Source organism: Bos javanicus, chromosome 29, assembly GCF_032452875.1.
Source record: "Bos javanicus breed banteng chromosome 29, ARS-OSU_banteng_1.0, whole genome shotgun sequence".
Classification (NCBI taxonomy): domain Eukaryota; kingdom Metazoa; phylum Chordata; class Mammalia; order Artiodactyla; family Bovidae; genus Bos; species Bos javanicus.
In genome coordinates, this window is record NC_083896.1 from 13,990,296 (window position 1) to 14,062,384 (window position 72,089).

At 37.3% G+C, this 72,089-nt stretch overlaps 1 long non-coding RNA gene across 1 annotated transcript; it reads left to right on the forward strand.

Moving 5' to 3' along the window:
- Window positions 1-32,843: 32,843 nt before the first annotated feature.
- LOC133241761 (uncharacterized) lies at window positions 32,844-36,206 on the forward strand. The gene is made up of 2 exons (XR_009734681.1): window positions 32,844-32,918; window positions 35,903-36,206. It is a non-coding gene; the product is annotated as an uncharacterized LOC133241761 (long non-coding RNA).
- The last annotated feature ends 35,883 nt before the right edge of the window (window positions 36,207-72,089 follow it).

The window sequence follows — 72,089 nt, forward strand, 5'->3', positions numbered from 1 at the left end:
ATTTCAAGCAAAATTTAGCACTGCTTTAGTACAATATGTTCACAAAGAACAGGTCTGCTGTTCCTTGCTTCATGGACGTGGAAACAACACAGATTTCCTATAAGCAGATTTCAGAAGTTATCTGCATGGGCCTTTCCATTTAGGGATAGGACTCGTAATGAGATGCTTTGAAGATAATGAATTTGCTAAATCAGCACACTGCCTGCTAAAAAACACCACTGATGGCCTTCTAACTCTTCCTCAATTGCCTCCATTCGTTCCTTCATATAACCTTTTTAACACCTAACACAGAGACCCATGTTCTTAATGCAAAGTTGTGTCAAGCGGTCTGCTACACAGAAATCGTCAAGGATATTATTAGTGCATCCAGGGGACTACATCTTACGTCAGTTTCTTCCCTGAGTACAAGGCCAACATTTCCTTCTCTTTATTCCACCATCGCACAATTCTACTCAGTTATCTCACTACTCCTTTAGTCTCAGCATTTCTCAGTCGGAATTCTTGATCTCTATTTCACAAACCTTGCAGTTGACAATCTTTGTTTTGTCTGTCTAGCACTTACTCCCTCTGGATCACAGGCCCCTCAACCCCACTAGAGGTATGGGCCATTCAACCCACACAGCACTCACTATTCATAATTATCTTTAGTTTCAGAAATGTGTTCAAAGAGCAGGCATATGAGCAAGGCTGGTTCACCTACAAACTGGGAGAGGAAAATCCCTTGCCCCAGTGAATCATGGAAGGAAGTATATCTGGACCTGAAATTCCTGGACCTATGCTTTTAATCATATATATTTTTTAATTCAATAGGAGCAAATAAAGAAGGAATCAAGTTGAGATGACAGTGTCTGAATCTCCAGTTCTAATCTTTGAAGTATCTCGAGATACCATGTTTCCCATAGCTTTTCCTTTGGTTTTGTCAAAGACTCCAGTACATTTCCAATGAATTATCTTATTCGTGTATGTGTATAAGCTAGTTTAAAGGGAGGTTTCTGCACGTGTAACTACATATTCTGACTAATTGATTCTCCCTCTCCTATTTTGCCTTCTTTTATAATACCATCCCTGCCCAGCCTTCTAAAGTAGCAATTTGCAGGCAGGCCATTCCTGTCCCTTTTGTTTACCTTTGTTACTGAAACAGTGACTGTAACGTCTTCATCTGTAACACTTTATCTTAATATTCAATGACATCTTAATAACTCCCAAGGTTTTCTGCATCTCCATCACCACTACGACACTGAGGCCACTTGCTTCAGTCATCTCTGCCTCCTGAATTCTGCTGCCAGTTTAGTCTCTCCCAAGTGCCCAGGAATTAAAATGCAAATCTGATCATGACTTCCCTGTGTTCAATTTTAGTACTCACAATTTACGCTGCACTGATAATTTTAAGTTTTCCATTTTATATGTCACCTAAATGTCCCAAACTCTTCAATATAAAATGCTTCCAAATTAATTCCCCACCCCCACTTCTGTTTTACTTTTCACTTTCTGACTTGGTTAACAGTAACTTAGTGTGGTGATCATTTTGCAACATATACAAATATCAAATCATTATACAGTATACCCAAAACAATGTTATAGGTTTACTGTAACCTATAACAACAACAACAAAAAAAACAGAGAGAGAGAGAAAATGGCGATTCTGGGGCACAAATTCACATTATCTCCATCTAGAATCCTTTTTTTTTTTTTTTTCTATTTATTACATATAAAACTCTAGTCATTAAACTATACTTTGTTTTCTTAAGAAATCCAGGGAAAATACATATTACAGGTTTGGTGGTGGGAGCTGGTGGGAGAAACAACAATAAAAATATGAACACAGTGCCCCTTAGGGTTGTTTATGTAGATCACTTAATTACATATATTTGAGTGACTTTCATATTAAAAACATTAACCAAATAATATTTTTAAAATAAGATGATTCTTTCAAGAACATCAGATGTTTTTCATACCTGATTTGTCTTTATCCTATATATATAATCAATATACAGCTTCTCTTTTCATTCTATATCACCAAACCCTTATTGAAAAGCTCATTGTATTCAAAATAACTCCTTTTAAATTGCTTGTTATGAGGCAATTTAAAATCATTTCTTGTCAGTCAACTGCATAATGCAAGCTCCCTCTCTTTGAGAGAATGGTGTTATATATCCAAAATAATCTCCAAAAACATAATCAAGGAGAAGAATCACTTTGAAAATGCTGCATGCTGTATTCATCAAAGTATAGGCCAGAGATATCCTCAGTTGATTTTAAGACCGTTGAATTAATGGCAGTTTCACTGGACTGGGATATTTGAAAGTTGAAAAATCTTATCAACAAGACAAGCTTAGATAGCAGCAGCAAGCTGCACCAGGCTTAGGTATTTAGGAGAAAACTCTAACTGGCAATGTATCATGAGGAACATTACTCAGTGTCTTAGGGTCCCCATTTCTTCTTGGGCTATATGAAGGATACTATACCTGACTAACCATTTCCTAGTTTTCTTTGAACTGCAAGTTTCCCTGATATATGAGAGAGTTAGAGTATGTGGCTACAGTCATTATTAATAAAAATTACAGAGGAAAGAACAACCTATTTTGGATGCAAAATCAGATGTTGATGTAACTTTCTTGTTTTTTATATGCATAACTATGTCTTCATCTTTTTATCATTTTTAAAACTACTGAATGAGGCAGTTTTGTCATAATGTTGTTTCTCTTACTGCATTACTATATTTAAACTATTAACACTAACAAACAATCATTTTGAGCACTTAATAAGCACAAGACATTGTATTACTCACTTTATACTTTTTAAAAATTTTATTGGAGTATAGTTTATTTACAATGTTGTGTTTGTTTCAGATATACATTAAAGTGAATAAGCTATGTGCGTGCTCAGTCATGTTCGACTCTTTGTGACCCTAAGGACTCCTCTGGTTCTGCCAGGCTCCTCTGTCCATAGGATACTCCAGGCAAGAATACTGGAGTGGGTTGCCATTTCCTCCTCCAGGAGAGCTTCCTGACCCAGGGATCAAATCCACGTCTCTTGTGTCTCCTTGCATTGAATCAATTATACTTATTAATATATCCACTCTTTTTTTTTTTTTTAAGATTCTTTTCCCATATACCCCATTACGGAAAATTGAGTAGAGTTTTCTGGGCTGTACAGCAGGTTCTTATTGGTTATCTATTTTACACATAATAGTGTGTATATATCAATACCAATCACCAACTTATCCCTCCCCCTCATCCCCTGGTAACCATATGTTTGTTTTCTACTTCTGTGACTCTATGTTTGTTCCATAAATAAGTTCATTTATACCTCTTCTAATATTCCACATATAAACAATATCGTATGATATTTATCTTTCTGTGTCTGACTTAACTCAGTATGACAATATTTAGGTTCATCCACATTGCTGCAAATGGAATTATTTCATTCTTTTTGTGGCCAAGTAATATTCCAACATTCAAAAAACTAAGATCATGGTATCTGGTATACTATCACTTCATGGCAAATAGATGGGGGAAAAGTGGAAACAGTAACAGATTTTATTTTCTTGGGCTACAAAATCACTGTGGATGGTGACTGCAACCATGAAATTAAAAGATGTTTGCACCTTGGAAGAAAAGTTATGACAAATGTAGACAGCATATTAAAAAACAGAGATATCATTTTACCAACAAAGGTCTATATAGTCAAGGCTATGGTTTTTCCAGTAGTCATTTATGGATGTGAAGAGCTGAACCATAAACAAGGCTGAATGCCAAAGAATTGATGCTTTCAAACTGTGATGCTGGAGAAGACCCTTGAGAGTCCCTTGGACTGCAAGGAGATCAAACCAGTCAATCCTAAAGGATATCAACCCTGAATATTCATTGATATGACTGATCCTGAAGCTGAAGCTCCAATACTTTGGCCACCAGATGTGAAGAGCCGATTCACTGGAAAAGACCCTGAAGCTGGAAAAGACCGAGGGCAAGAGGAGAAGCGGGCTACAGATAAGATGGCTGGATGGCATCACTGACTCAATGCACATGATTTTGAGCAAACTCAGGGAGATAGTTAAGGACAGGAAAACCTGATGTGCTCCAGTTCACGCGGTTGCAGAGAGTTGGACAAGACTTGGCAACTGAACAACAACAATATTCCACTGTGTATATGTACTACCTCTTCTTTATCCATTCCTCAGTTGGTGGGTATTTAGGCTGCTTCCATGTCCTGACTGTTGTAAATAGTGCTGCAGTGAACACTGAGGTGCATGTGTCTTTTTGAATTACAGTTTTCTGTGGGTTTATGCCCAGGAGTGGGATTGCTGGGTAACTTGGTGGTCTTATTTTTAGTATTTTAAGGAACCTCCATATTGTTCTCCATAGTGGTTGTACCAATTTACATTCCAACCAGGAGTGTAGGAGGGTTCCGTTTTTTCTACTGGAGTATTTATGGTTTGCAGATTTTTTGATGATGGCCATTTTGACCAGTGTGAGGTGATTTCTCACTGCAATTTTGATTTGCATTTCTCTAATAACTAGAGATGTTGAGAATCTTTTGATGTGCTTTTTGTATTTTTTGGGGAAATGACTATTTAAATTTGAAGTCCATTTTTGATTGGGTGTTTTTTTTTTAATATTGAGCTGCATGAGCTGTTTGTACATTTTGGGGATTAATCTCTTACCACTTGCTTCATTTGCAAATACTTTATTCTGAGGGCTGTGTTTTTGTTTTGCTTATGGTTTCTTTTGCTGTGCAAAAGATTTTACATTTAATTTGATCCATTTTGGCTATCATATAGAGATCAAGACAGATACTGTGCCCAACATGTGATACATGCCTGATAAATATTTTTGAATGGATACTTTCATAAGTGATTTCTTGAAACCATTCAAAAATATTTATCAAGCATGTATTACATGTTGGGCACAGTATCTGCCATGATCTCCATTCGATAGATGACATAAAAGAACGAACTTGCCATAGCTCACATACCACATAGAACTTTAGTATTCTGATTCCAGTGATCATGGACAGCAATGGCAGAAGGAAAATTCATAAAACATGGTGAAAGAGCAGCCTACAACTGTCAACAGAATAGATAAAGCAGTTTTTTTTTTTTTTTTAAATTCTGCATGAGCTATCTTGGAGACCAGGCTACAGGTCTGGCTTAGGAGACAGAAACAGAAGTCAGATATCTATGGATGAATGAAAGCTTAAGACATCTGTCTTCCACTTGTCAGAGTAGATCTGATTCTGCAGAGATGATACATGAATCCTTTCCCATTTGGTCTCCAGGGTTACCATTTTTAATGCTATGGTCTATGATTGTTTTTCTCATTTGATGGTTTACTTCTGTAAACAATGTGAAGGCTTCTCTTACATATTCTTGGCTCTACAAACTTTTCAAGACCCAGGCTGTCTTCATAACACAAGTAGCCTGTTTTACCATTTATCAGGCTGGTTTTTTTCATGCCTAATGTTTTCAGAGTTCAAACCTGAGACCCAAGGGCAGATTTGAGGGCCACGATCTCCTCACTGGACACTTTTAACATCTCCATGCTTCTTCTGGATGTCTAAAAGTATTAAACAAATCACTTGGTTTCAGGATAGTGCTCTAGTGGTTTCTAAAACAATGAAATCTTTTCTTAAAAAAAAAAAAAAAAAAAGGATTTCAAATGCTGTAAGAAGTGACATCATTATTATATATTTGGGCCAGGGACGATTTCTTTCTACAAAACAGTCTATAATCTTTTGGAAATGTTTTAACATCCTTTCTTTAGTGGTATAACTAGGCTCTCAAAAGGTGTCTAGAGGACTTCTGATCGCTCAATGCATTGCCCTCTTTCTTAGTTCCCACCTTTATCTCTCAGCGGCAACTGGACTGTCAACATTTGCAGAAATGATCATGGGCTTTGGAAGAAATACACATAATTGATTCTAAGTTAAGTTACTTGCAAGCTGTGTATCCTAGGGTATGCTACCAAACTGTCTAAGATTTATGTTCTAGTAGATAAAAACAGTTTTTAGAACCATCTTGTGGTGTAGAGAATTAAATGAATGTTAGATATGTTTCCCAGGGTAGGATTGTGCAGGGTAACAGCATCTCTCAATTGGTCCTGGTCTGTTAATAAGTTAAACACCATGCCTTACTTTTATTCAAATATCTGTTATTTTATTCAAATAACTTTACTTTTATTCAAATATCAAATATGTGGTGTAAGCATCATAGAGACTCGTACAAAGCAATAAATATATTTTTTCCTTTTCAAAATGCTCTTATCATCTGGATTAATTCATTAAAGCTCAGGAAGTATTTACTATAACTGAATATTAAGTTCTTTCTCCTTTAGGAGAAGTGCTTATTATACCACTGGGGAAACTATGACAGTAAGGTTATGTCAGGCACTATGTGGAACATTTTAGATGAAATGTAGCTCAAACTAGTAAGAAAACAGAGCCCTTTAAAAATACTCCATAGTCAGATAAACTGTGTCTACCTAAATTGCCAACAAACATTGCTACTCACGGCTCCAAGTGTTAGCACATAGTCTGTTTTCCCAGTTTCAGGACACTAGTTCTTTTCATGGTTACTTTCCTAAAAGCAGTCCCTAATTCAGCCCTTTGAGACAAGACCTCCCAAATGTATCTATTTCCTATTGTCACTGAAATCACATTGGGTGTTCAGATACTGACACTTTCTGACCACAAAGTGCTTGATGTCACTCACTTTGCATAGTTCAACCCAATATTAACTGCCTTGATTTTATCCTGAGCTTCTTTAGCACTACAGGTTAAGTGGTATGACAAAGTTTAATCATATATATATATATATATATATATATATATATATCCATTCATTCATTCCAATCCCCAAGTATTTATTGCTTAATATCATTCCTATATACTGTCCTGGCCATTGGAGAATAAACTCACAGAGCAGGAAACATACAAACAGAAGTAGAATTTATTTATGTAAAATACAATGCAAGTAAGCAAAGGGAATGTGGAAACTCGCTACCTGAGAGGATACTGAGGGTTTATATCTGTAGGATGGGTCGAATACTCAGATAAATATGTAAGAACAATCCCAAATGTCCAAGGACAAATGAATGCATGAAGCACTCTGGTAAAGGGAAAGCTAGTGAAAAAATAAATAAGACTGGAAATGGTTCAAAGGGAACAAAGAACTTAATATGGAAGACAACATTGGTCTTTGTCAACATTAAAATTAATATTTTCTTAGAAATCATGTTAAAAGTCATACAAAACTTAAAAGATGTACATAGTTTTATGACAGTTTGAAGACTATTATCACAATGTGTCCTTTTGGAAATAAGCATTGGTAACTGACATATATTTTGATAGAGATTTGTTGTCATTTAATAAAAATTAAACAAAAACACAAAAAAGATTTGTTCACCCTGGGGAAAATGATAAACCAACTTTATGTCCCCATTTCACCTAGCACATATATTTAGTTGTATATGCGACACTGAATAGCCTCCACACTTTCCTGTAGTCTGAATGTCCCTTGAGTGATCACTTTGAACTATATAGCTCCAATTCTCATCTATGTGCTTATTACTCTCAAAATTAGAGCTTCAGACTGATTTTTATTTTGTTATGCCTGCTAGATAAGATAGCTTAAATATTTCATGCCTTTATTATCATCCACATGACTAAAACTGAACTAATGGGATATCTTCTGGAAATGTCATTAAAAATATTCTAGGTAACTATCTCCCCTAATTTAGTATAATTTGATCCTAAGTAAATGACAAAAAAGTCTCCCCGCAAAACTCTAAAATCATTTATTTTTGATGAACAAAATAAGAAATAGCCCAAGTGTTCCCTCCAAAAGGAATCTTAACAAAATGAGAGCAGTGAATAGTACATGATATAGTAAGTATCACCTGTGGAGAACTGCAATCATTGACCTGGTCTAATCAGATATGGAATTCAAACATGCACAGCCTGTGAAGTCTGGGAAATCTCCAACATATTCATTATATTAAAATAGTTCCAGCCATGTAGCATCTGCTGGCAAAGCAAATAAATGCAGAATTCGCAGAAGGAAAGGATCTGCAACTCAAGCTCCTCAGGACCCCACAGATAAAACAAGTTAACTCTAACAATACAAAATAATAATAATTACTTCATTCATGATGAAATAAACTATTCTGAATAGGAGTGAGCAGTAATAGCAAACAGCTGTTTTAGATCACCAAAGATTACAGGCATTAAATGATCAGACATAGAATATAAAATAACAAAGTTTAAAATATTTAAAAAATTAAAAATATATAAAATTCAAAATATGTGTGAGAACCTAGAAACAGACTTAAATTCCATTTGTAGTCATTGCAATCACTCAGCTACACACCTCTCCTCTTTGGACTGAACTGAATAGGAGGTGCGCAGGGATTTTTAGGGCAGTGAAAATATTACATATGATATAATGGTGGATATATCACACTACATATTTTCAAAAATTCACAAAACTTACTGAAGTGTGAACCCTTAGTTATGCAATTTTATAAGGATCATTTAGGAGGTTAGTGGATACAAGCATGGAGAGCAGACTATGACAAATAATCAAATTGTATTACAAATACATTTAGCATCTCACAGAAGGGGCTGGGAAGAAATGCTGAACTAAGCAGACTGGGCAATGTGTGAAGTCTATGAAAGCAGAATAAGAAATTGTACACAGATAAAACTATGAGGTTGGAGGTGTGAATTAACTATTTTAATATTACTATTCATGTATCCTTGGCTTGGACAATTAGGTAAGTGGATAATTCATGACTGAGTCAGGATTCTCATTTTGGAGTAGGATGTTAAAATAGACAAAGGAAGAGGACACAGCGATCAGTGTGGTAGTGGATTAGAAACACTGGTATAAACTCACATTTCGATGAATAGTTACACATAGAAGTGTAGATTTGTTCCCAAAGTCAGGTCCAACACTTTTGCAACCCCATGGACTATTATCTGCCAGGCTCTTCTGTCCTTGGGATTTCCCAGGCAAGAATACTGGAGTGGGATGCCATTTCCTCCTCCAAGGGATCTTCCTGACCCAGGGATCAAGCCCACATCTCCTGCACTGGCAGGCAGATTCTTTACCACGGAGCCACCTGGGAAGCAGAAATATGTATAGGCATGTATCTATTCACTGGTTAGTACAAACATGGAGTCCCTTGCTCTGTCAGTTCAGAGGACTAGAGCAGAGACACTAAGAAGTAAAGATCCTGACATCTAATATCATTATTCAATAAAAAGAAAGAGGGATGCTTGGGAAAAAGTCTGATATTAGGACTGGGGCAAAAAAATATATATGAACCAGGGACATTTTCAAATGCAATAAAGTAGGGAAGCATTCAAAAATAAATTTAACCAAACAAAAATATCCACAATGATAAAAGTATGTCCAAAAGACACAGTAGATAACTGAAAGAGCTTCCAAAAGTCAAATTTGAAAAGAAAATTGAGCAAATATTTCTAGTAAAGCAGTGTTGAATTACATCCCAAAGTATAAAATAAATATCCAGAGTTCATACTAATATATGAGTAATTAAAGAAGTGAGAGAGTAGGCACAAATCTGTTATCTTCCAAATAATATATGTAGATACTTTTCCCTTCAAAAGGTAGAGCGTATCTCCTTTGGATGCACAAAACAATTTCCTTTCAAAGATGACACTATGGAAAGGGCTGGATGATGCACAAATTAGACTCGAGATTGCTGGGAGAAATATCAATAACCTCAGATATGCAGATGACACCACTCTTATGACAGAAAGTAAGGAGGAACTAAAGAGCCTCTTGATGAAGGTGAAAGAGAAGAGTGAAAAAGCTGGCTAAAAACTCAACATTCAATAAACTAAGATCATGACACCTGGTCCCATCACTTCATGGCAAATAGATGGGAAAACAATGGAAACAGTGACAGACTTTCTTTTCTTGGGCTGCAAAATCACTACAGATGGTGACTGCAGCCATGAAATTAATAGATGCTTGCTTCTTGTAAGAAAAGCCATGACCAACCTGGACAGTATATTAGAAAGCGGAGATATTACTTTGCAGACAAATGTCCATTTAATCAAAGCTATGGTTTTTCCAGTAGTCATGTATGGATGTGACAGTTGAACCATAAAGGAGGCAGAGTGCAGAAGAATTGATACTTTTGAACTGTGGTGTTGGAGAAGACTCTTGAGAGTCCCTTTGGCTGCAAGGAGATCAAAGTGGTCGATCCTAAAGGAAATCAACCCTGAATATTCAGTGGAAGGGCTGATGCTGAAGCTGAAACTCCAATACTTTGGCCACCTGATGTGAAGAGCTGACTCATTGGAAAAGACCCTGAGGCCGGGAAAGATAGAGGCAGGAGAAGGGGTCAACAGGAGATGAGACTGTTGGATGGCATCACCAACTCAATGGACATAAGTTTGAGCAAGATCCAGGAGATGGTAAAGGACAGGGCAGCCTGGTATGCTGCAGTCCATGGGGTTGCAAAGAGTTGGACATGACTGAGTGACTCGGCAACAGATGCAAAGTGCAGAGGAAAGCACCTTTAACATGGAGAAAACTGATAAATACTACCTCATCCAGGTAACCAAGATCAACAGTGATATGCTGTTTTGATATTATGTACCCATGATAACTCTCTTGTTTTTTCAATGATCCATCAGACATTTGCAATTTGATCTCTGGTTCCTATGCCTTTTCTAAAACCAACTTGAACATCTGGAAGTTCACAGTTCACGTATTGCTGAAGCCTGGCTTGGAGAATTTTAAGCATTACTTTACTAGCATGTGAGATGAGTGCAATTGTGTGATAGTTTGAGCATTCTTTGGCATTGCCTTTCTTTGGGATTGGAATGAAAACTGACCTTTTCCAGTCCTGTGGCCTGGATGGTTTGGATGGCATCACTGACTCAATGGACATGGGTTTGGGTGGACTTCAGGAGTTGGTCGTGGACAGGGAGGCCTGGCGTGCTGCGGTTCATGGGGTCGCAAAGAGTTGGACATGACTGAGCGACTAACTGAACTAAAAGCAAATGAACCCATGACAATAATATGATGAAAATAGCATTTCTCTTTCTGGTCTTCATCCCAGTCACTCATAACCCTAGTCTATTCATTTTATGGGAAAGCATCAACAAATTCCAATAGGCCCAAAATATCTGATAAGAATTCCTCAAATCTGTCAAGGTCATCACAAACAAGGAAAACTGAATGTCATAGCTAAGAGTAGCCTAATACGGTATATTGGAAGGGATCCTGGAAAGGGGAAAAAAGACATTAGGTAAACTCCAGGGAACTCTGAATAAAGAATGAAATTCAGATAATAATACTGTATAAATACCAGATCATTAATTACAAAAATATACCATACTAATGCAAAATTTTAATAATAAGAGAAACTAGCTATAGAATATAGGAACTCATATCATCTTCACAATTTTTCTGGATATCTAAAATTGGTGTAAAATAATACTTATTTAGAAGAAACATCACTATATATTTCATATAAATAAATTTATATGAAAAAATAGCAAATTCAATTGCCAGGATGAATAAACAAGTATTCCCTTTTATGAACCTAATAAAATAGGCTCAAATAAGTAAATTTATTTACATATTTATAAATACTACTTCTAGTATATATAATATGCATATGCCTAATACACTTAGAATGCATATTTTATAGATATATGCATATATAAACTAATATGTATATACTGGAGGCAAACTATATCCAATGTAATATTTAGTTATTGATAAAACAAATGAACATTTTCATTATAGGGGACTGGAATGCAAAAGTAGGAAGTCAAGAAACACTTGGAGTAACAGGCAAATTTGGCCTTGGAATACGGAATGAAGCAGGGCAAACACTAATAGAGTTTTGCCAAAAGAATGCACTGGCCATAACAAACACCCTCTTCCAACAACACAAGAGAAGACTCTATACATGGACATCACCAGATGGTCAACAGTGAAATCAGACTGATTATATTCTTTGCAGCCAAAGATGAAGAAGCTCTATACAGTGAGCAAAAACAAGACCAGGAGCTGACTGTGGCTCAGACCATGAACTCCTTATTGCAAAATTCAGACTGAAATTGAAGAAAGTAGGGAAAACCACTAGACCATTCAGGTATGACCTAAATCAAATCCCTTATGATTATACAGCGGAAGTGAGAAATAGATTTAACGGCCTAGATCTGATAGATAGAGTGCCTGATGAACTATGGAATGAGATTCGTGACATTGTACAGGAGACAGGGATCAAGACCATCCCTATGGAAAAGAAATGCAAAAAAGCAAAATGGCTATCTGGGGCGGCCTTACAAATAGCTGTGAAAAGAAGAGAAGTGAAAAGCAAAGGAGAAAAGGAAAGATATAAACATCTGAATGCAGAGTTCCAAAGAATAGCAAGAAGAGATAAGAAAGCCTTCTTCAGTGATCAATGCAAAGAAATAAAGGAAAACAACAGAATGGGAAAGACTAGGGATCTCTTCAAGAAAATCAGAGATATCTAAGGAACATTTCATACAAAGATGGGCTCAATAAAGGACAGAAATGGTATGGACCTAACAGAAGCAGAAGATATTAAGAAGAGATGGCAAGAATACACAGAAGAACTGTACAAAAAAGATCTTCACGACCCAGATAATCACAATGGTGTGATCACTGACCTAGAGCCAGACATCCTGGAATGTGAAGTCAAGTGGGCCTTAGAAAGCATCACTATGAACAAATCTAGTGGAGGTGATGGAATTCCAGTTGAGCTATTCCAAATCCTGAAAGATGATGCTGTGAAAGTGCTGCACTCAATATGCCAGCAAATTTGGAAAACTCAGCAGTGGCCACAGGACTGGAAAATGTCAGTTTACATTCCAATCCCAAAGAAATGCTCAAACTACCGCACAATAGCACTCATCTCACACACTAGTAAAGTAATGCTCAAAATTCTCCAAGCCAGGCTTCAGCAATATGTGAACCTTGAACTTCCTGAATTTCAAGCTGGTTTTAGAAAAGGCAGAGGAACCAGAGATCAAATTGCCAACATCTGCTGGATCATGGAAAAAGCAAGAGAGTTCCAGAAAAACATCTATTTCTGCTTTATTGACTATGCCAAAGCCTTTGACTGTGTGGATCACAATAAACTGTGGAAAATTCTGAAAGAGATGGGAATACCAGACCACCTGACCTGCCTCTTGAGAAATTTGTATGCAGGTCAGGAAGCAACAGTTAGAACTGGACATGGAACAACAGACTGGTTCCAAATAGGAAAAGGAGTTCGTCAAGGCTGTATATTGTCACCCTGTTTATTTAACTTCTATGCAGAGTACATCATGAGAAACGCTGGACTGGAAGAAACACAAGCTGGAATCAAGATTGCCAGGAGAAATATCAATCACCTCAGATATGCAGATGACACCACCCTTATGGCAGAAAGTGAAGAGGAACTCAAAAGCCTCTTGATGAAAGTGAAAGTGGAGAGTGAAAAAGTTGGCTTAAAGCTCAACATTCAGAAAACTAAGATCATGGCATCCGGTCCCATCACTTCATGGGAAATAGATGGGGAAACAGTGGAAACAGTGTCAGACTTTATTTTTTTGGGCTCCAAAATCACTGCAGATGGTGACTGCAGCCATGAAATTAAAAGACACTTACTCCTTGGAAGGAAAGTTATGACCAACCTAGATAGCATATTGAAAAGCAGAGACATTACTTTGCTAACAAAGGTCCGTCTAGTCAAGGCTATGGTTTTTCCTGTGGTCATGTATGGATGTGAGAGTTGGACTGTGAAGAAGGCTGAGCTCTGAAGAATTGATGCTTTTGAACTGTGGTGTTGGAGAAGACTCTTGAGAGTCCCTTGAACTGCAAGGAGATCCAACCAGTCCATTCTGAAGGAGATCAGCCCTGGGATTTCTTTGGAAGGAATGATGCTAAAGCTGAAACTCCAGTACTTTGGCCACCTCGTGCGAAGAGTTGACTCATTGGAAAAGACTCTGATGCTGGGAGGGATTGGGGCAAGAGGAGAAGGGGACGACAGAGGATGAGATGGCTGGATGGCATCACTGACTCAGTGGACATGAGTCTGAGTGAACTTGGGAGTTGGTGACGGACAGGGAGGCCTGGCGTGCTGCGATTCATGGGGTCTCAAAGAGTCGGACAAAACTAAGCGACTGATCTGATCTGAAAACAGATGAAACACTAGTGAATTTTAAAAAAATTAACAACACAATTAGCTTACTTGATTTAAAGGAAATATATGGAATGACAAATAACAAATTAGAGAAAATGCATTCTTAGTAAACATGATAAAATATATACAAAATACTTTGTGTTCCCAGTCATAAAATGTCAACAGAGCAAGACATTTTGCATACATATTCAACTTTTCAAAGAAACAATATGCAGTTAAATCAGAAATCAGCAAGTATGGGATACCTTTACCCTCCAATCAATCTGAACATTATCATAGACACTTCTGATTATCTGTAGCTCATAAGAGCTTGTGCTCAGTCATGTTTGACTCTTTGGACCCATGGACTGCAGCCCACTAGGCTCCTCTGTCCATGGGATTTCCCAGGCAAGAATACAGGAGTGTAGCCATTCCCTACTCCAGGGGATATTCCTGACCCAGGGATTGAACCCATGTGTACCTGCAGGCAAATTCTTTACCACTAGTGACACCTGGGAAGCTCTGTTCATAAGAGAAATCATAATAAAAATTTAAATGCTTAGAACAGAATTGATTACTATTTTAAAAATTTTAGCATGAAGATGAGACAAACAATATTAAAGATAAATGTATAGCCTTAAATGTTATATTAAGGAGATAAACTACTAAAAATTAATGAGCCAATAACCAAATTCAGAATGAAAAAAGTAGGAAAAACAGTGGCAAGAACAGAAATTAAAGTAAAGATTAAAAATAAATGGAAAATTTACTTTAAAAGAGTTAAATATGCCACTTTTGGGCAAGAGAAAGTGAATAAAATACAGAAATGCTCAAATAAAAGTACATTAGAAAATGAAAATGGCAAATTAAAAAAAATAAGAGCATACCTTTAAGAAACATGTGCCAATACTTTGCATATTTATATACTACTACATACTATATATATGTATCAATATATGTGTATATACATACATATATATACACATACATGTCATATGTGTGTATATGTGTGTACATATATATATACACACACACACACACAACAAATTTCTAGAAATGCTCTTTAAAGAGGAGAAAACCAAAATTCCATCAGGGGAATTAAGTTTCTTATAGAGGTTCAAAATATTCTCCAAAGAGAAATACCAAGCTTTATGATTTAAAGGACTATATGACAAAACATTAATAAAACAGATCATTGCAATTTTAAACAAATCTCCTAAGGCATAGGAAAAAAGGACTCTCTTCAATTAAATCTATGAAGCCAATATAATCTTGATAAACAAACTTTGGCATGGTAGTATAAAAGAGGAATGTTACAAGTAAATCACCTCGTGAATAAATTTGTAAAACCTTCAGTAAAATATGAGCCAGCTAAATTCAGCAATATATAAGAGAGATCATAACTCATGAGCAAGTAAAGCTTATCTGTAACAAGCAAGGTGGGTTTAACACTGAAAAATCTAATGATGAAGATTGTCACATTAACTGATTGAAAGAGGGGAAAAAAGTTTTCCATAATGCAGAGAAAAGTAACTGATATTAGTAAGCATTCATTCAAGATGTTTAGTTATTAACAATAAAAATAGAAAGGATTTCCTCAGTCTTCTAGATATTATTTACAAAATCCTACAGCAAAGTTGGTTACTAAAAATAAAGAAGATGCTCATGAATGGTTTCTGTTGGACTGAGATTCTTGTCATTGGAGTATGCATAAGGAAAAAACTTAGTTAAATGTTTACAGATCATGAAACAAGAAACACAAGCATATCTGTAGACAAAATTATCTAAAATAAACACTTCAAAGAATCTGCAAGTTATTAGAATGAAGAAGAATGTTTGCCAACGTAACTAGATACATACTGCTAAGTCACTTCAGTCATGTCCGACTCTGTGCGACCCCATAGACGGCAGCCCACCAGGCTCCCCCATCCCTGGGATTCTCCAGGCAAGAACACTGGAGTGGGTTGCCATTTCCTTCTCCAATAACTAGATACATAACCAATATATAAAACTCAATGGGAATGTTGCACAGCAGCCACAAATGCAAATTGTAGTTTGTAAAATAATACAATTTACTAAATCGTAACAAAATGTGAGATTCACAGCAACATATATAATGAAGGAAGTACAAGACTGAACCTCAAAATTTAAAAACAAATATTGAAGGGTATTTATGAAGAGACCAAAAGAGGTGTGGAAATATACTTTGCTCTTGGATAAAACAACTCAATATTCTGACATATTTTTTCTTTATATCCAGAATCATTAGTTTAAATAAAATTCTAATAACACTTTCAAAGTTTTTCTTTAAAAGAAACTTGAGGGCTATTTAAGGATTATATAATAAGAATGATGTTAGAAACACCAAACTCTTCTGAAAGAATTGAAGAAGAAAGTGGAAGATATATATCCATCATGGTATCAAAAATAAATTAAAAAAAATACAGTAACTAAAATATTACTTAAGAATTAGAAATAATTGGCATGGGAAGAGAAAATAGCCACATAAAATAGTATAGAACACAAGAATATTTTCAGCATTATATAAAAGCTTGATATATAAAAAAGTTTTGTTTTGCTAATTACTGGGGAAAGATAGGCTTATAAATTAATTATGCTTGGACAATTAATTATCATGTACATGATTCTATTCTAGGTGGATTAAAGAAAATAACAACTTATGTGAAGAGCAAAAGTAAACTTTTTTGAAGAGAATATATATAACTATTTATATGACCTCAGGCTAATGAAGAACTTCTCATTACAAGATTTCAAATGCACAACCCATGAAGGGATGCAATAATGTAAAATTCTGTTTATTAACTCAACAAATTCTCCTTGAGTACTCTGTTCCAGTCATTGCGCCAGAGGCTATGGACACATCAGCAAATAAAACTTTTTGTGTCCCCCTTGTAGAGTTTACTTTCTAGTTAGATGTTTGCAATATATGTGTTTCAGGCCATTTATGCTGCTATAACAAAACACCATAGACTAAATGACTTAAAACAATAAAAATGTATCCCTCACAGTTCAAGAGGCTGGAAAATCCAAGATGAAAGCACTGACGAATTCAGTGGTGTGGCTGCTGCCCGCATGTTTCCTGCTTCACAGATGACTATCTTTTCACTGTGGCAGAAAGGAGGGATCTCTCTGGGTCTGCTTTATAAGGGCACTAATCTCATTCAGGAGGGCTCCACCCATGCTATCCAATTAGCTCCCAAAGGCCCATCACCATCAACGTCACATTGGATATAAGGTTTCAAATATGAACATTAAGGGGGACACAAATTTTCAGCCTATAGAAATAGAACTGTCAAAGGATTTGTATTTAGATACATACCTATCTTCAAAATGTAAGTTTTCAGAAAGGGGCAAAATAACCTCATAGAAAAATAGCCAAAGGTCATACACAGTGTTTTTTACAGAAGGAGAAGCCTTGATATTCAATAAATAAAATACTTTTATGTAACAGTAATGAAGAAAATAAAAATGAAAATCAAATGCAATAGCACTTTATACCCTCCTGATTGGCCAAAATTAAAAAGCAAGACAAAAACCAGACACTTGTGTAACTAAGAAACAAATACAAATTTTAGACACTAATGACAGAAATACAAATCATTAAACCACTTTGAAATCAATTAAGCATTATCTTGTGAAGTCAAAGATACGCATTTCCAATGACTACGCAGTTCCCCTCTTAGCAAAACACTAGGATATGTGCACCAGAAGTTCATGTTCAGAGCACCAATATTCGCTATAGCAAAAAGCTGGAAACAACCCAAGTGGACTAGATCAATAATCTGAATTTTATTTATACAATGAAATATGTACTTTTCCACATAATTTTGGAATCAACAAATCTGAATAAAATGACATTTCATATTTTGCAGACTTTTATCTCTGCCCAATATTCCTCTGTAACTAGCCTTTTTTTTTTAACCAATTATTAAAAATGACAATGCTATGACCTGTGTTATACATTTCTCACAAGTTAACCTATTTACTACTTTGTTTGACAAGTATTATCTCCTGTTTTGCAAGGTAAAGAAACAACATCACAGGGATCAAGTGTTGTACCCAAATCTCACAACCCAAAAGAGGCTGGTGTTATATTTAAACCCAAATCTGTTTATCTACAAGGGCTATACCCCTCTCTATTACTTCTCTGTTTCAATTTTGTGTGTCATATCTTTTAAGGACTACTTTTACAGTTTTTCTCCCATGAAACCTTTGAAAAATGATCCCCAGATGGAAAACCTGTAATATCCATCTGGGAAATGTATCTGTGTCTATATGTAAGTATGTATATAGATACACACATTAATACATACACAGATAGATATATATATATATATATATATATACACACACACACACACACACATATATACACCTGAATTTCATTCAAAATAAACCATCAAAAGTTTTTATGGATGAGAAATCATATATATTTCTATAATAGAAATAAATTATTATATTTACTTGGCTATACAATTTTACATTGTAGCATAGTTTTATTTGTTCCTCTATACCTGATTCCTTTTGCTGGAAGTGGGTAGAGAGCAATTATTAAATTTCGGCTTCCTGTTGCAACATTTTTTAGAGGATCTTTCATGGCAAGTACTGAATTAAGTGTATTTCCATTGAATTATGTCTTTTTATCTTGATAGACAGGTAGATAAATTAAAAGGTACACACAATACATTTAAAAGCAATACACAATAAGGTTACTGTCTAAGAACTAATTTAAAATTTTGTGTGTACTAGATTTTGAGCCATGTGCCAACACAAACAGGATGACTAATGATGACAGATAAACTGGGAAACTCAGGTGACAGCTAACATTTGGCAATAGATCAGTTCCCCATCACAGAGAACTAAATAGTTTCACTATATCATACAAATTGCAAAATTATGACTACCTGGAAAACTATAATAATTTACTGTAAATCAGAGTACAACAGGACAAACATTTTCAACTGTGTATCTCTCTAGCTCTGATCTTCAAAATATTTCAGCCTCTGAGTAAAGATGTGAATTTACTGTAGTCATAAAGAACAATTTGCAATGCATATTTTGATGTCATGAGACTAATAAAACTGCATCCTCTGGGCAATGATTCGTCCCAGGATTGGCACAGCCTCTAAAGGGCTGTAAATATTATTGTACATAAATAGTGCACAAATTCTCAACACGTCAGTATACTTATGAAATGAGGAAAATTACTGTTTTAATCATAGTCAAAATGTTATGGCAGGTAGAGTTGGAGCATTTATAGGGCAGAGATTCTATTAGACATTATCATTTTTAGAACAGCCTCTATTATTTCCACCAGTTAGGTCAAACAAATTTAAAACAATAAAACAAAAGCATGTCTCCTGAAATTCACAAAGGCATGGAAGAAGACTGTTTCACCACTGTCCTTCATAGGTACAACCATCATCTCCCAGCCTAAAGGAGACAGGACATTTCCATCTTCTTTGAAGTGGTTTTAGCTGAGTGACTCATCTGAGGTTAATTTCACAGTCTATGTTCCTCGGGGTCTTTATGTCTGGATTTATTTTGTCTCCTAAGAATATGCATCTTATTTAGACTTATTAAAGGTATATTTATTGAGTACTAACTACTAGACATTATTCTAGAGATTGCATATACAGAGATGGAGAAAACAGATCAGGTCATGCAGCCGACATTCCAGAGAGGACAGAAACAGTGCCACTTCTATGACTGATTATCCCTGAGGTGGTGTAGAAAAGTATTTTTAGGTAGTAGGATTGAGAAATAGTTTTTTTTTTCCTGAAAAATATTTATTACTATATAGCAGATTTAGCTGGAATATGTATGGAAATGTTCTTTGGCTTCAGACAATGGAACAACAAAACTACAGTGCTTAAATAGTGGCTTATTTCTCATATAACAAAATGATGTGAGTAGCTAAGTCTCAGCTCTGGTTCAGGGTCTGCATCTATGTGACTTATTATCTTTCTTCATGAATACCAGATGGTGGACACAGTTCAAGCCTTGACCTACTGACAAAGCAGGGGAAAAAAAGGGAAGGGGGCAGTGTGGATTAGGTTTGTCCCATTGGCCAAAACTGTAGCATATTGTCTTCCCCATTTCTTTAGTTGAATCGGAGGTTGGAAAGTAAATATTTGCTTCTATGGCCTTTAAAACAGAGCTAGACAGGACAGAAAGGAAATGGAATTTTGAATTGAATTAGACTACCTATACAACCTGCCATAACAGAGGAAGCAGATTTGGGTATCTTCTGCATATGATATTTAAATAGAAGTGAATGAGATTGATGTGTCTAGATCAGTGCTTTTGAATAAACCTCTGTAATGCTTAAATTGTTCTGTGTCTCTGCTGTTTAATACAGTAGTTACTGGCTACATGTGGCTGTTGAGTCCGTAAAATATATCTAATGTGGCTGAGGAACTTTATTTTATTTTTTTAATTTTATTTTATTTTTAAACTTTACAATATTGTATTAGTTTTGCCAAATATCGAAATGAATCCGCCACAGGTATACCTGTATTCCCCATCCTGAACCCTCCTCCCTCCTCCCTCCCCATACCCTCCCTCTGGGTCATCCCAGTGCACCAGCCCCAAGCATCCAGTATCGTGCATCGAACCTGGACTGGCGACTCGTTTCATACATGATATTATACATGTTTTTAAAAGTTAACTTCACATAGCTACTGATGACCATACTAAACAGAAAATCTAGATAGTGTAGGATTGAAAAGAGAGATTAGCACTTAGAAACTCAATATTTTGAAGGTTTGTACAAAGAGAATGACAAAGACTATATATATATATACATATACACATACACACACACACACACACATACATACATACATATATGAAAGTGAAAGTCTTAGTCACCCAGTCATGTCTCTTTGTGACCCCATGGACTGTGGCCCACCAGGCTCCTCTGTCCATGGGGTTTCCCAGGCAAGAATACTGGAGTGGGTTGCCATTCCCTTCTTCAGAAGATCTTCACGACCCAGGGATTGAATCCGGGTCTCCTGCATTGTAGGCAGAATCTTCATTGTCTGAGCCAACAGGGAAGCCCATGCATACATATACATACACACATTTATGTTTTGTTTATTTTTCTATATAAATAATGATATATGATATCTGAAGATGAGAAAGGTGGGAAAAAAACTGAAAGATAAGGTATGAAATACTTAAATAAGGTAACAATATAGAAATGGATCAGCTAGTGATATATCAGCTAGTAAGATAGTGGGATAGGATATTCCAGGCCTCATTGCCCTTAAGAAACCAATTCGACAACCATTCGTGGAGCAAATACCTTCACTAGAGCACCGAAATCCACATGAGAGATTGTAGCATTTGAAAATAGCACAGAAATGAGAAAAGACATGGTAGAGAGAGGAGGAAGCCCAGTTTTACTTAGTCTGCATCGCTCTTCCTCCAAGCCTGTGCAGCACAGGACCAAGAGAGAGAGCCCCCCAGCCCAGAAGTTCTCTTATGAAGGTAAGAGAGCCCAGTGACTGTCAGACTTCACTGCAGACCTTCTCTCCAGGCCTGCCAGGGTCTGCAAGCTAGCAGGTCTAGGTTCACAGACCTAGCTTGCTTGCAGACCCTAAAGCTGAGCCCACCTGTGGTCCCTGGTACAAGGTAGGGGAGCAGAAAAGATTTAAATGAAATAAACTATAAATAAGACACTTATTAAAGAGTTAAGGGAAGAAATCATATACATAAACCATTACCATGGTACCAACACCAAGGTATTAATCATAAAGGAACAATGAGAAACCAAAAAAGCATTGTTTGAAAATAAAAAGTGAAAGTGGTGAAAGTTAAAGAATAAATCGTAGAAAGGTTGGAGGATAAAGCTGAGAAAAATCTATGAAAGTAGAACCTCCCCAATCTTAAAAAAAAAAATACCAAAAATTGGACAGAAAGAAAATTAGGTGACTCACCATTATACTAACAGAAGTTTCAGAAAGGTAAGCACAAGTGAAAAATAATGCCTATGACCAGTCCTCCAAGCTGCTCCGTGACAACACAATGCTGCAGCTGGTTGGGCATAGAAACACTGCAGACTGTACTGCCAAGACAATCAGCGACAGACACATTTTGCAATAGTTATCACACGACTCCTGTCATTGCTGCCATGGGCACAACTGGATGGAACTAACCGGTTCCTGTTTATTTGGGTCAAAGCTTCCGATTCAAGGTCCAGAAGAGGTGGATCTGATTCAGGAAACCAGGTGGAGTGATCGTAACCTTGTTGCAAAGGAGGCTAAAGACTTCTTTATCCACCAATTTCAACTTCTATAATGAGAGTCTGGCTCAGAAAGTGTATGACTTCACCTACATAGGAAAGGTTTAGATACTAGCACCCAAAAGAATCACAAATGTTCACTACACATGGAGATTAATATTAGGAAGCAGAGAAGAGGAGTCTTAGGGTGAAGTTAAAGAGAAGATCAGAAGAATGGCTGTCCACACAGCAGGAAGTCTACACTGAAGCAGGAGGAGAGAGAATTTGGGGAGAATTATAGGCAACCAGTCCATTCTAAAGGAGATCAGTCCTGGGACTTCTTTGGAAGGAATGATGCTAAAGCTGAAACTCCAGTACTTTGGCCATCTCATGTGAAGAGTTGACTCATTGGAAAAGACTCTGATGCTGGGAGGGATTGGGGGCAGGAGGAGAAGGGGACGACAGAGGATGAGATGGCTGGATGGCATCACGATGGACGTGAGTCTGAGTGAACTCCGGGAGTTGGTGATGGACAGTGAGGCCTGGCATGCTGCAATTCGTGGGGTGGGAAAGACTCGGACATGATTGAGCAACTGAACTGAATGTATAAAGAAACAGACAAACTCAACAAACACAACAATAACAACAAAAATCTGGTAGTGTATCTGAAGAATTAGAATATTTAGAAAATGTTAACAAATGTTTTACAGTTCTTAAGGGACATTTCAAAGAATTTTATAACTTGATAAGTGTAAAACAAACAAAAGAAGTGCAAAATCCAGACAAGCATTTTCAATGAAAAATTAATCCCAAAAAAGAAAACAAAAGAAATGCAATTTCATCAGTTTTCAATTGGATTCTTCAGTATCTTTCAGACATTTAGAGTCATAAAAATGTGTTTTACCTATATAAAATAAAATAGGTGTATGAACAGAAATCTTTCAATTTGTATTGAAATTTTTTTTAAAAAAGCACACACACACAGTAGTATTTAGAATAATAAAGTTAGGAACAGAGGAGACTGTTGAAAAGTTTGAAAGTCCCTAGAAATAGAATTTCAAAGTAGGGATGGTAAAGAAAGGACTTGTTAAAAGTAAAAGTATGTTTTTAAAGAGGATCTAAAGTATTACCTCTTCTCATGAGTTCTATCATGGCAGAGTGAGTCCTTTTGTTTATGTGTTCCCTCAGCATTTTATATACATTTTTATCATAGTACTGGTCATACTGGATCATAATTATTTAGATTTCTGTTGCCCTCAGTAACTGTACATTCTCTATGCCTAACACAGAGGATTATGCCAGGTGTGATATAAATGCCAAGTAAATTTTTCTTGAACTGATCTATACTCAGCCTTCTCCACTCTAGTGTTTATGTTATTTCATTTTTTCTCCATTTTTACACACAGCATTTCAATGTTTTTGCTCCTAATTAGAAAAGAAAATCTTCCATATCCTCATGGAAGGAAAGCCAGAAATTTTAGAGTGAGTTCCTCCAGGTAGTATCACTTTTCTTTGGGTCTATCTTCACATTTTACTCTGAAATATTCACTGGGTAAAACGATCTAAAATGACATGGGTGAATTGCTGATGACTTTTTATAAAAGTATATTTAAAATATTCCACATATTAAAACTTTCTATAAAAGTCTATTTAAATATTTCACATACTAAAACCTAGATAAGGAAGGTTCAATTCATCCATTGATTAAATGTACCCATTGTAGAAAAACCATGAAAAATCCATGAAGATTCTTAGCCCTTCAGATGTCTATAGATTCTTGACAGTTCTGTTCAAGGATTTTGATTACAATCACCAGACAGCAGAATTCAAACCCCAGATTATCACTTCTTTCCAACTTGCAACTTTTAAAGATCACTCTTGAGCTAGGAAACAGAATTCTTTTGTGAATCTGAATCAATGATTTGCAGAACAAGTCTCCAAAGTTAGATTCCTTATTCTATGTTAAAATATTCACGTGTATTAAATGCTACACAAAGAAACTGAGTCAGTTTATCTTAAATAATTTGGTCTTAAAGTAATTGTCTAATTTTTTTGCTTTATATTATTTCCTTAAAAAAATCAAATATTTATTTGGGAAAAATACTATAGGTCATCTTCTTTGAGAACATGGGGTTTGGCTTGACGGGGTTGTTAAGAAGATTTAATGGAATCACTAAGATTTATTTTAAACTTGTTTAGAAACATTTTTACACTCAATCTGCCTACCAATATTAATTTTTAAAACACAGATTGAGAATTTATTGGTATCCTAGGAGGAGGGCAAATAAAGACCATAGGGATTTTCAGTTTTGAGCTAGCTGCACAGAAGGTGAAGGTCTTATAAAGGCAGAATGGGAGAAGAATAAAGTACCTTCTCAAATCAAAATGAGCAAAAACAAGAAAGCAGTTGTATAATAAAGAGCCTTAGAATGGCAATTGTGATGAATGTGCTTTCCATTGATGGATGAATCAAATTCATGGTGTGCTCAGAAGTCTGACACACAGGGGTATTTGGAGGCTGTGTGGTGGTTAAGGATCCAGTGGTCATTCCCTTTGATATAATTTATTTTCTTGGTTTGCAGATAATGTCACTAAATTTGATCCAGGTTGAAATCAGCACCACTCAAAAGCAATGAACTTGGCAGTTGAGATATAACACTGAATGCATTTTTGAGGATAAATATACAGACAAAACAAGATCGAAAATGTTGTATCGTCTGTTCTGGACTCATGACTTTTGCTGAATTTTATGCATTAAAACAAGGGGCATGATTGAGGGTAGCAGCTGGGTATCATATAATGGAAGCAGTGCATTATGGGTGTCTGGAGGCCAGAATTGGGGCCATAGTTCTGCCACCATGTTGTAACTTTGAGACAACTACATTTGTCTGTGTCTCAGTTGCTGCATGTGCACAATAAAAAAGTAAGACTGGGTGTTCTCTGGGCTTTTTCCAGTTTGAAAATTAAATGCTTCTGTGTAACTAGAGATAATCAACCATGGATCATTGGGCATTAAACTAGGGAATGAGAGCCACTGGTTGAGTAACTCCTATATTCTAAGGTCTATATGGACTAAGAAGAAGCACGTGAGCCTTGTGGTCAGACCACCTGGGTTACTACCTTGTTTTCACTATTTTACTAGATGTGTAACTCTGGGTAAGTTATCTAAGCTCTCTGCTTTTCTCACCTACAAAATGGGGTTAGTTATAATATTCATAATTCTATAAAGTAGGGATAAATAGTACCCATCTCATAATCTTTAGAAGGATTCATGAGTTAGTTTTTAAGGTGCTTAGAAGAGTACTTTTCATAGGTGTACACAATAATATTAATCATTGTATGTGTTTATTTGAATATTTATAATGATACGTGCTCTTTTACAACTGAAAAAAATGATGTTTCATAGTTTCCTGATTATTTAATTTGTTAAAGAATGACAATTATAATTTGAATATTTTTATCAATCTCCTTTTAACAAGTCCAGCTAAGAGTCTGCAAAATAGTAGATTCTGGCAAGAGTGAATAAATGAATAAGATCAAAAACTTTGTTAGATATTGGAGCCCATGTAACTACGTGTGACAAGTATGAAAATGGATATATTTCAAGCAGGAAAATCATGCCTTTTATGCCTCTTAATAATTTTTAGATAGCAACATTCTTTTTCCCATGCTGATTAAAAGACCTCATAGATTTTTTAGTTACCTTTGACCCTGCTGCCCTGATATTTACATTTATAGAAATTGCTACCTGTCCCCAGAGCTCAGCACTCTTAATGTGACACAGAATATTCAGGTGTTTCTGGAAAGCGGCTGTTGAGCACTAGCAATATAGACATAGAGAATAGCTACTTTTACTAAAATAAAATCAGGGGGAGTAGAGGATTATAAACAATAGAGCAATTCATTATGGCTAAAAAGCAGTATTATCTTAATTCTAACCACCATTTTGATCTAGTTAGCAGAAATCTTGAAATATTACTGAGTGAACGGATTATTACTGAGTGAAAATGTAAATGTAGCAGCATAATGATGGCACAACAGGTATTCTCATCTCTTTTTCTTGTTGCTAGGCTATGGTTACTATGACACTAGTCACTACTACTACCAATCTGATTCGCACTAATAGAAAGCCATTTTCCACAAACTTGTGAAGAGTTTTATTATTAAAATAAAGCTTTATCAAATTTTTACCACTTTATTAAATTTTTAACTTGTTGAATATCAAAAGAAGATCTAACTAAAACTGAAGGCATTATATTTGTTGAGAATATCTGTGCCAGATATTTTATATATATTTTACTTACTCCTTAATGGTAATCCAAAGACTTCGATTTTACTACTCAGTTTTACAGATGGATAAAGTAGGACACATGGAGGTTACATTGTTCAAACTTACACATCCAGCAAAATGAGAGAGCTTGGATATAAATCCATGGCTAACTGACTAATCCATATTTTTTTCATGAGGCTATTGGATTAATTCTTAGAAAATTAGAGAAAGTTAAGTAAAATGAGAAGAATCATTTCATCCAAATGAATTTGGAATGCTTGGCTCTGCAACAGTTTGTGATATTTGAGTTAATTTTATCAGTAGCATCAGCAACCAGGGTCTAATCGTGTTCATAGCAACTGAGTGCTTAGCTGTATGTCAAGTACTGATTTTAACACTTCACATTTATATTTTCACTTAATTTTCACAATAATGTGAAAAACGTATTATTATATCTCCATTTTAAGGACAAAGAAATTATCACAGATATTTTAATTTTCCCAGAGTTAATAATGACCAAGTGCTTGAGTCAGTATTTAAACCTAAGTGGTCTGACTTCAGAGCCTATGGTGTTAATCTCTACCCTACACTGACCAGTTCACATTGAGGGTTGGACTCTGGTCAGAGACTATAGACTAATGATGAGCCAAGAGACGATAGACTAAATATGAGCCAAAACTGGAGTTTTGTCTGATAGGTGGGATAAAAAGGAATCGAGAGTTCTCCTGAAAGAGTGCTTCAGATCATCCTTTTGACTAATTTACTTTCTTCCAATGTCCTCAACTACAGAATAGATAATGAATCCAACTAATGCACACCAGGACCCAGAGGCCTCACAGAGACTGAGCCAGACCTGCCTTTGAGTGTCTCCTGCAGAGGCACAGGTCAGCGGTGGCATGCTGCTGAGTCAGGGCTCTGTCTGCAGCACACCTGGGTCACAAGCCCTCTGCGAAGAGGTTGCCATTAGCCCCACCGAGCAGATGACCCACAAACTGCAGAACAATTGTACCAAAGAAATTCTCACACTGTTAAGACAGTTATAGGACCCACAACAGATGTTTCAACCTGGGGCTTGGCAAAGGGACTGAGAACCCCAGGTAATTTGAATTTGGAGGCCAGTGGGAGACTGAGCCAGACTTGCCTGTAAGTGTTCAAGAGTCTCCTATGGAGGCATGGGTTGACAGTTTGGCCTCAGGCCAAAAACAGGGATAGAACATAACCCTGCCCATCAATAGAAAATTGGACTAAAGATTTACTGAGCATGGCCCATAAAGAAAATTGAGTGATGAAGAATTGATGCTTTTAAACTGTGGTGTTGGAGAAGACTCTTTAGAGTTCCTTGGACTGCAAGGAGATACAACCAGCCAATCCTAAAAGAAATCAGTTCTGAATATTCATTGGAAGGACTGATGCTGAAGTTCCAAAAATTTGGCCATCTGATGTGAAGACCTGACTCATTGGAAAAGACCCTGATGCTGGGAAAGATTGAAGGCAGGAGAAGGAGAAGACGGGAGATGAGATGGTTGGATGACATCACCAACTCAATAGACATGAATTTAAGCCCCTGGGTATTAGCGATGGACAGGGAAGCCTGGTGTGCTGTGGTCCATGGGATCACAAGAGTCGGACATGACTGAGTGACTGAAAAGAACTGAACTGATCATGGCCCCGTCCATCAGAACAAGATCCAGTTTTTTTACAGTCTCTCCCATCAGGAAGCTTCAATAAGCCTCTTATCCTTATTCATCAGAGGGCAGATAGAATGAAAACCACTATCACAGAAAACTAACCAAACTGATCACATGGACCACAGCCTTGTCTAACTCAATGAAACTATGAGCTATGCCGTGTAGGGTCATCCAAGACGGACAGGTCATGGTGGAGAGTTCTGACAAAATGTGGTCTACCGGAGAAGGGAATGGCAAATCACTTCAGTATTCTTACCTTGAAAACCCCATGAACAGAATAAAAAGGCAAAAAGGAAGGACACTGAAAGATGAACTTCCCAGATCGGTAGGTGTCCCATATGCTACTGGAGAAGAATGGAGAAATAACTCCAGAAAGAATGAAGACACAGAACCAAAGTGAAAACAATGCCCAGTTGCAGATGTGACTGGTGATGGAAGTAAAGTCAGATGCTGTAAAAAGCAATATTGCATAGGAACCTGGAACATAAATCAAGGTAAATTGGAAGCGGTCAAATGGGATAGCAAGAGTGAACACTGACATTTTAGGAAGCAGTGAACTAAAATGGGCTGGAATAGGCAAATTAATTCAGATGACCATTATATCTAATACTGTGGGCAAGAATCTCTTAGAAGAAATGGAGCAGCCCTCATAGTCAACAAAAGAGTCTGAAATTAGGTACTTGGGTACAATCTCAAAAATGACAGAATGATCTCTACTCATTTCCAAGGCAAACCATTCAAAATCACAGTAATCCAAGTCTATGTCCCAACCAATAATGCTGAAGAAGCTGAAGTTGAATGGTTCCATGAGAACCTACAAGACCTTCTAGAACTAACACCAAACAAAGATGTCCTTTTTATTATAGGGGACTCAAATGGAAAAATAGAAAGTCAAGAGATATCTGGAATAATAGGCCAGTCTGGCCTTGGAGTAGAAAATGAAGCAGGGCAAAGGCTAACAGAGTTTTGCCAAGAGAATACACTGGTCATAGCAAACACCCTCTTCCAACAACACAAGAAATGACTCTACACATAGACATCACCAGATGGTCAATACCCGAATCAGATTGATTATATTCTTTGCAGCCAAAGATGGAGCTCTAAGCAGTCAGCACAAACAAGAGTGGGAGCTGACTGTGGCTCAGATCACGAACTCCTTATTGCCAAATTCAGACTTAAACTGAAGAAAGTAGGGAAAACCACTAGACCATTCAGGTATGACCTAAATCAAATCTCTTACAATTATACACTGGAAGTGATAAATAGATTCAAGAGATTAGATCTGATAGACAATGCCTGAAGAACTATGGACAGAGGTTCGTGACAAAGTACAGGAGGCAGTGATCAAGGCCATCCCAAAGAAATAGAAATGCAAAAGGTAAAATGGTTGTCTGAGGAGGCCTTACAAATAGCTGAGAAAAAAAGAGAAGTTAAAGTCAAAGGAGAAAAAGAGAGAAATACCCATCTTAATGTAAAGTTCCAAAGAATAGCACAGAATGATAAGAAAGCTTTCCTCAGTGATCAGTGCAAAGAAATGGAGGAAAAAATAGAATGGGAAAGACTAGATATCTCTTCAAGAAAATTAGAGATACCAGGGGAACATTTCATGCAAAGACAGGCACAATAAAGGACAGAAATGGTATGGACCTAAAAGAAACAAGATATTAAGAAAAGGTGGTAAGGAAAAACAGAAGAACTATACAAAAAAAGATCTTTATTACCCAGATAATCACAATGATGTGATCACTCACCTAGAGTCAGACATCCTGGAGTATGAAGTCAAGTGGGCCTTAGGAGGCATCACTATGAACAAAGCTAGTGGAGATGATGGAATTCCAGTTGAGCTATTACAAATCCTAAAAGATGATGCTGTGAAAGTGCTGCACTAAATACGCCAGTAAATTTGGAAAACTCAGGAGTGGCCACAGGACTGGAAAAGGTCGGTTTTCATTCCAATCCCAAAGAAAAGCATTGCCAAAGAATGCTCAAACTACTGCACAATTGCACTCATCTCACACGCTAGCAAAGTAGTGCTCAAAATTCTCCAAGTGAGGCTTCAACAGTCCATGAACAAAGAAATTCCAGTTGTTCAAGCTGGTTTTAGAAAAGGCAGAGGAACCAGCGATCAAATTGCCAACATCCGCTGGATCAACAAAAAAGCAAGAGAGTTCCAGAAAAATATCTATTTCTGCTTTATTGACTATGCCAAAGCCTTTGACTGTGTGGATCACAATGAACTGTGGAAAATTCTTCAAGAGGTGGGAATACCAGACCATCTTACCTGCCTCTTGAGAAATCTGTATGCAAGTCAAGCAGCAGCAGTTAGAACCAGACTTGGAACAATGGACTGGTTCCAAATTGGAAAGGGAGTACTTCACAGCTGTATATTGTCACCCTGCTTATTTAACTTCTATGCAGACTACATCATGCCAAAAGCTGGGCTAGATGAAGCACAAGCTGGAATGAAGATTAACAGAAGAAATTTCAATAACCTCAGATATGCAGATGGCACCACCATTATGGCAGAAAGTGAAGAGGAACTAAACAGTCTTTTGATGAAAGTGAAAGAGGAGAGTGAAAAAGCTGGCTTAAAACTCAACATTCAGAAAGCTAAGTTTATGGCATCCAGTCCCATCGCTTCATGGCAACTAGATGGGGAAACAATGGAAACATTGAGACACTTTATTTTGGGGGACTCCAAAATCACTGCAGATGGTGACTGCAGCCACAAAATTAAAAGATGCTTGCTCCTTGGAATGAAAGCTATGACCAACCTAGACAGCATATTAAAAAGCAGAGAGAGTAGTTTACCAACAGAGCTTTGTCTAGTCAAAGCTATGGTTTTTCCAGTAGTCATGTATGGATGTGAGAGTTGGATTATAAAGAAAACTGAGCGCCAAAGAATTGATGCTTTTGAACTGTGGTGTTGGAGAGGACTCTTGAGAGTCCCTTGGATTGCAAGGAGATCCAACCAGCCCATCCTAAAAGAAATCAGTCCTGAATGTTCATTGGAAGGACTGATGTTGAAGCTGAAACTCTAATACTTTGGCCACCTGATGCGAAGAGCTGACTCATTTGAAAAGACCCTGTTGCTGTGAAAGATTGAAGGCTGGAGAAGGGGACAACAGAGAATGAGATGGTTGGATGGCATCACCGATGCAATGGGCATGAGTTTGAGTAAGTTCTGGGAGTTGGAAATGGACAAGGAAGCCTGGCATGCTGCAGTCTGTAGGGTCTCAAAGAGTCAGACATGACTGAGTGACAGAACTGAAAAGAGGATTCTTTACTATCTGAGCCACAAGCCCAGGTTTCCTTTATATCAGATGCAAACTATGCAACTTATAATCACTGTCTGACTGAGCATTCACAGCAGCACTAGGAGATAGTTATTAATATAATGTATTAAGGAAATCTCCAGGGAGGTGATGACTCACTTGATCTTAGGCAGACATAAGTCTCACATCCTTAAGCACAATGCTAGGCTACTGATGATGTTTCATGCTGCTTATCAAGTTTTGAGAATAAAGACATTAGTCTGGGGTTGAAAGTAGATTCAGAATATAACTAGCCTGCCCAAACATAAATAATTGCTAAAAGTCATCATGGAGCAAACTAAAGCAGAATTACTTTGCCAGCAAAGGTCCATCTAGTCAAGGCTATGGTTTTTCCAGTCGTCATGTATGGATGTGAGGGTTGGACTGTGAAGAAGGCTGAGCGCCAAAGAATTGATGCTTTTGAACTGTGGTGTTGGAGAAGACTCTTGAGAGTCCCTTGGACTGCAAGGAGATCCAACCAGTCCATTCTAAAGGAGATCAGTCCTGGGATTTCTTTCGAAGGAATGATGCTAAAGCTGAAACTCCAGTACTTTGGCCATCTCATGCAAAGAGTTGACTCATTGGAAAAGACTCTGATGCTGGGAGGGATTGGGGGCAGGAATAAAAGGGGACAACAGAGGATGAGATGGCTGGATGGCATCACCGACTCGATGGAGGTGAGTCTGAGTGAACTCTGGGAGATGGTGATGGACAGGGAGGCCTGGCGTGCTGCGATTCATAGGGTCGCAAAGAGTCGGACATGACTGAGTGACTGAACTGAACTGAAGTAAGAAGTAGCAAGTTTTCTAAGAGATGACCTGTGGTTTGAGTTACCCCATAGTACCCAGGCAAATAAGTTGATAGAGCAAAACTACTGACTTTTGAGACATGTTGGACAAACCTCCCCAAACAAACTTATATATTTTCACATAACACATAAACAAAGAGCAATTTATATAGCTGTATGAGTACATATTATTTGAAGTCAAAAGCTTTGAGGTGAGAGTCAAAGAAGCACCATACAATCTCAAAATCAACAATTAAGGACACTGTAGCACAGTTTAGATCAACATAGCACAGTCTAGTTTTCTGTGACAATGAAAATAGATGAGGGCTGGAATCAACAGATTTATATTCTTTAAGAATTCCAAAAAGAATGTTAGGAGGAGGAGACCAGTGACCCACTTAGCCTGTGCTTCAAACTTGAGAGGGCTTCAAAATGTAAGCACCCTTTAGTAGCAAATATATATGGGGTTGTAAGTAGAGACATTTCATATTAGTTCACTTTTGACATTTAACAAACAGTCTTCAATTTAATGGTTGAAACAACTACCGCTTAAATAAATCATGATCTGTGGGGCGTGTGGCAGTTCTGGTCTGACTTGGCAGATCTCTTTTGGACTTACTCATCTATTTCAAGTCAACTGACAGTTGGCTGGTGTCTAGATGATCAAGGATGACCTCACTTCAGTCTGGTACTCAGACGCTCAGGATGAAAGAGCCTCCTGGGATAATTCACAGGCTAAGTATCCTTCATACTGTGGTAGTGGCAGAGTTCCCACAGCAGTAAGCCTCACATATGAGTGCTTTGTAAGTCTGTTTGCTCACTCTAGTAATGTCCCGCTGGACAAAACAGGTGACAAGGCCACCCCAGTATCAGTGTGAGAGGGTACTTTCAAAGGCCATGGAAGATAAGGGATAATCTGTGGCTATTTCTGCAGTCTTACTATAATCTCTATCACAAATTGATCAAACTATGTTGATCATAATTGAAATATGTCAGCTAATGATATTAGCTAAGTTTAAGTGGCAAGAATGATTCCAATGACGAAAGGAATCCAAAGGGGGTATAGTCCAGGTTTTATGAAGCTTGTAGAGAGCTTAGAAATTAATAGTGGTGCATTAGTCAGTTGATTGCTTTAAAAGAGGCAAAATGTTTTAGCAGAAAGAACATGGATGGAGTCAGATCAAGCCAGTAGGCGTCTTGCTTAGTTGTCTATTGGCTGAGTGACTAAATTCTGTAAGTACCCAATATCACTTTGTTAACAGTAAGGGTTAGATATATTAGAAGGTACTTTTCCTTTCTAATGCTTCACTTTCAACCATTAAAAAAATATTCTTTTATAGAATTTCTTTTGTAAGGATGAATAAAATCACCTAGAAGGGTAGTTTTGATAATTTGTAATGTACTACATAAATGTTGGTTATTTCAATTAAGAAGAATTTTTATTCTGAATTATCCATTATAGTCTTCCCTGTCAGTTCCTGAATTCAGCTTTGATATTGTTTTGAACTTTTGAAGCAACTGGAAATCTAAAGCTTGGGAGAATGAAGGGACATGAAAAACCTTAAATGAACTGCTTGGATACTAAATTGATTTAAAAAAAAAAAGTCAAGTTGTTAGGCTGTTAAAGACATTATAATGATCATGTCTAGAAAGATAATTTAAATATAGAAGAACTTCATGCTAACATTTGTTCTTCACTGTGTTTAACAATGCACATATTAATAAATATGTATTTGGCAATGAATATGTATTTACCTTGTCATTCATGAGATGAAATTCAATTATTTCTGCTTTCATGTGGTCTGTGCCTTTCAGTGAGTCATGGAAGTTTTCTAAAACTCCAGTCCCCAACCTTTTTGACATCAGGGACCGATTTCATGGAAGACATTTTCTCCACAGATGGCTTTGAGATGATTTAAGCACATACAACTCTTGTGTATTTTATTTCTATTATTATTACATAAGCTGTACCTCAGATCATCAGTCATTAAACCCCAGAGTTTGGGGACTCCTGCTCTAAAACTCAGTTTCCTTATTTGAGGAATAGGAATAATGGTATCTCAAAGGACTGTTCAATGATTAAGGGATATTGTAATTGTTAAGTCTCCAAACCAGTCTTAATTCAGACAAGACCCTTTCACTTATCCCTTCCACGATTTCTTCCCCTTATATTTGCCCACACAGACTTCAGCATCTCTTCTTTTCCTGTAACAGGACTTGAGATAGTGGTAATGAGATGTCAGAGAACAAGTTTGAAGGGGAAGATATATGCTTTCTTTAGGCTGTGCAGAGCTGAAGATGCCTATGTAATTCCAGATGGTGAGAGGTCCCAGGGGGTTATGCAGATTCTAACTTCAGGAGAAGGGAGACCAAGGCCTGCTCTTCTATAGGCCTGACTCTGGATCCCTGTAGGAAGCAGAGTCATTGTTCTCCCCCTCAAGAGTGCCCCAGCAGGTTGCATCAACTTGTGACAAAAGTTCAACTCTATTTTGACAATTTATCCAGCCCAATCAGGGATCTGTTCAATTCCTGGTGAAATGATGTCATTAAAATTGTAGAGCCTGGCTGGGCTGCTGGGAAAGGATGGCTCTCAACTTAATTTCTATTGACAAAAGGTAGCTCATGCAAAGGCACAAAAAGTTACAATGACAGGAAAAACTTGGGGCTTCCAGTTGGACCTCATTACTCCGAGCAGTCAGACTGGCAAAGAGCAGCAGGGGAGACAGAATTGGCTTCTCAAGGCAAGGAACAATAATGAAATAGCCTAGGAATAGTAAACAGCTTTCCTGAAGAATCAGGACAGTTGAACTCTTGTACAGCAAAGGAGGTTTCTACTAATTATATTGGGTTGGCCAAAAAGTTCATTTGGGTTTTTCTGTAACATTTGATGGGAAAAACCTCAACAAAGTTTTTGGCCAACCCAACACACAATTCATGGCAGAAAGAATAATGGTTTGAGAGCCACAGAAATTTCCAGGCAGGCTTGAATTATCCAATTCCTTTTCTGGGGCTTTGTGCACTGTAGCATTTTACCATCATGGAAATACGAGTTTTGAAACCAAATTATCTTTAAGGTAACTTTCAACTCTAACATTATTAAATGTATAACTCTACTTTTGCGCAAAAGAGAACACTAGTGTATATCTTTTATGGAGAGATTCAATGGAGAGACTCTTCTTTAAAAAGAGGAAGATAAGTTATGATACTTAGAATTAAGAGCCAGAAACATTAGCATGCATTATCTGTATTTAATCCCTATATTGTCTTTAAGAGAATAGCTGGACTTTCCCCTATGTCCTTTATTTTCCCCCAGATTAGGAAACTGAGGCTCAAGGAGATAAAGAATCCTCAAGGGACATAATATCTAGGTGTAAACCATATATCATCCTCACAGATACCTATAAATATTCTTTTTCAGATGAGGTTAATTGAGAATAAGTGACTTGCTTCAAATCACACAGATGGGAAGAGACAAAGCAGGGGTTTGAGTTCACTGCCATCCAAATCCCAAAGCCTGTGCTTATTCCTTTAGGCCTTGTGAGCTCTGGGAACAATCACCTGTAGCAGCAACAGGAAGGAATCAAACGAAATCTTCTCAACTTTTTCAGAGGGTATAGAATGAAGAAAAAGAAGCTTCAGTGGAGGATGAAGGATCAAAAGGAAGAAAGGAGGGAGGAGGCCTAGAGGGAGAAGCGTAGGAAAATAAATATTCAGACACGAAATTATGGTTTGTGTTGTCTTCTTTATGTACAGAAAGGCATATACTTTTAACAGCTTGTTGAGGTATAATTGATAAAGTAGGCTGTGTATAACTGTTTGATAAATCTGACACTGAGAAAATGATCATGATAACTAGTATGAACATACCATTACTGCCAAAATTTCCTTGAAAATATGTTACACATGTAAGTGAGAGTATTTATGGACTCTTGTTTTGACTGTAGTGTTGTTTTGACTAATTTAGGTCTTCTGTATCTTTTTGTGAATCTTAAAATTAGTTCAAAAATTTCTAAAAAAGTACTAGAGTTTTGATTCGTCTTGCATAGACTCTTTAATTTAGGGGAAGCTGACATCTGAACAATACTGAGTCTTTAAACCCATGAAAATGATATAGCTCTGCTTCAACTTGTATCTTATTCAGCTTCTCTTAGCAAAGTTTTATAGAATTCACTTGAAAAGGTTTTTCATCTTTCATCATGTTTATCTATAAGTGTTCCAAATTTTCAATACTGTTGCAAATTGTATTTTAAAAATTCAGCTACCAGTCCTGACCCAGAGGGATGGTATGGGGAGGGAGGTGGGAGGGGGGTTCAGGATTGGGAACACGTGTACACCCGTGGCAGATTCATGTTGATCTATGGCAAAACTAATACAATATTGTAAAGTAATTAGCCTCTAATTAAAATAAATAAATTTAAATTTTAAAAATTCAGCTAATTATTTTTGCTACTGTACAGAAATACACCTGTGTTTTTAATATTGATCTTATATCCTGCAACCTTGCTAAACTAATTTTTTAGGTCTACTAAATTTTTTTGGGCTTATATTGGATTCCTTACATAATACTGATGTCATCTGTGAATAAAGAGTTTTTACTTCTACTTCAATTTGTACACCTTTTAAAATATATTTATTAAGTGGCTATAACTTTCAGAGATTTGCTCCACTCTCTATCACTTTCATTATTTCTGATAAGAAAATATGCTGTAATTCTATATCCTTATGTTGGTTCCTCTATACTTAAATATATTCTTTAAGTTCTTTTTATTTTTTATGTTTTTTTTAAGTTCTTTTTAAAGGTTTTTTTTAAATCACTGGTTTTGATTAATTTGATTATGATATATATTGGTAAAATTTTTCCTAACATTCTTGTGTTTGAGGTCATTAAGTTTTTTGCATTTATGGGTGTATAATTTTGGGCCATTATATTTTCAAATATCTTTTGGCATTCCTATAAGAGATTCTAATTGCACATGTATTAGGCTACTTCACATCATTCTGCAGCTAAGTGATGGTCTGCTTATTTGCTTTTATTATTCCTTTTTCTCTAATTTATTTTGGGTAGTTTATTTTTATGTCTCTAAGTTCACTAATCTTTTCTTCAACATTAACCTACCATTAATCTTATATGTAAGATTTCCATCTCAGACATTGCAGTTTTCATAACCAGAATTCAATCTTGGTCATATTTATCTTTCAAGTCTCTTAAGTTTTCAAACTTAAGTTTGTAATGTAATTATAAAACTCTTTGAGTTTCCTTCTCTCTTAATTCTAATAGCTATGTCAGTTATGGTTGACTTAGTTATTCATGAAAGCTTCTATTTTTCTGCTTCTTTTGCGCAACTGATCATTTTTAATTGGATGCGATTTTACCTTTTTGGTCCTGGATAATTTATATAGTCACACAAATATTCTGAGCTTTGTTCTAGAACACATCTAATTAGGTTGTAGGTAGTTTTATCCTTTTACATCTTGCTATTGCGCTTTAGGTAGGACTGAAACACTGCCAATCCTACAGCTGATTTCTCCCTACTACGCAGCCAAGTCTCATTTGTGTACTCCGCCCCAAACCAAATGAGTCTGATGGGAACTGGCATTATTCCTGGTTCTCTGTCAATGCCAGGCACTAAGATTGTGGATAATTTTTCCCAGTTTTGTATATTTTTTTCACAATGTATGCCCTAATCAGTACTCAATTGATTTCTTGTGAGTTACCCTGTAAGAAATCTGTATTTCTCACTCTGAAGTTTTCTCCTCTTTCACACTTTATCCTGTGAATTCACACTCTTATTCCAATCTCCTCAACTCACAGAGTCTCCTGGGCTGTGCCTCAGTATCCTTTCACTACTCAGAAGCTTAACAATTATCTCAAGACTTTAAGCTGAGCTCATATCATTTGTTTCCATTTCTCAGATATCACTATCCTTCTTTATTTTCAGAGTTCTGAAAATGTGCTGATTGTTCCGAGAAGAAAGATAAATCTAATTTTGTTACCCTATTTTAACTGGAAGGAGAAACCTCCCCAAATAGGTATTAATATAATGGCATTGACCACTGATGCCAAGAGCACGGGAGTCTGACTACTGCAACACAGAAAGGAAAAATGGCTCATGTCATATCCCCTCCAAATTATTGTCAAAATGCTATGTATAAAGAATATCTATGCCTTCCAACCCTGATGAGAAAGATTTGAAGGCAAAAGGAGAAGGGGAAAACAGAGGATGAGATGGTTAGATAACATCACTGACTCAATGGACATGAATTTGAGCAAATCCTGGGAAATAGTGGAGGACAGGGGAGCCTGGCATGCTACAGGCCATGGGATCACAAAGAGTTGGACACAACTTAGAGACTGAACAACTACAAATTCTTTCCGATATTAATTCTATCTTTTATTGGCTTTTTTTTTTTTTTTTTTTTTTTGGTGACAGGGTAAGTTACTGTCTTTTACTTAAAACTATTTGAAATACAGGAAATGGCATTGGGAGTGGTTTAGAGACTGACTTCTAGATTCAACGTTACTATTTTCTGAATGCATGAACTTGGATGTTATTTGTCATCTCTCTATAAGCCCCAGTGTTATCCCCTGCAAAATGTTGATAATACTACCTGCTTTGCTATAAGTGTAAACAATCTTTTTAAACTACAAAATATTATCATCAATATAGGAGTTATTAAAATCATGACAATGCTTTGGGGGAACTTAACATATCATAGAAAATTATGACTTCCATTGTCCTTGGGATAATCTCCTCAATATATTCACTCAGACCTGCAGGGAAACACTTATCTGCAAAATGCTACACTTTATTCTTTGAGATGCACAATGGAGTATTAGAAAGAATATTAAGTTCTAACAAAGTAATCCTAAACTACAGTCAGAATTTGTTCGTGCATGTTCTTGAGAAAGTTATTACACCGTTCACCCTTCTAATACCTGAAGTGAGAAGAGCAATATCAACTTTGTCAGGTTTTTATAAGGCTAAAATGTTATAATGTGTATGAAATGGTTCTTTGTAAGCATCCAATAAAAATTATTCTAGAATATTTTCATTATTCCACTAAAGAGGCTACGTGGACCTAGTTTCATTAGAAAGGAAGATGTTCTTTTCCTAATCAAAGCTCAGTACTCAGATAACAAACCTTAATCACCTTTGCCTCCTTTTTATCCCTTGTGCTTCATTTCCAATCTGTTCACCAAGTTCCAGCACCTCATGCAGACTTTCTACTCCCAACTACCCATTTTCATTTCAAATTCATGGATGATCGTTCTCTCTCCTGTATGTCATTAGAGCAGGAGCATAACCAACTTCTCTCCATGAGTTTTCTCTGCACCAATTTATGCATTATATTTGAGTCCACATTTTGATAGGAGTAGCCCTAATCATGACATATCACTTTTACAACCTTCTCAGTTGTTCAGTTTTACGTACAAAGTGTACATTCTCTGACTTGGCATACAGGTTCCTTCAAAAAAGTTCACCATTTTTCTTTCCACATGTCTCCTCCCACAGACCCCAATGCACTCTAAGCTCCATTCATTCTGGGCAATCCTTCTCAAACATGTGTGGTAGCCTTTACTTGAATCATGTTGTTCAAGCTATATAGTATTCTGGAATTTTCTCACTACCATCTATCAAAGTTATAATATTCCAGAATTTTACTACTATCAAATGTACCCCATCACTTGTTAGCTTTCTCAAACAAGTTACTATTTACATAATTCTCATAACAAATCAACCATTAGTCTCAAAATGTTGTTTTATTTGATATTGTTGGGCTACATCCCACAGGCCTGCAAGGCTTGTACACATTCAGCTTCAGGACCAAAGAGAGAGCCCAGAGTCAGCAACAGAGACATCAGTGGTTTAATGAAGGAGCTTACACCTGAAACAAGGTTCTGAAGTGACCACCCAACACATGTGGCAGATCAGGAGCAGGACAGGGAAGCAGCCTTCACCCCCAGGGGGATAAGGGAAGTTATCAGTCATATGGGGAACTAACATCAGGTTGGCTCACTGGTTACCAGGGAAACCAGCAGAGGGGTATGGCCCTCACCACCTCTTTGGTAAACTCTCATGGTGGAGACATTCTGATCCAAAGATTAGAGCAAACACTAGCTGGAGCCGGAGTCAAGTAGGTAAGGAGTTCAGTAAGGTGAGCATAGGTGAAGCAGGCACTGGTGGAGCAGGGGATGTGTAAGCAAAAGAACAGCCATCTTGGGTGGCCTGATGATACACCCCACCCCTATATAACCTGCGCAACCCTTTACAATCCTGGTCTCCATGATATCCCTGGGGTCAGGTATGCAGAAAGGCACTGCAATCAGATATCACAAGTACAATACAGATAACCACAGCCAAAAAGCATGATAAATAAGATACCTAGCATGCTAACAACAGTCACATGCCAGGACATGGGCACATTCTGGAGCCAAGTGCTTACCTGTCAACGGAGAGGAGTCCACGGCAGCAGCAACCTGCACAGTTATAAGGAAAGTCTGGCCACCCCTGGTTTTCACAATTCAAGAGCTACCCCCATAAGGAAGTGAAGGTCCTGCTCTAAAAGAAACATTCTGATGGCCTAGCCAGGAGTCAGCAATCACAGCACAGGTCTACCACCTCATGTCGTACTGAGTGCCACTAGGGTGGACCCATTCTCTCTAAATGAAAACCAGTTAATCCCACTAGGTGGCCTTGTGTGTCCACAAGCCAGCTTATTCCATTCCACACAGCATAGCCCAGGGGCTTATGGGCAGTCAACCTGGCAAAGTGTATGATGTGTTGTATAGTAATGTTTATCTATGAGATCCTTCTGCTATATTGGCATTCTGGACAGAGAGAAGGTAAGGGTCTTCCCCTCTCCCCAGCCCCCACATTATCAATTGTCCCCATATGGTCACATTAGCCAGGTCTATTTTTCATTGAAGTCCAGAGGAAGACGACAATGGCATCTCACTGTAGACCCCAGCAATTAGACTTATTTCACTGTGAAGCCATTGTTTCTACCCAGTCCTCAAATGGATTTCCATCACTCAAGCTAGGGATAAAATGTAAGACATTTAACAGGCACAATACAGGGGAGATCATGACAAGCAAAATACAAGCAGTAATGCATTCAGGGATGATACCACACCTGCCTATGATTTTTGTCCTGGTTTGCAATACAGTTCAGAAAACTCACGTTTTCAATAATACAGGAATTTGTACAAAAATCACATCTATAATGACCACCTAGTTTTACCTTGGATGTCTGAACCACAGGTACAACATTTTGACTTTCAAATGTATTCCTTTCCACAATGGCCAAAGCAGATATACAATGTGTGTTCCATATGCCACAAAACAGGTCACTGTAAAGTTTAAGCGAAATCATTTATAGACCAGAATGACTTACTCAATACCTCCGCATATGAAAATTTTTTTCCATGATTTTCCCATTTTCATTACAAATCTTTCAGTAGACCAAGTGTACATACCTTGAAGCCAGACTGAATGCTGCATGCCCTGGATCCAGATCATGATCCTTGGTACTAGGCTTCCTTCATATTTTCCTAGTTATCCATCTTGGAGGAAAACTGATCAGAAATTGTGAATAAGTTCAGAGGTATGTTAAGGGGAAATATTTTATAGGCTTACACCAAATTGTTACAAACATTGTACATGTGCTTTTAGTGGCAGACTTGAAGCAAGTAGTGATACATCATAAGTAGTTATATTGTGACAACTCCAATAGATAACCTTTTTTTTCTGAATATCAGGGCAAAAGTGTGGCTAACACAATAGATTTCATACATATAGATTTCAGTAGACATGTGTAGAAGTCAATATCCACCAAAACATAATATTTTTCTCCCTAAAGTATCCTCATCACCACCCAAGATACCAAATCAAGGCTAATTTGTATGCAAAATAAGTCTGCTCAATTGACCACATAGGCTTCTCCAACCTAATTGTGATGAAATTCAGCCTCAGACTGAATTCCCAAAAGGCTTCTCAAAAGCATGAAAGCCATTCCAGAGGCCTGCCATCAGACTCTACCTCAGTGGACCTCTTCTAGAGGTCCCTAAAATAAAGATTACCACACATGCCAAGAGACAAGTCTTTCCCACTAGCCTAATAAAGCTGCTCAGAAGCCAAGAGCAATTCCTGGAGGGACCAGAGAGAAAGAAAAATGTTTTACTTCTAGTTGTAATTTACCAAACTGCTGAAGTCATAACTAAACTTAATGGGGGAAGAACACAGATCAAACCACTAATATTCCAGACAAAATACATACAAATGCTAACTGTATTCACCATTTCACTTGGTAACCAATTCTTTCTACTTCTTATTTTATGAAGCCATCAGGTTTTCTATTAGAATTCTTTAATTTCTTATCTAGTATGATCTGAAATTGATCAGAGACCTGTACTTTTCAGAAGGAACTTCCTAGGAATCTTCTTGAAGATGAAGCAATTTCACAAATGTATTAGGATACAATAACCACCTACGTATATGACAAACGACTTTAAAAGACATGGTTAAACACCTAATTACAATGTAACTATTTGTCATACCTTATTTTTTTATTGGAGAACTTATGCTTTAGTCTTCCTCTCTGAAGAAGGCAAACATAGGTAAATTCAGGCCTGCCCAGCAATTAATGTTCCAATGTTCCTTATTATTCATATTTAAAATGACTCAGTCAATGAATTCTCTTCATTTAACTTAGGTTAGTTTCAGGTTGCTAAAATCTCAAGAGACTTTTTTTTTAGTAAAACTAATACAATATATTAAAGTTTAAAAATAAAATAAAATTAAAAAAAAAGAAATTTCTAAAACATTTATTCCTATAGAGTTTACCTAAAACTCTCAATTACATTTACTTAAAGTTTCATCAAGCTATTCTCCTTGATGACAAATTTTCAGCAGATATAATAAGATTGTATTTGACCTTCAGTAAACCTAGGTACAACAGAAGTGTTGTATTTAACACTGATGACTCTAAAATCATGTCTATATTAATCAAATCAACAAAGTTAAGATAGTTTCAACACCAGATTATTCAGTACTGAATATTTCCCAGATTATATAAACATGAAAATCATTTGAGCCAGTTTCTTTAATAAGAATCAGATAGCTTAATTTAAGTCAGTTAAACATATCTCCTCCATGAACTAATCTTGGCAATGACATTTTGAAGAGACACTTCATATTTATAAAGTACACATAGACAACATATATCCTGTGTAGAACCAGAGATCTCACAGTTTTCCTGATAGAGATTTAAAAAGCCTCATTTTTTCCTGAGAGTGAACTCAGAAGAAATTAATTCCCTGAGAGCCCAAGTAGATTATTTACATCTTCAAGGCACAAGAAGAGAAGTACCACTTCCTTCTAGAAAGCTAACTTTTAATGGCAAATGCAAAAAACAATTTTAGAATGTCAAGGTTTTCATGTTGGCCATTTTCAGGGATTTTTTTTTTTTTTCAGTTTCTAAATAGTTAACTCACAGATGGAAAGATATACCAAAAAATAATTAAATACAAAGCAATTCAGTTTGAGCAAATAACAAGGATAGTAATACATATGATTCACTCACATTCATGTGCCTCAATTTCATAGGAACATGAATCCGTTTTCAAATTAACTTTTGCCTTGCCTTTGAGCTCAGCTTCTGTGGCCTTTAGAACAAAACGCACTGGCTAGTCCACAGCTGTGGCTACTGCCTTATTGTCTAACTGCTTTCCCATTGTAATGTCAGCCAACACCTCCCCAACAGCCTTAGGGGGTCTGTGAGTTCTCCATACTCACTCAACAGCCCCCATTCATCAAGGAAAGCCACCACAAAGCCCCACATTCTAGTAGTTAGCGCCCCCTGGGATTTCCTCTGCAACTTTCAGGATCACCCCACAACTTTCTGGCCCCACATTACACAACAGCTACCCTGAGGTTACACCTGTAACTTGTAGCCCCACACGTCAGTGGACCACCCCGCAACTTCCCATCCCGACCTCGTTTCCCGACATCTTGCCCTCATGGGAGTTTCCTCAGTCTCCCAGCTCCTTGGCCGCTTGCCCGGCTGCACCCTGCAGGCCTGTAAACCCTGTGCAGGCCCAGCTCTAAGACCAAAGAAAGAGCCTGGAGTCAGCGACTGAGACGCCAATGATTAATGGATGAGGGAGCTTACCTGTCTGAAGTACGGTCCTGGAGCGACATCTCACCGAGTAGGACCCACAGCGGACAGGACATGGCGGCCACCTTAGCTCCTAGGGTCGAGGGGGGAGGTTACTGATTAGAGGCGGAATGGACATCAGGTTGGCTCGTTTGTTACCAGGGAAACCAGAAGAGGGGGCGCATCCCTCACGGCTTCTTTGATAAACCCTCCAGGTGAAAATGCTCTGACATAAATAGGTTAGAACAATCACTGACTGAAGCAGGGCCAAGTGTGTAGGAAGGTCATGTGAACAGGTGAAGCAGGCAGTAACATCAGGGAATGTCCAGAGAGCAAGAGAACAGCCATCTTGAGTGGCCTGATCATACAGACATACTCTAATCCTCATCACACAGTGTAGGAAATATGTCATCAATATACGTTTTTAGAAAAAGTAAGACATGGTTAAGTGCTAGTTTCAAGGCAGTTAGCAAGTACCGGCTAAATAAGGTTGTGACAAAGCATGTGCTAGAAAATTTACACTCAACTGCTTCTGCTCAAATTCTAGACTTTCCCAGATTTTCCCCATGTAATCAATTAATTCATTTATCCTGGTTTCAGCTGTTATTTTGAGAATAGTATATCAATGTTATAATCAGCCTTGCACTTTACCATGCATGTCTATCATCTCCTCTATTGAAACTCAACTTTTCAAAGGAGTATGTCATATTTGCAATTAATAACTCAGGTTCTGTCACAAAAATTGACAAATTCAAATCTGACCTAAATGCAAGTCCCAGCCTTTTCATTTACCAGTTGATCCATGCTGAACAATTTATTTACTCTAAAATTCAATTTTCTCATATGTAAAATGGGATTAATAGTAATACCCACTTCACTGTATTGTAAAGATTAAAAGTGATCATGTGTGTAAAGCACTAATCATACTGTCAGGCGTATGATAGGAGTCAATGCCTTTACCAGTTATTGTTATTATTATTATTGATGGGCTTTCCAGGTGGTGCAGAGGTAAAGAATCCACCTGCCGACACAGGAGATGCAGGTTCGATCCCTGGATTGGGAAGATCTTCTGGAGTATGAAATGGCAACCCACGCCAGTGCTCTTGCCTGGAGAATTCTCCATGGACAGAGGAGCCTGGCGGGCTACAGTTGCAGAGTCGGACATGACTGAGCACGCACATTATCACTGACAGCATTTACGCCCGTTTAGTTTTCCAGTATTGAAATACTTTGCTCCCTTCTTCTAACCATATTCCTCTTCTAATAGTGCTGCAAGGGAACAGAGTAATGATCTAAATATAAGGGGGCTGAAATGAGCCCTGACATCTCTGACCTTACCAATGTTCCTCCAGATGTTATATTTTGTTCCCATAAGTGGTGATTTACAATAAATGACACATTTATGAATAGCCCTCAAGAAAGAAATTCCTTTTGATGGGAAGTAAATGATGCTCCTATTGAAATACAAAATGACTCTGCCAAGATTAATGTTCTTCCCAGAAATGCCAGGGTAATTAATAACAATTAGCAATTTAATATAAAATGATGCCAACAGCTTGAAAGCTGTGCATAGCTTTGTGGCTTGCTGTCCTTTAGAAAAGGTAATTTCATTAAGAGTCAAGTTTATTTATAAAAACATCTATATTATAAGGAAAATAAATGTGATAACTGAAGGTCAAAGAATATAAGAGCATTAGTAACAATGCTACGGGCGAGCCTGTTGGAGTTGAGAGGTTCACATAAGCAATTTAGAGTCTGGTGGTCCCTTTAAGCTGTGAGCTCTAACAAAGGTGCAAGGAAGCTGGACTCGGGGCCTAAGTTGAGGTCGAAGATTTGGGTACTGAGTCATCATGGCCTGGACTGGTCATAGGAGGAAAACCACTCCAAGAGGCATTTGCCTGTACAGAGTCTGTGAAAATAGAGTAAATATATGATCTACTTCAATATTCATAATTTTATATCAGTGATTTTCAAAGTGCAGCCCACTGAATGGCAGCAGCATAATCTAGCAGATTGTTATAAATGTGAAATTTTCTCTCCACCCTCAGACCTACTTAACTAGAAACTCTGGGAAATGGGTCAAGCAGTCTGCATTTTTACCAGTCCTCCTGATGATTCTGAGGCCCTAAAAGTGAAAAATCACAATCATTATTATCAGCTGAAGAAAATCAGTGTGCAGACAGACTTAGTCACTGCCTGATCACATACAACCAAGGATGAAAATGGATTCCAGCCTCATGTCTGCCTGATTCCACAACTCACAATTTTTCCTTTCTGACAAATTGCCTCCAGAGACAAAGTCCAAAAATAGGCCACTTGGTTCAGGCCCAGTTCAGGCCAGGAGTGGAGTACAAAACAGAATTTGAGGTCCTGTTTCCTGCAAGGCATTTCCCAGGTGCTGCAGTGGTAAAGAATCTGCCTGAAATGAAGTAAATGCAGGTTCAGTCTCTGGGTTGGGACGATCCCCTGGGGAAGGAAATGACAATTCACGCCAATATTCTTGCCTGGGAAATCCCGTAAACAGGGGAGCCTGATGGGCTACAGTCCATGGAGTCACAAAGAGCCGAACGTAACTGAGCAAGCATGCAACAATTCTCTGCAATTGGTGGTCTTAACAGGAAGGTACTCTAGCCCTAGCCCTGCGAGGGTTCCCAGAGCTAATGCTGAGGCAGTAGGAAGACAATACATGTTGCTCAGAGCCAAGATGAGTGACTAAGACAAGATAACAATGTGCTGACGGTTAAGGCTTGTCATACAGGGCCTATGATGAATCTACGCCTTGATGAAAGGAGCAAAAATAGCCTTTCATTCTTAGATGCCTTTTTGAAGTCTTGAAATGTCCCTATTCTTAGAAAGAAGACTATTCAAGTGTATCAGATGAAAAGACCTTCATTCTGGAACATTTACATAATGTACTTGTGACTGTTCTTTTACTTCCTCTGTCCTCTGTTTGAATGTGAAGTATAGTATGCCTTGCCTGATACACCTCATTATAACAAATCTAATAAAATGCAAATAAACCTTAATAAACAGCCCCCTCCACCTTTAAACCTGCTCACTTTCTTTCCTGCTTTATTTTTCTCCCAACATATATGCCCATTTAATATAGCCCATATTTGCTTATTTATTAATTTGCTAGTCTCCATCATATACTGCTCTTATAATGTTGTCTTCTCAGCCACTTATACACACAATGCTCTTGATTAGACCACCCCATAATTGACAACGTATTAGCCTTATCAATAAATATTAAGTCTTTGAGACTTTAAATTTCATTCAATAATATATGGTTAGGCACAGGGAACTCTGCTCAAAGTTATGTGGCAGCCTGGATGGAAGGGGAGTTTGAGGAAGAATGGATACATGTATAGGTATGGCTGAGTCCCTTTGCTATTCACCTGAAACCATCACATTGCTAATCAGCTATGCTTTTGAATCATGGTGTTGGAGAAGACTCTTGAGAGTCCCTTGGACAGCAAGGAGATCCAACCAGTCCATCCTAAAGAAGATCAGTCCTGGGTGTTCATTGGAAGGACTGTTGTTGAAGCTGAAACTCCAATACTTTGGCCACCTGATGCGAAGAACTGACTCATTTGAGAAGACCCTGATGCTGGGAAAGATTGAGGGCAGGAGGAGAAGGGGACAACAGAGGATGAGATGGTTGGATGGCATCACTGACTCAATAGACATGGGTTTGGGTAGACTCCGGCAGTTGGTGATGGATAGAGAGGCCTGGCGTGCTGCGGTTCACGGGATTGCAAAGAGTTGGGCACGACTGAGTGATTGAACTGAACTGAACTGAGTACCCCAACACAAAATAAATTTTTTTAAAAAACGAATTTATGTTTAGAGAATTTCCTGGTAGTCTAGTGGCTAAGACTCCGAGCTCCCAATGTGGGGGATCCCTTGTCCGAGAACTAGATCCCAAATACTGCAACTAAAGATCCTGCATGCAGCAACGAAGATTAAATATGAGTGCTGTGACTGAGACCTGATGCAACCAAGTTAATAAATATTAAAAAAGAAAAATAATATATGTTTAAACAAGTTTTAAAAAAGTAGAGAGCACTTAGAAGAGAGTCTGGCTAAATATTTACCCAAATATATATTATGCCCTTTCAAGGAAGTTCTGGTTTCTAGACAGCATCTTTCTTTAATGATAAGACTGATTCTTGGGAGAACAAATAACAGTTCAACTACTACAGATCTAATACTCTTATATAAATTAAGTATATAAAGATAAATAAGACAATACATCATAACTTTATACTCAAAGTCATAATCATCTCATATGAAAAAAAAGTAAATGATGAATAAGACAATGCCATATGTTCTGGGGTAAAGGGAGACACAGTGTGGCCTGTGAGCCCAGGACATCACCTTAATTAACAAAGAGGTAGGTTAGCCAGAAGAGTTTAAAGAAAAGGTATGGCTTAAGCTAGTTCTGAACTCACATAGCCTATATTAATAGGTCTTATAGAATACTAACTGACCAGATGTGAGTTCCAGAGCTAAATTCAGCCATGAATGGAAGTTTTTCAAAGTCATATTAAACTATTTCCTCTAAGGGTAGCTAGAGATAACCCTGAAGCCAGCTCCACCCTTTTATCATGTCCCATTGCTTGTTCTCTTCTGTATAATGCTGTTGATAAAAGTCTGACGGTAGAACTTACCAGTATCTCATAAAATTGTCAGTTTGAGATGGATCTGAATCTTGGTGATCACTGAGATCATCATGAAAATATGCATTTGGCCTTTTAGTGGAAATACTCAGAGTGTTGTCTGTATGAAAATTTATAATAACATGTGTGTTCTTCTGGTTATTAAAATATTTGTCAGTTATTTTGAAAAACAAACATGTGAAAAATTAAAATCAATAATATCACTAACCTGAGATCACACTCTTATTATTTTCCAAATATAACAACAGAGTAGTTCTATTTTTGTTGTTTCATTTTTATGCTGCCTGTATTCCACTTACTTTCATGATAGATAAAAATAAAATGGTATTTATTTGGTACTAATGAAACTGAACTTTTTCATAACTTTTGATCGTTTCTGTTTCTTTTCTTCCTTTGTCCACTTTTTGTTGCTGCTTTTATTGGGGCATTTATTTTACCAGATATTGAATTTTGTTCTATATTTAGAATTGTGAGCATGTGTTTATATTGTTCTTTATCTTTAAATTTTATTTACAGTATATTTTTGGCTCAGAAACTTTATATTTTTTTCCAGTTTTTCTTCATGATTTACATTCTTTTGCTTTAAAGCTAGCAAATACTTCCCTCTACAGCATACCAGCACACATTTACTTTTATTGTCTTCTTTATTGTTTTATTAAATGATTTAATTCTTAAGTTCACTTGGAATTTATGGCTTTGTAGAATGAGGTAGGCCTCAAGTATTTTTGTTGAATAATGATTAACTGACTGTCATTGCATCATTTAGTAAATAAACCACATTTTTAAAGTGAATTCAGTTGTTTTTGGTACTTAGAATTCTTTGAATGTTTACATGGGAATCAGGGAGGAGGCAGGTGAGTTGGAAGAGAGGATCTATATGTTATCACACTCAAACAATCTGGATGAATTTTTAGGCAGATTCACATAAAACTGTGTTTTCACTAATTTCCCAAACATCTGCTGGCAAGGCTTGCTCATTAAACTGTTCAGCTGAGTGACTGTATTAAAAAAAAAAAAATCTGTTTCCAAAGCTTAATGAAATTGAATAAAAAGGTAATTTAAAAACTGATTTTTTGGAGCTTTTCTCTTTTCTTTAAGAATAAAAGGTAGTATCTGAAAGGTTAAATTACATCTTTGATGTCCCAGTTGAGCGGAAGCTTTGACTTAGAAAACAGGCAGGAAAGCAGAAACTATGTCACCTGTGTTTGCAGGTAATTATATCCATAAAAATTCAGCTGGAAGTGACCCTGATGTATTACCATATCAAAAGATTTGGAGAGAAGAAATTGCTTAGATATCTTAACTAGAAAACAAAGATGCGGCCTGCTAATTATTGGAAGTTCTGTATCCATGCTGAAGGCTGAGGGGCCTTTGTGTGATCCGTGAGCCCTCTGAGTGAATCGACAAGATGCTCTTTTCTAGACACTGATGTATAGATCAGTCTTATGGACTCTGTGGGAGAGGGACAGGGTGGGGAGATTTGGGAGAATGGCATTGAAACATGTAGAATATCATGCCTGAAACGAGAAAAAAAAAAAAGATGCTCTTTTCTGAAAGGAGCACTATGTTGCACTTTGAAGCCATGTCTGCATGAAATTCCTGAAAGTTTAGAAATGAGGAGGGATGAAATGACACTCCGCCAGTAGTCACAAGATCTGGTAGTTAAGAGTTGTCACCTTGTAGAAGTTGTTTAGTCTCCTTGTTGTGCCTCAGTTTCTACATATGAAAAATGAAATACTTTATAGGGCTGTTAGGATTAAATGAAGTCATACCTGTTAACCTTGCCATGAAAAGGACAGATCATTCTCCAAAGGCAAGACAAACTGCTTACCCTTAGTAAGAATAATCATTTATACCACATATATTACATGTTAGGCCCTGTGATAAGTAATTCACACAAATGGGTACATTTGATATTAAAATATTTGTCAGGTAGGTAGAGTTATTGCCCACCTCTTACATATGGAGAAGAGAAAATGAGGCACAGAGAATTTGAGTACCTTGACTAAGTTACTATAATCAGTGAATGGCCAAGCCTATGGCTCCAGACCTTGCACGCACCAGATAATCAATTATGCCCAAGTTATAAGATGTGTAAATGGCATTCAAATAAAAAAAAAAGCCATATTTCCTTCAAAAGTATGAGAATATTTCTGTGAGTAAATGCCAACAATATAAAGACTGTGCAACCTCCAGTCTGGACTGCTGCTCTTTCAGATTTGTGTCATTTATCAATCCTGCTTATAGAAAACCCTCAATTTACAAAGGTAGAGCTTTCTTTCCTTCCAGTGATAGCTCAATGATAGACACTGTACGAGAATGGAGAAAAGTCCAGTACTGACCAATATAGGCTTCCAGGTTAAATTAGACTTCAGGGACAATTCTGAATCCATTACTTACAGATGTAGGAAATGCTACATGTTATTAATCTTCTAGAAGTCTCATTTGTTCACATATAAAATGGAGCTGGTGATCACTATTCTATATAACTCTGGATGTGATATGTACAGTGCAAAGAAGTAGAGGAAAAAAATAGAATGGGAAAGACCAGAGACCTATTCAAGAAAATTGGAGATGTTAAGGGAAAATTTCATGCAAAGATGGACATAATAAAGGACAGAAACAGTAAGAACCTAAGAGAAGCAGAAGAGATTAAGGAGAGGTGACAAGACTACACAGAAGAACTATACAAAAAAGGTCTTAATGACTTGGATAACCATGATGGTATGGTCACTCATCTAGAGCCAAACATCCTGGAGTGTGAAGTCAAGAGGGTCTTAGGAAGCATTACTACAAACAAAGCTAGTGGAGGTGATAGAATTCCAACTGAGCTATCTAAAATTGCAAAAGATAATGCTGTTAAAATGCTGCACTCGATATGTCAGTAAATTTCAAAAACACAGCAGTGACCAAAGGACTAGAAAAGATCAGCTATCATTCGAACTGCAAAAAAGGGCAGTGCCAAAGAATGTTCAAAGTACCATACACTTGCACTCATGCTAGCAAGGTTGTGCTCAAAATCCTTCAAGCTAAGCTTCAGCAATATGTGAACTGAGAACTTCCAGATGTGTAAGCTGGCTTTAGAAAAGGCAGAGAAACCAGAGATCAAATTGGATCATAGAGAAAGAATGTCTACTTCTGCTTCATTGACCATGCTAAAGGCTTTGACTATGTGGATCACAACAAATTGTGGAAAATTCTTAAAGAGATAGGAATACCAGACCACCTTACTTGTCTCCTGAAAAACCTGTTTGTGGCTCAAGAAGCAACAGTTAGAACCTTACATGGAAAACTGACTGGTTCAAATTGGGAAAGGAGTACAATGAAGCTATATATTGTCACCCTGCTTATTTTATATATATATATATATATATATATATATATATATATATATATATATACACACATATACAGAGTACATTATGCAAAATGCTGAGCTAGATGGATCACAAGCTGGAATTAAGATTGCTGGGAGAAATATTAACAACTTCACATATATAGAAGATACCACTCTAATGGCAGGAAGTGTAGAGGAAATAAAGAACCTCTGGATAAGGGTAAAAGAGGAGAGTGAAAAAGCTGGCTTAAAACTCAATGTTCACAAAATTAAGATCAAGGCATCTGATCCCATTGCTTCATGGCAAAAAGAAGGAGAAAAAGTGGAAGCAGTGACAGATTTTCTTTTCTTGGGCTCCAAAATCACTGCGGACAGTGATTGCAGCCATGAAATTAAGACACTTGCTTCTTGGAAGGAAAGCTATGATAAATCTAGACAGTGCATTGAAAAGCAGAGACATCACTTTGCTGACAAGGGTCCATATGGTCAAACCTATGGTTTTTCCAGTAGTTATGTACAGATGTGAGAGTTGGACCATAAAGAAGGCTGAGTGCTGAAGAATGGATGGTTTTGGTTGTGGAGCTGGAGCAGATTCTTTAGTGTTCCCTGGACAGCAAGGAGATCAAATCAGTCAATTCTAAAGGAAATCAACCCTGAATATTTGTTGGAAGAACTGAAACTGAAGCTGAAGTTCCAATACTTTGGACACATGATGCATTGGAAAAGACCATGATTCTTTGAAAGACTGAAGGTAGAAGGTAAAGAGAGTGACAAAGAGGATGAGATATTTAGATAGTATCACTGACTCAAGAGACATGAATTTGTGCAAACCCTGGGAGATAGTGAAGGATGGAGAAGCCTGGTATGCTGCAGTCCATGGGGTTGCAAAAGTTGGACATGACTTAGTGACTAAACAAGAACAATTACATGTGACATGAGCAACACCACAGGAAAATTCCCTAGCATACATTATGATGACTCACTGAAATTATAATGGAGTAATCACAATCCATGCATACAAAATTGTAATTAGGCAGCCATTGAAGGTCTGGTGATGGACAGGGAATCCTGGTGTGCTGTAGCCCATGGGGTCACAAAGAGTTGGACAGGACTGAGTGACTGAACTGAACTGAAGGTCTGGTCCCAGACATGACTCTGTCCTGCTGATAATTTGAACTTTCTTTTCTTTCCCAGACCCAAGGACACCATCAGCTGCTTTCAAAATAACACTTGCCAAATGCAATAATGGTCTCAACATTTCCCCATGTAACTATGCAACCATTTCAAATCCCAACAATTCCTCACTTAACAAACACCCTGAGTTTTTGCAATCTCCTATTATAATTCTTGACAGACAATCCATGTAACTACTGAAATCTTACATTATTTGCCTTTATAGGTCTCCTCCATTTTGCAGTCTGGTATAACACAATTCAAGTAGTCCTAAAATCAGTGTCTTCTGGGCTGTAGTCCAAATAAACTCCAAATAAACACCTTTTTATTTCAACTAGGTCTTCATTTCTGAAATTTTGGTTAACAATCATGTGCTTGAGAGTCCCTTGGACAACAAGGAGATCAAACCAGTCAATCCTAAAGGATATCAACCCTGAATATTCATTGGAAGGAATGAATATTGAATGCTGAAGCTGAAGCTTTACTTTGGCTACCTGATATGAAAAACCAGCTCATTGGAAAAGACCCTGATGCTGGAAAAGACTGAAGGCTAGAGAAAAGGGGGCAACAGAGGGTGAAATGGTTGGATGGCATCACTGACTGACTCAATGGACATGAGTTTAAGCAAATTCCAGTAGATAGTAAGAGCAGGGAAGCTTGGCATGCTGCAGTTCATGGGGTCACAAGAGTTGGACACAACTTAGGGACTGAACAACAATAAGGTATCTAGAAAAGATGATACTGGATCAGTCAAAAAAAGAGGAAGAAAGATCCAGGTGCATTGCTCACATGGTTAAGCATGGTTGAATAGTTTACTATTAGTAATAACATTTTGGATATCTTAATGAGCACGAAGACTGCTGAGTCATTAATTCTTTCCTACCTTATAGCCTACAAAAGGCAATTAATTTTAGCTCTAAAACATTTTGTGGTTGATTACTAGATTTCATTTTCTAAATTTAAATCATTAATTTAGTACTTTAGGCTGGTTAACCCAAGTGAAATATGATAAAAATAGTACTTATGCAAGGGTTTTTTTGTTTTGTTTTTTTTGAAGATTCAGAGAATGAATGATTTGGCATGGTGCAGTGCACAAAATATATTCTCTATGAGTAGTCACTGATAGCAATATTATTTTTTATTGTTTTATCTCTCCTTACCTTCTTTGTTGAAAGAGCTGATAAGTTTAGATGCCTTTGATTAAAATGAATTAGCATTATAATCATATAATGAGAGAATCAGAGATTAGGGTTACAACAGTCTTCAAGATTATATAGTATTTGGGTTTGCAGATGGAAAACCTGAGGTTCAGAGATGCATTGCAACTTACCAATGGCACCCAAATAGGGGCAGCATTGGGATGTCACCCCAAACCACTGACACCGAGAGGCCTTTCAACAATGCATTTAACAGTATTTTCTACTTAAGGATGTTTTGCTTCCATTTCTTAAAATCTTGGACTTGGTGACTTTAAGGTCTTAGTGCCTAAGGGAGAATGAATCCTATTGTCCAAGGGAAAGTTGATTGTCCTTCAATGGAGAAATGAAGTTTTTACCTGGAATTCATAGGCTCATTGGTACACATCACTACTTCTTAACTAAAAATAATGGTACATCAATAACTGCAATCTAATAAAGAAAACATCACTGAGGACTTTGAGTTACAAGCAATGAAGGTTATCCCATCAGGTTAAAAAACCTCTATAGGCTATGATCTAGCAAAATATAAGAGGAACAGATAAAAATAAGTTAGAGTAAGGTTCTATGATTATCAGTCTAACTCCTGTAGCCAGTTTAAAAAGTAGAGACCACACCTGGTTTATTGTCCCCAAGCCCGCCCCATTCCCATACAGTCTCTTCTGCTTCCCTACATGTAGAGCACAGACTATTTCTAGTTTTACAATGGAAATTCCAGTAATAGTAGGACTAACTGATCACCCTACAGTGATAGAGTAGCTGACAGGACTCTGATTCCCTTGGTGGTAACACAGGGCTTTTTGCTTGTTTTTTTTGTTTGTTTGTTTGTTTGTTTGTTTTGTTTTGTTTTAATCTAAAAGAATGACAAGAATGGATAATGAGTGGGAAAATGGATTTGTTGGTCCAGATGGCATTTTTCATGATTCATTTTCCCTCAGTTTTATTGAGAGGTAATTGATATATAACACTGTGTAAGTTTAAGGCGTACAATCTAATGATTTGATATTGATATGTGTGTACATTGCAAAATGATTACCAAAATAAGTTCGGTTAACGTCCATCAGCTCATATAGTTATAAACTATTTTTCCTGTGATGAGAAAGTTTAAGATGTACTCTCTTGCATGCATGTGTGCTAATAAGTCTCTTCAGTTGTGTCCAACTCTTTGCAAGTCTATAGACTGTAGCCCGCCAAGCTCCTCTGTCCATGGGATTCTCCAAGCAAGAATACTGGAGTGGGATTCCGGCCCTCCTCCAAGGGATCTTCCTGACCCAGGGATCGAAACTGCATCTCCTGCATTTGCAGCCAAGTTTTTTACCACTAGTACCACCTGGGAAGCCCATGCACTCTCTTAGCAGCTTTCAAATACACATTACAGTCATTGTCAACTTTAGTTATCATGTTCATTACATCCCTAGAAGTTACTTACCTTTTTTTTTTTTAATTTTATTTTATTTTTAAACTTTACAATATTGTATTAGTTTTGCCAAATATCGAAATGAATCTGCCACAGGTATACCCGCGTTCCCCATCCTGAACCCTCCTCCCTCCCCTACCCTCCCTCTGGGTCGTCCCAGTGCACCAGCCCCAAGCATCCAGTACCATGCATGGAACCTGGACTGGTGACTCGTTTCATACATGATATTATACATGTTTCAATGCTATTCTCCCAAATCTCCCCACCCTCTCCCTCTCCCACAGAGTCCATAAGACTGATCTATACATCAGTGTCTCTTTTGCTGTCTCGTACACAGGGTTATTGTTACCATCTTTCTAAATTCCATATATATATGCGTTAGTATACTGTATTGGTGTTTTTCTTTCTGGCTTACTTCACTCTGTATAATAGGCTCCAGTTTCATCCATTTCATTAGAACTGATTCAAATGTATTCTTTTTAATGGCTGAGTAATACTCCATTGTGTATATGTACCATGGCTTTCTTATCCATTCATCTGCTGATGGGCATCTAACTACAGGTTTGTGTTTTTTATGACTGCTGCTGCTGCTGCTGCTGCTAAGTCGCTTCAGTCGTGTCCGACTCTGTGCGACGCCATAGACAGCAGCCCACCAGGCTCTGCTGTCCCTGGGATTCTCCAGGCAAGAACACTGGAGTGGGTTTTACCCGATTATTCCACCTCCCTCCCCATCTCTGACAAAAACCAATCTCATCTCTCTTTCCATGAATGTTTTTTTTTAGATTCCACATGTAAGTGAGATCATGCAGTATGTATCTTTCTCTTTCTGAGTTATTTCACTTAGAAAAATGTCCTCGAAGTCCATGTACATTTTTATAAATGACACAATTTTATTTCTTAAGGCCTAATTATACATATGCTAGATATAAAACATTTCCTTTCATATTCTTTTATCTGTCATCTATCAATGACCATGTAAGTTTATTCCAAGTCTTGGCTATTGTATTAATAAACGAAGCTGCAATGAGCATAGGGGTGCAGCTACCTTGCTTAACCACGTGAGAGAAGTGACTTCACACAGACAGTGGTTGTGTTCCTTTCAGTGATCACAGTTCAGTTCAGTCACTCAGTCATGTCCGACTCTTTGCGACCCCATGAATCGCAGCACACCAGGCCTCCCTGTCCAACACCAACTCCCGGAGTTCACCCAGACTCACATCCATCGAGTCAGTGATGCCATCCAGCCATCTCATCCTCTGTTGGCCCCTTCTCCTCCTGCCCCCAATGTCTCCCAGAATCAGAGTCTTTTCCAATGAGTCAACTGTTCACATGAGGTGGCCAAAGTACTGGAGTTTCAGCTTTAGCATTATTACTTCCAAAGAAATCCCAGGGCTGATCTCCTTCAGAATGGACTGGTTGGATCTCCTTGCAGTCCAAGGGACTCTCAAGAGTCTTCTCCAACACCACAGTTCAAAAGCATCAATTCTTCGGCACTCAGCCTTCTTTATAGTCCAACTCTCACATCCATACGTGACCACAGGAAAAACCATGGCCTTGACTAGACGGACCTTTGTTGGCAAAGTAATGTCTCTGCTTTTGAATATGCTATCTAGGTTGGTCATAACTTTCCTTCCAAGGAGTAAGCAACTTTTAATTTCATGGCTGCAGTCACCATCTGCAGTGATTTTGGAGCCCCAAAAAATAAGGTCTGACACTGTTTCCACTGTTTTCCCAACTATTTCCCATGAAGTGATGGGACCGGATGCCATGATCTTCGTTTTCTGAATGTTGAGTTTTAAGCCAACTTTTTCACTCTCCACTTTCACTTTCATCAAGAGGCTTTTTAGTTCCTCTTCACTTTCTGCCATAAGGGTGGTGTCATCTGCATATCTGAGGTTATTAATATTTCTCCCGGCAATCTTGATTCCAGCTTGTGCTTCTTCCAGTCCAGCGTTTCTCATGATGTACTCTGCATAGAAGTTAAATAAGCAGGGTGACAATATACCACAGTTCCTAGCAAATGCTTACACTCCAGTGGCCACAGCTGCCATCATACTGGAGAAACTCTGTTCCCTTTTTCTGTCTTTTCGGTCATCCACTTGGGTGACTGTGCACCTTAACGTAGCTAGTTCTTGAATGCCTAACCAGCCCTTGTGGATCTTCTTATCTCTCTCTGTGTCTTTATAAACAATTCCATCTTTGTGTGTGTGTGTGTGTGTGTGTGTGTGTGCATGCTCAGTCATGTCTGACTCTTTGTGACCTCAGGGAATGTAACCCACCAGGCTCCTCTGTCCATGGGACTCTCCAGGCAAGAATACTGGAGTGGGTTACCATATCCTTCTCTGGGGATCTTCCCCACTCAGGGATTGAACCCAGGTCTCTTGCATCTCCTGCACTGGCATGCAGATTCTTTACCACTGAGCCACCTGGGAAGCCTCCATCTTTAAACAATTGCAATTAATTTGTTGAGTGGGACATATTTTTTTTTTCAGAATTCTGATTCAACAGGGATCAATTTTTAAAGAAGAACTGACAACAGATAATATAATCAGAACTGGCAGCAGAGAAGGCAAACATGATGTAGTGGGGGAAAGACCAATACTAAGATTGTAGTTCATGATACTTCGTCCTTCTTAACCATTTAGACTACACGTCAAGTGAATAGAGTTCTACACATGTACCTATCCTCTGGCAGGACTGACATAAAGTATCCACTTCCCTTTCCTTGCTGAAATCCAGTATTTGCCCACATTCAGTTCCTTCTAGCCTATTTTTTTTTTAAATCTTTTGGCTGTGCCACATGTGAAATCTTAGTTCCCCAACCAGGGATAGAACTGCATCCCCTGCATTGGAAGTGCAGAGTCATAACCACTGAACCACCAGGGAAGTCCCTCTTCTAGCCTCTTGATGGGGCTTATGTCTGAGAGTCTCCAATGATGCAATGAGCATCCTGAACATAGTTTGATGACCACAAGGAAAACTATTGTCAATTCTTAACAAGGGGAAAATACAAGAGGAGTGATGTTTTAGGAAGATTCAGAGCTCTCCCATCTAACATAATTTTCCCCAGAGTACTCAGCAACAAAACTATTCATGATAAAAATTACTGAATAATTTTTGGATGTTTAAAGGTGATATTTAGAAGTTTGTAACTTATCAACTAAGAGTATCTACAATTCACTGCTCATAAAAATGGCACAGATCACATGAGAAATACAGAACCTTTAAAATGAATCCTCTTTACTGGTCAGGTTTCTTTCAATTTCTCTTAAAAATATGCTTTCAGGAAACTTTAATGAGCACCAATAAGCAAGATGAAATTAATACTTCATGATTCTGCCTTCTTTTAATACAAAAGTACATCTTTATCATTTTTATGCCAAAAGCAACTAATTAAAATCTGTATCTTTTTCTCCATAATAAAATATGATGATATTAGGGGCAAATATTTCACCAATAAATTACCCTGCTATAGTATATTGTAAAATGTTTTTAAAAGTTTATGTGGATATGCTTTTATATTGTCCTTTTGAGCCTGAAACACATTTTAAGTGTCTCATCCATTCCCCTCTTACACCCTCCAGAAAAGGTAAAATGAGGGTAGAAACACATGCAATACAAAAGATTATGTTTTAAATCTGACCACTGCAGGATCACCATATTTATTTAACTTAACAAATTTATTTAACTTAACACTTATTATAAAATAAAGAGTAACCTGGATCTGAGATCCAGTCCTTCATTTACACCGTGGCCATCATTAGTGCATTTTAACTTACATGTGTTCATGATAGTCAGTCCTTTTCTTCCTCCTTCAAAACGCTGAGGTTTTAAATTACTGCTCAAGAGCTGGGAAGCAAGATGGGGCTATTAGATTTAGCATCATATATTTTCCCAAGCGGTATACACAGCACTTTTTAAATATGTATGCAGCCCATTTTAGACTGTAATCTCTTTTCAGTTATTTATACCACTGACGGGCTTTAGATTCTTATTTCTGACACTATAATTTAATGCCACGACACAAGCCTCAGATTTACAGCTTCCAGTGCTGGCCAGAGAATTCCGCTCCGCTTCTCTGATATGGTGAATTCAGGGGAGTTGCAGAAGGGAATTTCATCAGCCTTTTTGTCTTTCTTAACAGTAATTTTTGTGGACTCAGTGTTGATTCCTTTGCCTTTAGAAAAGTGCTCTAACCCTGGATTTTGAAGGCCATTTTGTAATCCCTGATTATCCAAAACTGACATTCCACTGTATTTATCTATACAAGTTCACTTGTCATTCACCAAAGGTTTATAAGACCATGGATACATCACTGCACCTCTGTAAGCACCATTTTCTCATATGTAAAATACCTACTACATGGGGCTGTTGTTAGAAATAAATGAGTTTTTACATGTGAAGTACTTAGAACATCTGGTGCATAGCAAAGGGCATTGTAAAAATAGCATTCAAAGTGTGGATTGGGAAGTTGGAAACTATGCTCTACCTAATTTCAGGGTCATCCTTCCCACAAATCATGAGAATGTTTCTTCTGAAATCATTCAATGTGCTAGCCCTGACTTTGCCCTGAATTTCCAGACCTTATCCCAGAGGAGAAAAGTGCAAACAGACCAGATATGTAAAGGGAGTTGTATGTGTAAATAAAATTTGAATACATTAATAGAAATAATTTAAATATTTACTAAAAGAGACACGGTTAAATAAAGTATGTAGCATACAAAAAATAAAATATATACTCTGTAGCTATTACAAAAGAAGGCAGGAAGTATTCTCAATATTGTACTGTACTGACATTATTAATACTCTATAATATGTTAAATGACAGAAGGAAATTGCAGAAATGTATGTGCATCAAGATTTAATATGTTTATTATATATTAAGTATATAGGGAAATGTTGAATACTGATACTAAACTATTAACCAGTGGTTATTTTTTTTAATTTTATTTTATTTTTAAACTTTACATAATTGTATTAGTTTTGCCAAATATCAAAATGAATCTGCCACAGGTATACATGTGTTCCCCATCCTGAACCCTCCTCCCTCCTCCCTCCCCACACCATCCCTCTGGGTCGTCCCAGTGCACTAGCCCCAAGCATCCAGTATCGTGCATTGAACCTGGACTGGCATCTCGTTTCATACATGATATTTTACATGTTTCAATGCCATTCTCCCAAATCTTCCCACCCTCTCCCTCTCCCATAGAGTCCATAAGACTGTTTTATAATAAAGAGTGGGATTGCAGAACATTTGTCTTTATAAATATCAGATTACTGCAATTTTTTTCACAAAAATAAGCAAAAATGTCAATAAATACATATCTGATAATATATATTATTTCTGTTTGTCTTAGTCTATACAAGCTCCTAAAAAATTACATAGGTTGGTGGTTTATAAACAACATAAATTTATTTTTCATAGTCTAGAGGCTGGGAAGTCCAAGATCAAGGCCTGCTGGATTCACTGTCCTTCCTGGTTCATAGATGAATGACTTTGTGTTATGTTCTCACGTGGTGGAAGAGAAGAGGAATCTCTCTGGGGTCTCTTTTATAAGGGCACTAATCCTTTTCATGAGATCTCCACCTTTGTGAATTAATCACCTCCAAAAGACTATCCACCCAAATAACCACATGTTGAATGTTAGGATTAAACATAGGAATTTTGGCAGGGGTGAAGGGGGACGAAACATGTAGCTAATAGTACTGCTGCTGCTGCTAAGTTGCTTCAGTGGTACTAGTGACAACCTTTAAAGGAACACCCAATACTTACAGGGTAAAGACCAAGGCCTTCATAAACTGTACACTCGCCTACCTATCCAGTGTCTTCTACCATTATCCATATTGCCACAAGTTCACAAGTTACAGAAAATAATTGTAGTTTCCATTACTCATTTCACCAGATTGATGTTTCTGTTCATGCTGATTGATCTGCCTATAATGCACACCTCAGTAGTAGACTTTATTACAATTGCCTACTTTTATATACAGCTCTCTTTCTAAGTTTTGACCAGTTGAAAAAAGACAACTAATATAAGGACTGATAAATAATAATCCCTCAATAAATGCCCATTAAATCAAGTGAACTATACTGATATTTTAGGAGAGCTGACAGGCCAAGATGAGCTCGCACACAGGCAGAGAAAATACAGAAATATATGTTAAAAACTAAATAGTAACCAATATATTAGCAGGGTTGAAAGAAACTAAAATACAGAAATATATGTTAAAAACTAAATAGTAACCAATATATTAGCAGGGTTGAAAGAAACTATTTGAAAACCATGTTCAATCAGACAATATATGATTTCTGCTAAATACTTGTAACTATAATAATTCAGCGCTTTTGGGTGATTAGTAGTTTGCCAGATACCTGCAAGGATATAAATAAAGAACACAGATTGTTGCATTAATACAAGATTGAGCAGTACGTTTCTTGACTAGAGTTACTAGAGTTTCTTGACTAGAGTTTCTAGACTTTTCTTACAGATAAAACTGGGCATAAGAAAGGTATCAAGAGATGGAAGATTGGACAGAGATAATATAGGGAAATAATTAGAAAGAAATAATGTCGCTTTAAAAGAAGAAAATGCAAGTTAGGAGATTGAATTTGAGAATATTGATGTAAAACAATAGAGGAGAGATGTCTTATAGACTGCTCCTGAGGATCATTTAATTAAAGTATCAGAAGAAATTTGTACGTTAGTGCTTCATCTCTTTAAATGGATGCCATATTATTTGGGCTTGTTTTGATTGTAATAAAACCAATTCTAGCTTCATTTGATAATGTATCTATCTTCTTTCTTTGTTATTATTTTTAAACAACTGAGGATGAGATCTCTGAATTTCAGATCCAAGTTTATTTGGAAGAGCTAATTTAGCTAACATAAACCAGATGTCCACTTACATTTATTTGGCTGGACCAATGAGGTTCAGTCATGTTTTTAGAACATTACTTTCAAGAGTTCATGGCTGTCACCATGAAGTTTGAAGTAGATGCTATTCACAGAAAAATGTGGGCAGAAAAATTCAATTGATGTTCACTGCTGGACCCAGAAAGAGCTATGAAAAACCCTAGATAATTTCTTTTGGATTGCTTTTTTGTCAACATTCATGTATCCATTCATTCATTCCTTCATTCACTCAAAACATTAAATCATCTATTCATCCATTTATTCACTCTCAAACTATGTTTGATGGCTAGAACTGTCATGAATGCTATCTAAAATCATTGAGACACAACCGTGGTCATTTAAAGGCATAAAGACTGGCAGAGGATATAGACATTTTGGTACAAGTTAGAAAGTACTATAATGATTTCGTAGTATATCCCTTGGAGCTGTCAGAGCACAAAGGACAGCTTATTAACTTTGACCAATAAAACCTGTAAGGGGTGATATTTATAGCTAAGCCTTAAAGAATAAATAGGCATTTCAAGAGGAGAAAGGAAGTAAAAATAAAATTTGCAAAACCTTAAAAGAAATAAAGGGCTTTATGAGTTTAGAAAATGGAGAAAAACTAAGGATGAGTCTGAAGATATGTTAGGAGACAAATACAGGGAGGTGGGTTGATCACAGATTATACAGGCCTTAATGAAACACATTAAGGAGTTGGGGTTTGTCAAGGATTAAAAACATCTTTAAGAAGGGAAGAACTGAATTAAGCCAACATTTAGCAAGAAGACTCTGATGATGGTATGGGTGATTGGTAGTGAGATGGTATGAAGCAGGGAAACCAAATAAGTGGCTTTTATAAAACCTTAGTTAACAGATTTAAGAGTCTAGCCTGAAGAAAATGTTCTATATGATTTCTTTTAGTGATTAGGTTTTTTAACCTAAAAAAAAAGCGAATATGAAAAAAAAAAACAGAGTTCTGTGACTGACGAGGTGTTTCCCTACATCTGTGGCCTAATTAATTAATTGTTCTCTGATAGATATTTAATTAAATATTGTAGGGATCGTTGTAAAGGATGTGGAACAACCAATTAAAATTTTCATTGTGGCCTTTCAAAATTAATTACCTGTTAAAAGCCACAGACCAACCTATAACACAGATATTTAGATATTAGGGAAAAATAAAGTTTGGATTTGGGTGAATCACAGTATCTAGCCTATATTCACACCTCACAGGGGGAACAAAAGGCAATCAGAGATATACCACAGATCAGTGTTTTTCAATAAAACTTTTGATGGTGATGAAAATGTTCTATCTGGCTGATAATATACTTACTTTTAGTTGTGCATAGCTAATGAGCATTTGAAATGGACCTGGTACAACTAAGAGATTGAGTTTTTAATATTATATGTGTTAATTTGAAAGTGAAAGTGTTGTTCATCGCTCAGTCGTGTCCAACTCTTCGTGACCCCATGGGCTGTATAGCCTGCCAGACTCCTCTGTCCATGTAATTCTTCAGGCAAGAATACTGGAGTGGGTTGCCACTCTCTTCTCCAGGGGATCTTCCAGACCCAGGGATCAAATCCTGGTCTCGAATTACAGGCAAATTTTTTTGTTGTCTGAGCCACCAGGGAAGCTGCTTCCAGAGAGAGGCAGGCTACAGTTCATGGAGTTGCAAAGAGTCAGACATGACTGAGTGACTAACAATTTAATTACAAATTTAAATAATCACTTGAAGCTAGTGGCTACCATATTGGAAAACACAGCTAAAGACCGTGAGAAATGTACAGGTTTGGTTGAACTGTACTATAATATCTAGCCACAGAGGAGACAGCAAGAGGAGGCAGAGGAAGGAGAGGGGGGAGACTAAGGATGAAATTTATTCTCAATACAGCTTGTTAATAAGCTGTGACGCCTTGGGGAAACCAGTTCACACGTAGACTTCAGTATCTTCACATGTACTAGGAAATTATTATCCATTTAAGCACTGTGTTTCTATAGAAATAAAAGCAATTTGTCACAATTCAACTAAATAAGACAGAATTCAAGAAAAATTCTTTCACTAATTTTATTACGAAATTGCTATTGAAATTATTATTATGAAATTGCTCTATTCTTATAAAATTGCTCTAAGTGTGACTTTGAGATATGAAAGTCTAGCATGCATATCTTGGGCAGGTTGAGAAAGGAAAGGCAAATGTGTATATTTGGTGAAAGCTGTTTATTTTCAAACTATATTTTATGTGTACCTGACTCTATAATTATCTTTTATGGCTTTCTCTTTATCGCTTGTTACTTTCTGTGATAGCAACCTCCAAAATGACTTCCAATGATATCCAATTCCTTCAATTCACACCCTCCTTTCCTCTCCTTCCACAAGAGTAGCAGGTTTGGTTTGTGTGAATATGGCAGAAGTAATGGAAAGTCACTTCAGAGATTAGGGTATAAAAGCTTGAGATTTCTGAGCTTCCACCTTGGGTTTTCTCTCTTTCATTCTTACTCCTTTGAAAATGATCACATGGTAAAAAACAGACAAACGAAAAACCTTAGGTATACAGCCTACAAGTAGTAAGGAAGTGACCTCCAGATAATAGCCATGTGTGTGAACCTCCTTGGAAGGGAATCCTCCAACCACAGTCCAAGTTTAAATGATGCAGGTTCATTGCAGTCTTATGAGAGACCTTGAGCCAGAATCACCAGCTAAGCTGCTCCCAAATTTCTGATCCTCAGAAACTATTGATACAAAATAATAAAGATCTGTTGTTTTAAACTACTAAGTTTAGGGTAATTTCTTATGCAGTAATAAATAGCTATTACACCTTCTCAACTCTTCTCATTCTTTACTAATCTTTCAAAAATGTTAATCATCATACTAAACTATCTGTAATCACCCAAATATGTCCTATTCTTGTAGGTAACCATAATTTCTTGAATATTATTCTTTTGGCATAAATCATCCATCTTTAAAATATCTTAATACTTTCTTATTTGAACTTGTTCTTTTTTTAATAATTCCATGTTCCCACAAATCTGAATGAAATACCCATAATCATTCATGCTTGCACAGATCCAGGAGTCTATATCTACCTTAGCACTACTCACAATGTTAGCACCAGTAGTCTACAAAAGAGATATTTCATATTCTTCAGTCTGTACATGTAACACTTCAAGCTTCACCCCTCCAGAAATACTGTCTTAAGAAAACACTTTAACAAAGATGCTTTGCTCTCGAAAAATGGATAAAAACAAGCTAACTCAGAAACAGAGTGGTTGCCAGGGGTAAGGGGTGGAGCATAATAAAGATCCTGACAGGTCATAGAATCGAATGCAAAATATGGTGACTGTATGGCATAATAGAAATTTGCTAAGAGAATAGAAGTTAAATGTTCTCACCGAAAAATAAATAAGTAAATATGTGAGGTAACAGGATTTGAAAATTAAGCAGATGGGGAAAATGCCTTCACGATGTAAACATATATCAAATCACTGCAATGTATACATTAAATATCTTACAATTTTAAATATCAATTATACCTCAATAAAGCTGAGGAAAAAAGAACTTTTGGTCTTACTTCATTCTCAACTACAGATTTAGAGAAACTCAAAGCTGTCCATTGTCAGCTCAGAAAATCCTTATGGAGTTTTTCTTACACTGTTGCTCATAACATTTCTGGCTTTTATTGATACCTGTCATTTTAACAACCATTGGTAAACTGTTTCTTTTCATTTTCAGTGTCTGTGAGAGTATCATTTAATTGTTTAGCACCAAATATTTTCAAAATGTGTTCCAATAGATTCTAACAGTCTTTAATGTAAAAAATTCTACTTATTTCCAGTTTAATGAAATGTTTTCTTGGGTCCCTGACCTCTTTGAGACTTTAGAAATATAGATCTTTTCACACAAAATTCAAGATCACAGGTAAGATGGAAGGAAAAACAAAGAAGAACAGGAAAAGAAGAAGAGAAAACACCAACCTGTACTTTTCACTGTGCTCCACTCAGGTAAAACAGCAGAGGACTGTGAAAGTACATTTTACCCAAACATTTATAGCGTATCTCATGCTCTTCAATATGTTTATGTTGTTTTAACACAAAGGTTATTTCCATAAAGTTACCTACCACTGGATGAAACTGGGGCCCTGGAAACTGAAATGTAATAGACATGACAATAGATATTATCATATAATTCTGCAGTTTTTACATAGTCACCCTCCAAAAGCTCCATTAAAAAAAAATATTAAATAAGATCTCTTTCTCTCTTCACAGCAAAACTTGCTTTTATTCACAACTTACATTCTTGGTTCTGTAATCGGCAAGGATTATTATTATTATTATTATTATTTTGATGAAGTTTCTTGGGCTGTTTTGCAATTTTATGTCTATGTACGTCAACTTGAGCTTTAGCATATCAAAACCTGTACTGTGTAGAAATTGAAGCTTGCACCCTAAGACTAGAAATATTCAGATAAAGCAGTTTTGAGCAGTCCTGAATGAAGTATTTAGCTATCTTAAAATAAATTGGAGCCCTGCCTTTAAACAAAGGATAACAAAGTTGTACTTGATAAAAATAAACCCACCCTGCACAGAGCCTTGAGTTCATTATCAACATTACCCATAGTAGATAGAGATGCTTATTAGCTGTTCAAATAACACACAATTCCATTACATCTTTCAGATCTAAATTCCCTTACCACAAATGAAAATAATAAAGTTGAAAATATATTCACACTACCCTCTAAATTATATCACAAGTCTATCAGTCAGCTTTCACTGAGGGTTGGTACACTGCCAGTTATTGAAAAGTCTCTGCTTGACTGACTTCTTTCACAGAATATGAGTATATACTTCTTGTTTGTAGAAGCTCGTTCATATTCCATCACTCCCTGGCATTCTCATTGTTGCTATAATGTGATCATAATTTAGTGTATTGGAGAGACATAGTGGCGACTCCCTGCTGAAAGCTTTATAAGGGGTGCTTTTCTTCTGCTCTAAAGAAGCTTTGTTATAGAATGAAGAAAAATTACCCAAATCTCAGCAGAAAAATGAGGATGACTTTTTTTAAAATTTTATTTTATTTTTAAACTTTACAATATTGTATTAGTTCTGCCAAATATCGAAATGAATCCGCCACAGGTATACCCGCATTCCCCATCCTCAACCCTCCACCCTCCTCCCTCCCCTCCCCTCCCTCTGGGTCGTCCCAGTGCACCAGCCCCAAGCATCCAGTACCGTGCATCGAACCTGGACTAGCGACTCGTTCCATACATGATATTATACATGTTTCAATGCTATTTTCCCAAATCTCCCCACCCTCTCCCTCTCCCACAGAGTCCATAAGACTGATCTATACATCAGTGTCTCTTTTGCTGTCTCGTACACAGGGTTATTGTTACCATCTTTCTAAATTCCATATATATGCGTTAGTATACTGTATTGGTGTTTTTCTTTCTGGCTTACTTCACTCTGTATAACAGGTTCCAGTTTCATCCATCTCATTAGAACTGATTCAGATGTATTCTTTTTAATGGCTGAGTAATACTCCATTGTGTATATGTACCACAGCTTTCTTATCCATTCATCTGCTGATGGGCATCTAGGTTGCTTCCATGTCCTGGCTATTATAAACAGTGCTGCAATGAACATTGGGGTACACGTGTCTCTTTCCCTTCTGGTTTCCTCAGTGTGTATGCCCAGCAGTGGGATTGCTGGATCATAAGGAAGCAACTGACAAACAACTAATCTCAAAAATATACAAGCAACTCCTACAGCTCAACTCCAGAAAAATAAATGACCCAATCAAAAAATGGGCCAAAGAACTAAATAGACATTTCTCCAAAGAAGACATACAGATGGCTAACAAACACATGAAAAGATGCTCAACATCACTCATTATCAGAGAAATGCAAATCAAAACCACTATGAGGTACCATTTCACACCAGTCAGAATGGCTGCGATCCAAAAGTCTACAAGCAATAAATGCTGGAGAGGGTGTGGAGAGAAGGGAACTCTCTTGCACTGTTGGTGGGAATGCAAACTAGTACAGCCACTATGGAGAACAGTGTGGAGATTCCTTAAAAAACTGGAAATAGAACTGAGGGTGACTTTTTAAACAAGGTTTCAGGGACTCCTGTCATTTTCTTATTTTTGCCTGTGGGAGGTATCTGGAGGATGGTGGAAGAAGCATTGGTTTTAGTGCCACAAAATGCTAGATTGAAAGAGTGTTCTGTCTTTTACAGTCTATGTGACCTGCAGCATAATTGTAGGCTAACTATAGAATTTTTCCAACCTTAATTTCCTATGGGTAGGAAGAAATTAAGAAGAGGTGGCAAGAATACAGAGGAAAACTATACAAAAATGGTTCTTAAACACCTGTATAACTACAATGATGTGGTCACTCACCTAGAGCCAGATATCATTGAATGTGAAGTCAATGGCCTTCAGAAGCATTACTACAAGTTAGTCGAGGTAATGGAATTCCAGCTGAAATATTTAAAATACTAAAAGATGATGTTGTTAAAGTGCTACACTCAATATGTCAACAAATTTGGAAAACTCAGCAGTGGCCATGGGACTGGAAAAAGTCAGTTTTCATTTCAATCCCAAAGAAGAGCAATGCCAAAGAACATTCAAGCTACCATACAGTCGCACTCATTTTTTATGCTAGTAAGGTTATGGTCAGTTTCCTTCAGGCTAGCCTTAAGTATGTGAACCAAGGAGTTCCTGTCATAAAAGCTGGTTTTAGTAAAGGTAGAGGAAACAGAGATGACCAGCATTCGTTGGATCATAGAGAAAACAAGAGAATTCCAGAAAAACATCTACTTCTGCTTCATTGACTACTCTAAAGCCTGTGACTGTGTGAATCACAACAAACTGTGGAACATTCTTGAAGAGATGAGAATACCAGACCACCTTACCTGTCTCCTAAGAAACCTGTATATCGGTCAGGAAGCAACAGTTAGAACTCAACATGGAACAATTGACAAGTCCCAAATTGGGAAAGGAGTCTGATAAGGCTGTATATTGTCACCCTGCTTATTTAACTTGTATACAGAGTACATCATGCAAAACACCTGGCTAGATGAATTGTAAGCTGGGATTAAGGTTGCTGGGAGAAATATTAATAACCTCAGATATGCAGATGACACCACCCTACTGAGGCTTCATTGGTGGCTCAGATGGTAAAGAATCTGCCAGCAGTGCTCAAGACCAGGGTTCAATCCTTGGGTTGGGAAGCTCCTCTGGAGAAGGGAATGGCAATTGACTCCAGTCTTCTTGCCTAGAGAATTCCATGGACAGACGAGCCTGTATGGGTAGCATCTATGTGGTTGTGAAGAGGCAGACATGACTGAGAGACTAACACACCCACACCCACACACACACACAAACACACAACCCTAATGGCAGAAAGTGGAGAGGAACTAAAGAGCCTGTTGATGAAAGTGAAAGAAGAGGGGGAGAGAAAAGAGTGAAAAAACTGGCTTAAAATTTATCATTCAAAAAACTAAGATCATGACATCCAGTCCCATCTCTTCATGGCAAATAGAAGGGGAAAAGTTGGAAGCAGTGACAGATTTTCTTTTCTTGTGATCCAGAATCACTGTGGACAGTGACACAGCTGTGAAATTAAAAGACATTTACTTCTTGGAAGGAAAGCTATGACAAACTTAGACCTCATATTAAAAAGCAGAAATGTCACTTTGACAAAGGTTCATATAGTTAAAGCTATGGTTTCTCCAGTAGTCATGTATGGATGTGAGAGTTGGACTGTAAAGAAGGTTGAGTGCCTTAGAATTGATGCTTTAGAACTGTGGTGCTGGAGAAGACTCTGAGAGTCCCTTGGACTGCAAGGAGCTCAAACCAGTCATTCCTAAAGTAAATCAGTCCTGAATATTCACTGGAAGGACTGATGCTGAAGCTAAAGCTCCAATACTTTGACCACCTGATGCAAAGAGCTAACTTATTGAAAAAGACCCTGATGCTGGGGAAGATTAAGGGCAGGAGAAGGGGTGATGGAGAATGAGATGGTTGGATGGCATCACTGACTCAACAGATATGAATTTAAGCAAAGTCTGGGAGATAGTAGAGGACAAAGGAGCCTGGTGAGCTGCAGTCCATGGGATCACAAAGAGTCAGACACAACTTAGCAACTGAACAACAAAGAAGGAAATATATATTGGTAAGCAAGAAAAATATAGCTCCTCTCATTATGGAGATATAGTCTAGCAGGCAAGATAGGAAGAGAAGTCGTAGTTAACACTTTGATGTGTGTCAGGAACAGGAAGTGTAGGATTAAATGATGATGTTTAGTGATCAATATGTCACAAAAACTATCCCTGAGGAAGTAACAAAAAGCTGAATGCTAAAGATAAGTTGATGCTAAGCAAGTAAAGAAAAGTAGTGGGCAGATGAGAATAAGTCCCATCTTCATACTCCTAGAAAGGACTCATTTTTCCTATAGCCCTGGTAACAAGTAGCCCCTGAAATATGTTTTAAACTCTTTCATTTAATCAACAAAGACAACTCACCTTAATGAATGTATTCTTACAACTTGATGAATCATTGACAGTTCCTCACATGTAAGTCAGCCAGTCAGGAATGAAAACACTCCAGTAAAAAAGTCTTTTATGTGCCAACCAATCAAAAATTTCTCCATTAAAGTATTTAAATATTCATAATATGATTCACTGAAAATCCAACCGACCAATTTGGTCTAATACAGGTGCCTGAAAATCCACCAATCCCTGAAATC